The sequence below is a fragment of the Budorcas taxicolor genome, chromosome 1 (assembly GCF_023091745.1).
Source record: "Budorcas taxicolor isolate Tak-1 chromosome 1, Takin1.1, whole genome shotgun sequence".
Lineage (NCBI taxonomy): Eukaryota > Metazoa > Chordata > Mammalia > Artiodactyla > Bovidae > Budorcas > Budorcas taxicolor.
The window spans coordinates 135,003,932-135,075,710 of NC_068910.1; the positions used below are offsets into that span (position 1 = coordinate 135,003,932).

Consider the following 71,779-nt stretch of genomic DNA (forward strand, 5'->3'; position numbering starts at 1 on the left):
AAAGAGTCGGACACTACTGAAGCAACTTAGCACGCAACCCAAAGATCGCTATGGGACAGATTCTGCCCAAAGTGGCAGTGACACATTGGAAAATACTGTGCTGTTTCACTAATGTTTACATGGCCTCGGAGATTTCAAAAGAAATGTTTTCTGCATAAAATAACATCATAAAAGAAAAGCCTGCTACTTGAGAGTTTCCCTTTAATGGAAAGATTTTTTTCATGCCCATAAACATTTGATGCCTGCATTTGTTAGGGAGAAAAGGAGAGGATGACTTCCCTTTTGGATGCAGAGAGTCGAGATTCACGATCATGAAAGTGAAAGTCGCTCAGTTGTGTCTGACTCTTCATGGAATTCTCCAGGCCAGAATACTTTCCCTTCTCCAGGGGATCTTCCCAACCCAGGGATCAAGCCCAGGTCTCCCGAATTGCAGGTGGATTCTTTACCAGCTGAGCCACAAGAGAAGCCCAAGAATACTGGAGTGGGTAGCAGAGATCATATAACTTGTTTAAATGAAGATAGCAAAAATGCTATAGTTTCCCTGATTAAATTAGCACTCCACTGAAATTTAAAGCTTTATCTACTGTTTCAAGTACGTTTCTTTTTATGTGGCTTTGGGTGTGTGTTTATATTTTAATTCTAGGGAGTGACTTGTTAATATCATTTTGAAAACTCCAGTGGCTCCTAGATTAAAGGAAACAGATTTTTTCAAGGGGGGGCTGGAAACAAAACAACAAAACAATCATGCCTTGCACAGCATTGTTCAATCCATCAGTCAAGGGTCCTCACTGGGTTTAGGATGAGATGTAACTTTTGTACCTTAAGCTAAAGGAGAGCCTTCCTCCTCTCTCTGCATGTCCTTGCCCCCCACCCACCTCAAGTCACACTATAAAGTCCTCATCGCATAGCTTGGGACTGCAGCAGTCAGGGCATCGCAGTCTCACCAGTCCGTCACGCTTAAATCATCCTTCCCTCTTTGTTTCACATTCCCTTCTTTCTAACAGCTGGACCACACCCCACCCCCAACCAATTTCTCTTCTGTATGTGCTTAGTTCTTTTATTTGAATTTTTACTGTTTTTTAGTTAATAAATTTTATTTTTAGAGTAGTTTTATGTTCATAGTAAAAATGAGCCAAAAGTAGAGTTCCCATATAGCCCCTTCCCCCAACACCTTACAATCTCCCCCACCATTGACATCCCCCATCAGAGTGCATTTGTTATAATTGATGAACTTATGATGACATAATATTAGCACCCAAAGTCCATTGTTTATGTTAACATTCACTCTTGGTGTTGTATATTTTATGGGTTTTGACAAATGTATTATAACATGCATTTGCCATCGCAGTAATGTACAGAGTAATTTTCCTGCCCTAAATATCCTCTGTGCTCTGCTGATTCCTCCTTGCCTCCCTCTTAAGTCCCTGGACACCACTGGTTTTTTTTTTTTTTTTAACCAACGCCATAGTTTTGCCTTATCCAGAACATCATATCTTTGAAATCATAAGGTATGTAAACTTTCCTTCATGTCTTCTCATGGCTTAATAGCTTATATCTTTTTAATGCTGAATAGTATTTCATTGTCTCAAGTATCATAGTTCATTTATCTGTTCATATACCATTTCGTAGACTGCAGCCATGAAATTAAAAGACGCTTGCTCCTTGAAAGAAAAGCTATGACCAACCTAGACAACACATTAAAAAGCAGAGACATTACTTTACCAACAAAGGTCTGTCTAGTCAAAGCTATGGTTTTTTTCAGTAGTCATGTATGGATGTGAGAGTTGGAATATAAAGAGAGCTGAGTGCCAAAGAACTGATGCTTTTGAACTGTGGTGTTGGAGAAGACTTTTGAGAGTCCCTTGGACTCCAAGGAGATCCACCCAGTCCATCCTCAAAGAAATCAGTCCTGAATATTCGTTGGAAGGACTGACGCTGAAGCTGAAACTCCAATACTTTGGTCACCTGATGCGAAGAACTGACTCACTGGAAAAGACCCTGATGCTGGGAAAGATTGAAGGCAGGAGGAGAAGGCGATGACAAAGGATGAGATGGTTGGATGGCATCACTGACTCGATGGACATGAGTTTGAGCAAGCTCCGGGAGTTGGTGATGGACAGGGAAGCGTGGTGTGTTGCAGTCCATGGGGTCGCAAAGAGTCGGACACGACTCAGTGACTGAACTGAACTGAACTGATACCAAAAGACAATTTTGTGGCTTCCAAATTTTGTAATTATGAATAAATTTACCGTAAACGTACGTGTATAGGTTTTTGTAGTGGATGTAAGTTTTCAGTTCATTTGGGTAAATACCAAGGAGTGCAGCTGCTGGATCATATGGTGAGAGTATGTTTAGTTCTGTAAGAAACTGTCAAACTGTCTTCCAAGGTGGCTGCACAATTTTACAATTCCCCGAAGCGGTGAATGAGAATCCCTTTTGCTCCACATCCTTACGGCATTTGGTGTTGTCGGTGTTCTGGATCTTGGCCATTCTCATGGATGTGTGTTGTGTAGTCGCTCAGCCATGTCTGACTCTTGTGACCTCATGGACTATAGCCTGCCAGGCTCCTCTGTCCATGGGATTTCCTGGGCAAGAATACTGGAATGGGTTGCCATTTCCTTCTCCAGGGGATCTTTCCAACCCAGGGATCAAACCCACATCTCCTGCACTGGCAGCAGGATTCTTTACCACTGAGCCACCACGGAAGCCTCTTGTGTGGAGTGGAATCTTATTGTCTTAATTTACAGTTTTCTAATGATGTGTGATGTTGAACAGCTTCTCATAGCTTACTTGCCATCCATGTATTTTATTCAGTGAGGTCTATGCTCAGGTCTTTTGCCTATTTTTTAATCAGATTGTTTTCTTGTTCCTGAGTTTTAAGAGTTCTTTGTATATTTTGGGTGACAGTTATTTATCAGATGTTATCTTTTGAAATATTTTGCCCAGTCTGTGGCTTGCCTTCTCATTCTTTTGATATTGTCACAGAAGTTTTTAATTTTAATGAAGTCCAGCTTATTAATTCTTTCTTTCATGGATCATGCCTTTGGTGCTATACCTGAAAAATTATTACCATACTCAAAGTCATCTAGGTTTTCTCCTATGTTAACTTCCAGGAGTTTTATAGCTCTGTGTTTGACATTATGTCTGGATCCATTTTGAGTTAATTTTTGTCAAGGGTGTAAAGTCTGTGTCTAGATTCATAGTTTTGCATGTGAATATTCAGTTGTTCCAGTACCATTTGTTTAAAAAGCTGTCTTGTGTCATTGTGTTGCCTTTGCTCCTTAATCAAAGATCAGCTGACTATATTCATATGAGTCCATTTGTAGGGTTTTTTATTCTGTTCCATTGATTTGTTTGTCTGATCCTTTAATAATAGCACACTGTCTTGATTACTGTAGTTTATAAAGTACTTAGCTTAAAAGTCATGAAGTTGAGTAATATAGGTCCTCTGTTCTTGTCCTTCAATATTGAATGGGCTATTCTAGGTCTCTTGCCTCTCCACAGAAACTGTAGAATCAGTTTGTCATTATCTATAGAAAATCTTGCTGGGGGGGGGGGTTTTGATTGGGATTGCATTGAATCTGTAGATTGAGCTGGGAGGAGCTATTAAGAACTTCTTGACAATATTGAGTCTTCCAATTCATGGACATGGAGTATCACTCCATTTATTTAGTTCTATGATATCTTCCATCAGTTTTTATAGTTTTCCATATATAGATGTTGTATATATTTTATTGGGCTTCCCTAGTGGCTCAGTGATAAAGAATCTGCCTGTCAATGCAGGAGATGTGGGTTCCATCCTTGGATTGGGAGGATTCACTGGAGAAGGAAATGACAACCCACTCCAGTACTCTCACCTGGGACATCCCATGGACAGAGGAGCCTGGTGAGCTACAGACTACGGGGTCACAAAAGAGTCAGACACAACTCAATGACTAAAACAACAACAGCATATTTAGTTAGATTTATACCTAAGTATTTAACTCTATTGGTTGCTAATGTACATGGTAATGTGCTTTTAATTTCAAATTTTGTTTGTTCATTGTTGGTATATAGGAAAATAATTGACTTTTGTGCATCTTGTATCTTACAATCTTGTTATAGTTAATAGTTTTAGAAGATTGAAAAAGAATTCTTTCAAATTTTCTACATAGACAATCATGTCATTTGTGAACAACGATAGTTTCATTTCTTCCTTTCCAATCTGTATACCTTAAAATTTTTTTGTGTGTGCCTTACTGAATTAGGACTTGCAGTACAATGTTGAAAAGTAGTGGTAAGAGGGGGACAGTTCAGTTCAGTCACTCAGTTGTGTCCGACTCTTTGCGACCCCATGGACAGCAACACACCAGGCCTCCCTGTCCATCACCAACTCCGGGAGCTTGCTCAAACTCATGTCCATCTAGTTGGTGATGCCATCCAACCATCTTATCCTCTGTCATCCCCTTTTCCTCCTGCCTTCAATCTTTTCCAGCATCAGGGACTTTTCCAGTGAGTCGGTTCTTCGCATCAGGTGACCAAAGTATTGGAGTTTCAGTTTCAATATCAGTCCTTCCAACGAATATTCAGGACTGATTTCTTTGAGGATGGACTGGGTGGATCTCCTTGGAGTCCAAGGGACTCTCAAGAGTCTTCTCCAACACCACAGTTCAAACACATTGGTTCTTCAGTGCTCAGCTTTCTTTATATTCCAACTCTCACATCCACACATGACTACTGGAAAAACCATAGCTTTGACTAGATGGACCTTTGTTGGCCAAGTAGTGTCTCTGCTTTTTAATATGCTGTCCAGGTTGGTCATAGCTTTTCTTCCAAGGATCACGCATTTTTTAATTTCATGGCTGCAGTCACCATCTGCAGTGATTTGGGACATTCTTGCCTTAGAGGCAAGAGAAGCTAGAGGAGGCCATCCTTGTCTTATTTCAGATCTTAGCTGAAAAGTTTTGAGTTCTCAGCATTAAGCTTGATGTTAGCTGTAGGATTTTTTAGAGAGAAAGAGAAAGAAGGTTTTATCAAGCTAAGGAAGTTCCCCTCTATTCCTAGTCTGCTCAGAGTTTTGGTCATAAAATGGTGTTATGCTGTGTGCTGCGCTGTGCTGAGTCACTTCAGTTGTGTCCGACTCTGCGAGACCCCATGGTCTATAGCCCACTAGGTTCCTCTGTCCATGAGATTTTCCAGGCAAGAATACTGGAGTGAGTTGCCCTGCCCTCCTCCAGGGGATTTTCCCGACCCAGGGACGGATCCCACACCTCTTATGCCTGCCATGTTGGCAGGCAGGTTCTTTACCTCTTGAGCCACCTGGGAAGTCCATAAAAAGGTGGTGAATTTTGTTGAATGCTTTTTCTGCATCTATGGATATGATCATTTGATTTCTTTCTCAGTCTTTTGACATGATAAATTACATTATTTAAAAATGTTGAACCAACCTTGCAGACCTGGGATAAATGCCACTCAGTTGTGGTGTATAATACTTTTATTCATAGTTGGATCTGATTTGCTAATATTTTGTTGAGAATTTTACATCTATGTTTATGAGAGATTGATGTATAGTTTTATTTTCTTCTGATGTATTTTTATGGTTTTATTATTAGGAAAATGCTGATCTTACAGAATGAGTTAGGAAGACTTCCTCTGCTTCAATCTTCTGAAAGAGATTATAGAGTTGGTAGAATTTCTTCCTGAAAAGTTAGATAGATTTCACCAGTGAACCCATTTGAGCTATGTGCTTAATTCTTTTTTTCTTTTGTTGACTGCACCATGCAACATACAAGATCTTAGTTCCCAATCAAGGATTGAATCCATGCCCCTTCTAGTGGAGGAAGCAGAAGTGCAGAGTCCTAACCACTAGACTACTAGAAAATTCCAGTGTGCTTAATTCTTGACACATGAATGCTGTGACTAAATGAATGTGATTCTATATGGAGACTTGATTACACTATGGGGCAATTGAAGGTAAAACAACAGCCTTGTACATATTGGCAGGAGCTTCATCTGCTGGGAGAAGTCATTCTCTAATGAAAAGCAGTTTGGAGCCTCTGCTTAGATCAGAGATCAAGCTTCTCTGGGAACTTCCTTCAACATCACTCACACACATCTACAAGTCTGAGCTTGAACATCAAGTTAGTATCATGTGATCACCTTTTATACCCTATGGCTACACTTGATTGGATCAGGGATGGACAACTGACATAAGCTGGACCAATCAGATTCTCTCTCTCTTTACGGGTTTGGGATAAGACCAAAAGGCAACTATCTAGTTTCTGCATAGAGTTGGAACTGAGGTGCTCTAGAAACAGGAGGTGTGGACCAGTTGTTTCTGGAGTTGTTCTGTCAGATATGGATAAAATTTTGCCTGGTAAGAGAGAAGGAAGGGGGTGGAAATTGATCAGGTTCCTGGGAACAAGCAGAATGAAGCTAAGGAACTTTGGGATGGAGCAGCTCAAAAGCTCTGACTGGGGCCCAGCAAAGGGCAAAGAAAGTGTATCATGGGTTTGGGACCTTAGATCTAGGGATGGAGTGGCTCCTGGAAAGGGAGCTGTTATGATTCAATCCTTCCTCCAGGGAACACAGTCAGCAGCAGACCAGAAAGGCAGGGAGGGGTCCTCGGAGAGAGTTGGGGATACTCCCTTTTGGGGTATCTCCACCATCCTCCTCAGAGGGCCAGGCCTTGACTTGTGTTGTGGGGAGGGGAAGAAAGTGATATGGAAGCTGAAGAAAAGATCCAAATCTGGGCTGGAGCAACCCAGCTTCCCAACATGGAGTAACTGAGGGCTGAAGCAGGACTGAGTCCAGTTGACCTCTGCTCCCGCCACCCTCTGTGCCAAGACCTTCAGCCACCAAAGGAAAATCATGAATGAAACCCATGACTTTGGAAACACAAAAAGCCAGAAGGATTTTATTTAAATAGGCTTTAATTAGAAGTGAACTGGAGAGTTCTGTATGCAAATGTATTTTGGTTTTTAATTTAGAGCCATCACCTCATCAACTCTGATATGTGAATGCTGTGTTTCAGTAGGTTGGTGTCCTCTCTGTGGGTAGGTCTGCGTGAGAACCCATCTATTTATATAGTAGATCTTTATGACCTCTTCCTGTCAGCCTCTGTGTCTTCTGTACTGACAAGGTGTGCTCTTGACTTTATTATTCATTCCCATTAACCATTCTTGAAGAATAATGAATCATCATCAGTCATCTTCCTTTTTCCAGTATCCCAAAAGCACGATGCCTGAAAGTGTGTGCAGGTGAGGCTGGGGTGGGTCCGGAGGTATCCTAGGCCACAGCCGCCCGTGTTCGTGTTCGGGACCAGGCCTCAGCTCTCGGAGTCCAGCGGGTAGGAGAAACCGGCCCAGGAGCCCCGGAAATGCAGGATCACAAACACCGCGACCCCCAGCAGCAAGATGACGCCCAGGGTCCTGAAGAGGATCCCGAAGAAGGCTCCGAGTTTCATGCTCAGTTGCTCACAGCGCTTGCCCCAGGGCGTGTAGATGGAGGAGGGCACACAGCTGGGGATAGAGAAGGGGGACGCGGTTAGCAGGGGTGGAGGCCAGCGCTGATCCTCCCCATCCCTCCTCTCCTGCCAAGGAGGAGGTTTTCCAGGCAGGCTGGGCCCCCCTCTAGGGGACGGGTGGAGTCAGCCCTGCTGCCCAGCTGATGGAAGACCACTGGGCAACCCAGGCAGCCGTGGGGTGAATTCACAGAGGGTCCATTCCACCTGGACCGCCCGGAGGGGGCAGGGCTGGCCGCAGGTGAGCATGAGCAGACAAAAACCCAGCCCTGCCCCTACCCCTCCATGGACCGGATGCGGAGCAGGCTGGGTGTATCTGCAAGTGGGGACACAAGTGGGGACAAGCGAAGACGCTCTTGTGATAAGAGGGCCCTCTTATCATAAGAAGCGAGGGCGCTCTTGTGATAAGAGGGCCCGGGTGGTGCTGCCCTTCTCCTTAGTAGGCCTTTGGTTCAGCGCACTCCCCTCACTACTGGTGATGAAGTAACAGGACAAAGGGCTCCAGTTTGAGAGGACCACCTTGAGTGGTAATCTTAAGGAGGGCCAGGTCTAGACCCAAGACAGAGGGTTCCGTTTCTACCAGGAGATAGCAGGCTGTCCACCCAAGAAGTAAAATCATGTGTAAGGGTTTGGCTTTGGAGCCTGGATCCTGCTACTTAACTTACTGGGTTTCTTATCCTCTCTAAGCTGCAGTTTTCTCATCTTTAAAATGGACAGAATACCCCCCTGGCCCCCAGTAGCTGGTCTGAGTTGCAGAGGTAATATACTATCTTTACTCTCCACCCAGCATGGGCACTCACACATTTTTTTCCATCTCCCCTTTTCTCTGATCCCTGTTCTCTCAATGGCAAAGGGGATCGTCCTAATTTTCAGACACCATGAGGTACCTGCAGCGGGGCCCATCTGGCAGGTGCTGGCACTGGCCTCCGTGCTTACAGTAGCCCTGACTGCAGGGGGACACGCAGGTGAAGCCACCCTGAGGGCTGTAGACCAGGCGGTAGTCCTTGTAGCCATTGCATTGCAAGTAAGTTGCCAGCATGCTCACATTCACTGTTGGGTAAGACACAAGTGAACATGGAAAACAACTGATTAACTGCAAGCCTATACCTTTATGATGAAGAATTGCATGTTCAGGCACTTATCCTGAGACATAATTGGAAACCACAGAAAAACTACATATGTTCATGAAGGTTCAGAGCAGCATGGTTTATAAGAGCAGCAATGCTTCATGAGAGTGGTTTTGTTGCTGCTGCTGCTACTACTGCTGCGAAGTCGCTACAGTCGTGTCCGACTCTGTGCAACCCCGTAGACGGCAGCCCATGAGGCTCCCCCGACCCTGGGATTCTCCAGGCAAGAACACTGGAGTGGGTTGCCATTTCCTTCTTCAATGCATGAAAGTGAAAAGTGAAAGTGAAGTCGCTCAGTCGTGTCTGACTCTTAGCGACCCCATGGACTGCGGCCCACCAGGCTCTTCCGTCCATGGGATTTTCCAGGCAAGAGTGCTGAAGTGGGGTGCCATTGCCTTCTCCGTGGTTTTGTTAAACAAAGCATATTGTGCAACTGATAAGCTCCAGATATGCATCGGTTAAGAGCGTATGCTGTGAAGTCAGCCAGACTGAACTGATACTCAAACTCTACTGCTAACTAGTTGTGTGATTTAGGAGAAATTTCTTAACTCTTTCAACATCAGTTTCCTTATTTTTAAAAGGAAACTACCTTGCTTAGATGTTTAAATGTGATAATATATGCAGAGTACTCAGCAGGTACCTGACACAGTAACCCTCAATAAATGGTCACTGTTAGTATAACATTCTGTCTAAAATATAGCATGTATGTTATAAAATATCAAATGAAATGTGTATACAATAGACAAGGCATTCAGCTCAGTTCAGTTGCTCAGTCGTGTCCGACTCTTTGTGATCCCATGAACCGCAGCACACCAGGCCTCCCTGTCCATCACCAACTGCCAGAGTCTATCCAAACCCATGTCCATTGAGTCAGTGATGCCATCCAACCATCACGTTCACAATTATTTGAGTAACGGGGAAGTTATCAAACATTAGGCATGACTTGATCCTTTTATCGTAAAAAAAAAAATAAATTGATATGTGTGAAGGTTCCTATGCATACAAGAAAGTTCAAAAGAATATGCGCAAAATGGGTTTGTCTCTGGGGTTTGGAATTAGGGGTGATTTTTTTTTTCTTTTTGTTAATCTGTGTTTCCTGAAGTTTCTATAACACATTGTACTTATATTGTAAAAATTGTGGGGGTTTTGTTTGTTTTTGCTACTAAAAGTCAATCCCCCATCTGCAAACACACATACACACACATAGCAGTTTGGAGGATTTCAAATTTTTGCCGCTGGGAGGGAGGAGGCTTAGCCTGGATTCTAGAAGAAGCTCTTGTTTGATCCAAGTAACAGCAGCTTCTGTTGGGTTTGGCATAGTCCCTGCCAGTTTCTGCCTGACTTCAAAAATTAGGGTGAGCTATTTCTTTCCTTCTCTGGCAAGTTTGCCAACCTATCTTATTCCTGTTCCAGCATAATTAGGGGCTGTCAGAGTTGAAAGGGACCTCGGAAATCCCATCTCATTTTCCAGGTGGGGGTACTGAGACCTGGATTGGGGATGGCTTTTGCAGAGGGTCACGCTTTTTCAGGAAGGGAGTCTCTGCCCATGGGCCAGGTCTCCAGCTTTCAACTTACTGTCTCCAGTTGGGGGGCAGAGGCAGAAAGAATGTCTTTGTTTATGTTTATAAAGTGCAATGGCCTTTTAACCCAATCATTAACAGTTTTAGAGAGAGAAAAACCTTGGCAGCGATGGAAAGCAGCAGCTGGGGATTATACACACGGGGACTCACCAAGCAGTACTTTGTGCTCCTGTTCTTAAATCTAGAAGGCTAGTGGGTAAAATGTTCACAGTTTTTCTCAAAAATTACAAACAACAACAACAACAAAAACTAAATTAACTTGCTTCTTATCTGTGGCCCACTGCAGAATACATTTCAGCTATGGGTTTGTGTGGGCTGCAGACCTGTGACAGGCTCTCACTGCCTACCTCCCCCCTCACCTATCCCAGGAGCTATCCCCCAGATAGTACTCACGAGCCATCACACTTCTTCCTGGAGATGGAGTGGAAGGCCACGTTGTTCCTGGGCCCCCCACTTCTCTTCCCCCTCATCTGGGGAGCCGGGGGTAAGAACACCTTCACCACTGCAGCCAGCAGCCGGTTGTTCAGGAAGTCAATGACAGGGCCCTCAGGGCGGTACTGGAACTCAGAGATGATGTTCCAGTGGTGAAGGGAGCTTCCTGAAGCTGGTGCTGTTGAAGGTTTACTGTATGGGAGGGGCACAGTGAGGGGCCGAGAGGAGAGGAGTCTGGAGGAGGACCCGGGACCAGGCAGGGACAGCCCCGCTTACGTTTCATCCACTTGTCTGTTCCAGAGAAAGGCCCACAATTCCAGGTTCTTCAGGCTATCGGCCACCTAGGGCAGAGATGGGGGTTGGGTGGGGAGTGGAAGCAAGGGTGAGGCCCAGTCCACAGAGGAGACCCTTCCCACTTCAATGAACTTATTCATCCCTGTCTCTCTCTCTCTTTTTTTTGTGGAGCCTCTCGGCTTTCAGGAATTCAGTTCCCTGACCAGGGATTGAACCCAGGTTACGGTGTGAAAACTCGGAATCCTAACCAGTAGGCCACCAGGGAACTCCCTATCTCCTTCTTTGAATATGAGGACACTGGACCACCAGAATGTTTCTCATCATTTCTTCATCCCTGCACCCCAGCTTAGTCTGGTGACTGGCACACATCCCTGCTTAATAGAAGTTTGTTGGTGAGTGAAGGACTTTCAATGAATAGCCCCTAACTTGCCTCTAATTCTTGACTTACCCATTCATTCTCTCCCCACCTGTATAATGAACATCGATTATATTTAGCCAGACCTAGACCTAGGGGACAGTCAGGTGCTCGGGATATCAGTATGATTTAGGAACAATCCATTCTCAAAGGCCATAGTGTGGCTCAGCAGACAAATGTCAACAGATTTTACCAGAGTGTAGAGTGCTGTAGTAGTAATAGCAGCAGTAATAATTATTTGGATAATCTTTTTTAACACATTGTGTTCTAGGCACTGAACTGAGCACTTTACATAATCATTTAAACCTTCATACAAACCATTGACCTAAGTACTATCATCATTTCTATTTTTACAGATGGAAGATCAAATAATTTGTCTAATCATTATACCTGCTCTAGTGAGTGGTAGTACCAGGATTTGAGCCCAGAAACGGCACCCCACTCCAGTGTTCTTGCCTGGAGAATCCCAGGGACGGGGCAGCCTGGTGGGCTGCCATCTCTGGGGTCGCACAGAGTCGGACACGACTGAAGTGACTTAGCAGCAGCAGAAGGATTCTATATGGGCTTCCCTGGTGGCTTAGCGGTAAAGAATCCGTCTGTCAATGCAGGAGACCCAGGTTCGATCTCTGGGTTGGGAAGATCCTCTGGAGAAGGGCATGGCAACCCACTCCAGCATTCTTGCCTGGAGAATCCCATGGACAGAGGAGCCTGGTGGGCTGCAGTCCACGGGGTCGCACAGAGTTGGACACGATGGAAGTGACCGAGCAGCAGTGGCAGCAGAACTCGAGAGCCTCAGTAACAACTACTGTGCCTGAGCCTGTGACTGGGCAATGGGCTAGGGCATGGGAGCCAGGAAGAGAACGTCCCTCAGGGAAGTCAAGGAAGGTTTCCTGGATGTGAAATGCCCTCTCTGTTTCTTCCATATAATATCCAAGTGCAGGTCCCAAGGGATGCCCAGAAGGAGAGGCTGTGTTGACCCAGTCACCTTGGACTCTATTTGTTGAGAGTTGGCCATCCCACCCCACTTGGAAATCTTCATCCTGGGCCTTCCTGCCTTCCTCACCCTCAGCCTTCCGTGGAGCAAGGTGCTCCTGCCTCCTCTGGCAGTAGAATCCAGATGGATGTTGAGACTCAGAAGGCACAAGCCAGGGCTAAAACCTTGCCTGAACCTGCCAAGGCCCGCCCCCCACCCAGAGCTGCAGCACTGACCTAGGCATTGATATCTGCTTGGGAAGCATTTTCGTCTTCAGTGAGAGAGAGCTGGATGATCCTTAAAGGAAGCTCTGGAGATGGGAAAAGCAGATTCATAATTGCCTCACAGGTTTACCTAGCCCAGAGAGACCACCCTATCCTACACTGACAGAAGGTCCCAGAAGAGGCGGCCAAGTCTGCTGACCCTCACCCTAGTGCACCCTGGACGATGGTCAAGGTTCCCCTGACTTGTGCTGAGCTGTGAGGTCACCTTCGATCTTTCCCAGCAGACCGCTCAGGCTGGCGATTCCTGCTGTGACAGTCGCCACCCACGCGCTCCCATAGCCTACAATCTACCACCACCTGAGGGAAATCTGGAGCTCTGTCCTGTGGGTTTGAGGGATTTAGCCTGGCCCCTGGAGTCCCCCAACTTCACCCAAGGCAAGAGAAGTGGGGATGGCAGAGGATCTGGTCTTAACCTTGATGGACGGTTGGAGTGAAATTGTTCCCAGCCAGGAAGCAGCAGGCGTCGGTGAAGGCTGAGGGGCAGGTGCAGACGGGCTGGCAGCCCAGAGTGTGGGAGACGGAGCAGAGGCCGTTGTTGCAGCAGTATTCCTCAGGGCAGGACTTGTCTGACAGAGGAAGGGTTTCTCCAGAGCTGCAGGGGGAGCGAGAGGTCAGCAGCGCCACACCAGGCACCACCGGGCGGGCCCCAGCCCAGGGAAAGCTGTTCCCAGGACAGGCTAGGTTTCTTTCTCGCAAAGCCCGTTTAAACTATGTTCTGTTTGTGGGCCACTCTGAACTCCAAACTATCCTTCTTTTTCCAGACATTTCTTTGCCAGGCAACCCTTTTTTTCTCTGCTAGGTAGGGGTTCTCTCATGTCCGCTGAGGGAATGGAGTGTTTATCAGACTCTCCCCATCAGGAAAGGGCCCTCTTCCAGGAAAGCCCACCAGCCTGTTTTCTTCACTTCTGTCCCCTTTTCTGCATTTATGAGGCTGTGGTTTTACCCTCTCTGGTCTCTGCTCTGAATATGTAGTGGTCTCCAGATTTCACTGGGGTGCTTCAGGGGCTTAGTGGACGCCTCTCCGTGATGTCCCCAGTGACTCTGGTGGCTCAGAGGTCAAGGGACAGATGGCAGGAGGAGGACTCAAAGGGAAGATGAGGCACCCATGCTGCCAGATGCCCACAGCAGCCCCTGCCCCCAGGTGTCCTGAGACCCTGGGCCTGGCATATCTGAAAATCCCCAGGAGCCTGAGGGCCCGCCGCCACTGGCTTCTGGTTCCCTGGATGCTGCTGGAAGTCTCCTCCCCTCTCCAGGCTTCAGTCTCCTGCCCTGGGTTTCTCCCAACAGTGCCTCAGGGCTGCTCTGCTCTGACCCCTCCCCCAGGCTTATACAACCTCTTCTCCTTCAACTTCACACCTACAATACCCACCTCACCTCCTTACCATACCTACCTGCACTGAACATTCTAAAGCCTCACTGGAAAGTGGGAAGAAATGGTTTGCCCAGCTGTGTTAGGCCCTCCCTCGAGACATCACCTGTCCCCAGAACTTCCTGCCAAGGCCTTGTTCCCAGCTCACATGCACAGTGATGTCCATCCCCAGTCAGGTTCGGGGGGCAGGCCTTGCAGCCCCTCCCAGAAATGCACTTCACATTCGGGAAGCACTGCTCGTCACAGGGGTCTTTGGAGCAATTGCAGTAGCGGCCGAAGGTATTTCCATCGCACTTGCAGTCCGCCGCCTAGAATGGGTTGCTGATCACTGGGTGGCCAAGGAGCTGGACCATTAACGGTTTCTGGCGTGTTGCTGTAACCCACCCTGTTGGTCTGAAAACCTATGGATCCCAAGTCCTTGTCTTAATTATGTCGGTATCCAATGACCACCTTCTCGAACAGGCCCTGGGCCCACCCGACCCTGTCAAGGGCAGACTGTCCTCCAGGCCGTGCGGCCTCCCTGGGCCATCCTGAGCTCTGTGCCCAGGCCCTGCCCTGGGGTCCCAGCCTCTTCCCTCTCACAGCAAATCCCCTTGCCTGAAATCCTTTCTAGAGTAAGATGGTGGCTAAAAAAATATTCTCCCATCTCTTTAATACTGGATCCCACATAAGCCCTGGTTTGCTGCTCTCCCTTCCCTTGCTGACTCCCACCCAAGAAGGAGACTCCCTGCCGAGCATGGCGAGAGCAAGCGGTAACTAGATCAAGGGCACAGGGAGGGGAACCAGCCAGATTCTCAGCAAGTTCATGTCTCTCTTTTCTATCTCCCCTACTAGACGACGCTCGAAAACTCCCTGAAATGGAACCTTTCAACACTTTCTACTGTCAAGTCTAGATATCTTGGGATATCTAAAATGCTGTATGGATTTTAATTTCTCCCCCTTCCCACCCCCCCCCCACTCTGTATTTTTTTCATTTTCTGCCTTCTGGACTCCTCTACCTCGGTCCCTTCAAGTGGGGATTCTCTGCTCATGCCTCAGGAGGAGGGTGTGTATGTGTAAGATGTGAAAGAGGTGGTGGGTGGTGGAGTGCTGCCAGCCAAACACTTTCCTTTCTGGCTCCCCTCAAAAGTGACAAGAAAAAACAAAAGAGACGGGGCCAAATTCATGACTTAGGCCAGGTATCTTGGCTAAAAACTTGAATGGAGAAGGATTTTCTCCAAACTGCTAAAGAGATGCTTCTTTCGGTTGGAAAGTGAAGTCGCTCAGTCGTGTCCGGACTCTTTGCAACCCCATGGGCTGTAGCCTACCAGGCTCTTCCATCCATGGGATTTTCCAGGCAAGAATACTGGAGTGGGTTGCCATTTCCTTCTCCAGGATATCTTCCTGACCCAGGGATTGAACCCGAGTCTCCCGCATTGTTGGAGGAAGAGAGTAAAAGGGGAAAAAAGTTTTGGGCGGGGGGACTAAGATCAGAGGGGATCTGTACTTCTCTTCCCAATACCGTGAAAATGACTCCCCCCGGCAAAAAAAAGTAGCTATGCAGTGTTTCTCTGCAGATGGGACCCTAAGCCAACTCACAGGAGGTTTCTTTTGTCTGAGCAAAGCACAGAAGCCATGGAGCCTGAAGGGAGGGCCCATGGAGCTGGGAGCTGTGTAGACTCAGGCCCAGGGACTGCACAGGCACCTTCCTACCCCACGCTTCACTGTCTTATTCCAGAACCAAGGAGCGGAAACAACTGGGAAACTCCAAGAAAGCCTGAGGTGGAAGTTTCCTACCAACCTGGCTGAATGGGAGCTGGGAGATAAAAATTCAGTTGAGCTACAAGCATTAAAGAAAGTTCTTTCGTATACTTTCTTAAGTTTGTGACCCGAGGTTGGTATCTGCTCCACTGACTACCGCCCCTCCCAACACACATCTGACACAAAGGGGCTGAAGGACAACACCCTTTCAATTCCTACTTCCTTTCCCCTCCACAGGGAAACTCCCCCTACTCCCGTTCTCTAACACTCACCTCCAAGGAGGAGTTGCTCACCCAGCTGGTCTGGTTGTACAAACACTGGCTCTCTGCCTTGCACTCACAGACCACTGTCCTTGGCTTCAGTACAGACGACAAGCTTCCCTGGTCACTGCTTGCTAGAATCTCCAGAGTAAATGGTTCCAGCAGCTTTGGTGTCCATAGCAATGTCCCATTCTCTGTCCCAAGGAAGACAAGATCGTTGAGAGTTGGGAGCCCCATCTGCTCTTCTGTCTGATACCTCAGGTGTGGATGATGGATTTCCCCCACCCCTCTCGACCACCCCTCTGATCTTCTGTGGCGTTTCCTTGAGCAAGGTTAGTTTCCTGGGGTGGCCCTGATTACACTCCAAACTGGAGGTGGCACCAGCCCATCTCAGTGGTTGTGGGGCAGCCCTCCACAAGCAGAACGCAGTTGCCCCGCCCCTTGCAGAGACCCCTGGGCTTGCACCAGAATGGCTCATCAGGAGGGGGATGGAGGATGAAGGCCAGGATCCTCCCAACACTTGCTCCCCACCTCCCAACACTTCCCCAGACTAAACTGCAGGCCAAACTGATTTCAGCTTCACAGCAGCCCCAACCCCGCCCTGATTTCACTTAAAGACTCTTCTGACCCAACCTGTCTTGTGTATTTAAGAACGTCTCCTGAAAACAGTCGATTGAGAAGAGCTGATAGTAGGGAACAGATGAGTGTAACTTCCAGGCTGTCGGTCTTCAGGATAGGAGCCAAGTGGGCGGGAAAATTTCCTGGTGCCATTAATTTGACACCTGGGAGGATGCAATGTAAAGCAACAGGGTGCAGCCAAAGCAGTCCCTTCTTATGCACAGAGAAAGAAAATGAGTCAGAGACGTGTTCAGAGTTCAGAATAAGGTCCCTAAGGGCTTTGGTTTAGCAAAGAACAGTCACCAGCTTAATTAGTGCTGGCAGCAGAAGGCAAGCTGCATGCCGTGGGCTTTGACTCTTTTTTTTTTCCCTTTGGCCACGCTGCACAGCTTGTGGGATCTTAGTTCCCCAACCAGGTTTGAACCCAGCCCCATGGCAGTGAAAGTGTAAGTGCTGAGTCTTAAACACTGGACTGCCAGGGAGTTCTCTGGGCTTTGACTCTTGAGCCAGATCATGGTTACGGGCCTGAACTGGGGTCTTTACACCATTCCTATGAGAGAAAGATGAAGCTTTCCTTGGCCCAAGCACAGAAAAGCAGACGAGAGACAAAGTGAGGTAAACACGGTTGACAAACATAAAAATAGTGAGAAATGGACCAGATAAAGGTTTTGTATTTCCTTAAATCTTGTTCCATGTGATATCCTTCTTTTAATAGATAGGCAATGTTTTAAATTTAGTACCTGTTAATTGACATATTTATTCTAATAATTTGTTGATTACATGAAGATGATAACATATTTCAAGACTGAGATGAAATGAATCTTTGAATAAGTTGTATATGCCAAGAGGCAATCTAGCTAGCTGGCCAAATCTCCATAAACCCATCACTGCTATTCACTGGGGATGGGGGCGGGGCACCTATTTGAATTAAAGCGATCATTCCTAAGAAATGCTGGTCCTGGATATTCCAGTGAAGAAGTGACATGAAGTTGCACAGGATATAATAATGCAAAATTACCCAAAGTTTGACACTGACTTTATCCGCTAACCCCCAGCCAAGTGTTCTTACCAAAGAGCTTGAATTCCGTGCAGTTTTCTCTGAGGGTGAATGTGATGTCCTTAGCGTTGCTGGTGTAATTAACCTCTGTGGTCTGTCCCATGTAGGCTTTTATCACATCAGGACCCTTGATAGAGGGTGGGTACCGATCTGAGACACAAAGAAGGGATGTGGGGTTTAAGGCAGGATACTCCCTCACCTTCTGGGCCATCTCTTTTCAGTCTTCTGGCTTGCGGGAGACATTCCTCAGGCTGGGACCCATCTCCAGAAATAGGAGTTAGTCTGTGCACCAGCTCACAAACCCATGAAGATCAGGCTGAGGTTGTACTGCCCAACCTTCTCCCCAGACAGGACTTATTTCAAGTTCTTTCCTGATCAGAATGCTACGCCAGGTGTAATATGAAGTGAATCAGAGGACAGCGTTGTTCAGACTATTAAGGAGTTTTACACTTGGAAGAGGACTGAAAACCATGAGGGTAACATCATGGGCATTGTGTTTGTCAGGAATAGAGACGGAATGTAACCTTTTCACTGGTCTCTGTGTTTTGGAGCCCTGCTATTTCCATTTCATTGTTCATTCATTCATTCAGCCAGTCACTTAACAAATATTTATTGAGCACCTACTGTATGGTTGGCACTGTTCTACGTAGTAAGGATGCTGCAACAAACAAATAATAAAAAAGATACCTATAAAAATTAGAAAATATGTTACTAACTAATAGCTAGTTATAGATGCTAAGGAGGAAAAACAAAACAGGGAAGGCAAATGGGAAGTGTGGGTGAATGTGAAATTTTAGGCAGGTTAGCCAAGAAAGGCACTGCTGAGAAGGTGACAGTTGAATAGAAACTGGAAGGAGGTGAGGGGTGCCAGGCACCTGGGGTAGCCTGCCAGGCACCCTGGGGCAAAGCATAGCAGGCAAAGAGAACTGCATGTGCAGTCTGAGTTGCTAGGGAGCCAGGCATGTCTGAGGAATACAAAGAAGCCAGTGGGGCTGGTGTGGAGGGAGTGGGGCTGGAAGTCCTAGGAGAAGAGTTTGGAAGGGCAATGGGGTCAGACTGGATAGGGCTTTGAAGGTCATCGTTAAGAACAGTGAGCTGGGAAGTCACTGAGTAGGAAGGTTTGAGTAGAGCAATAGCTTGAGCAAAAGAATCTGTTAAATTTTACAAACGTGTAGCTCAAAGGAGTGTCATGGAAGGGCGTCCCCTTATCTGTGCCCTAACTCTGCACATGCCTCCCCAGGCCTCACACCACTTACTCAGAGTAGTGTTCATCTGCTGGTAGATTCTAAATACCGCCCTAGTGTCCTTTCCAAGCTTTTCGCTTCCTGTGGCCAGGACATCGAAGATGCATTGATCATCTCCATGACAAGAAGAGGTCAAATTTTTATTCAAGGTCATGTTTTGCAGCAGTTGTGAAAGGAAGATGGGGGTGAAGCTGGAAGGCAAATGGTCGTCCCTCTTGCCAAAAAGGCTTGTTCCGTTGATTTTCCCTAAAACACATTATGTGATGCAATGATGGTGGCACCAGGGTGGGACTCCAGCTATATTCTATTGTGTCTACCCCTTGTGTGTGCTGTGTGCTAAGTCACTTCAGTCACATCTGACTCTTTGTGACCCTATGGACTATAGCTCATCAGGTTCCATGGGGTTCTCCAGGCAAGAATACTGAAATGGGTTGCTATGGCCTTCTCCAGGGGATCCTCCAAACCCAGGGATGGAACCCCGGTATCTTAAGTCTTCTGAATTGGCAGGCAGATTCTTTATCACTAATGCCACCTGTGTCCACCCCTTACCCTAGCTTTATATAAGTTTGGGATTGCAGAAGACAGAGTGACTTCCAGATTCTACTTCTGGAAATCCCTGCTCTAGGGAGTGAGGGCCACCCACCTCCCTCATCTTCTCTTCCAGGAAGGACTGTGGGTGGGATGGGAATGGAGGGGACAAATCTGGGGTGGAGGGGACAAAGCTGAGGTGGCACCAGCATCCCCAGGTCTCTTCTTTTCTACTCCTCTCTCATGAAGGACAGAGGTCTCGCTCCCATAGGTCTGAGGGTTCAGTACAGCAGCTTCCTTCACCTGGGACCTGCCCCATCTGCTCAAAAACCCTGAGGCCCAGACTCACAGGTCATTCCATAGTGAAAAAGCATCTCCTCGGAGCTCCTTTTCGGTATGGTGGCGCCATTGGGCATCCTGAAGTTGTCATCTGGGTTGCCATTCCAGAAGCCTGAGGCACCGAGCAGGACTCAGCCACCCTGGGAGGCGGCCCTCCCTTCCCCAGGGAGCATCCAGGGCACAGGGAGATGTGGGGAGGAGTAGGGGCCTGGGAAGCCTCTTTCGGTGGCGTCTGCTCTCTGCTCAGGAGGAGGGGAGAGGACTATAACCTCAGAGCCTACCCTCTGCTCCAGGGAAAGGAGGAAGTGGAGAAAGCAGGGAGGGAATGTGGGGGATGGAAGGAGGGTGTGACGCCCGAGGGAGGGAGGGAGGTGGGGGAAGGGCGGCTGCCGGCCCCACGCTCTCCAGAGCCCATCCTCAGTGGCCCCTCTGCTGCCCTGGGCCGGCAGCTTAAGGAGGATGGGAAGTGAGCCTCAAAGGCCGCTGAAGAGGTCCCACCTCCTCCTCCGCTGAGAAAAGAAAACTCTACTCGGGATGTCCGCAGGGGCACTGGAGGGGAAGCTGCCTGTGGGCTGGGGATCTGAGCTCTGCTGCAGAGGCAGAGTGCTGCCCGCTCCTTACCCGTGAGGCCCTCAGTGTGGCTCTGATACTCCTTCGAAAGGCTGCAGGAGGTGTGGAGGATGTGGGAGATAGAGAGCACGGAGACGGCAACGGCACCATCGAAACTGGCTGATACCGTGGAGCCGTAGTGGGTCATTATGACCCCAGAGCTGCTGAAGATCTCCTGGTCTAGATTGTTGGGAGACAAATGAGGAAAAAGCCAGCGGTGGAGCCCTGGAAGCCCAGGACTTGTCAGCAGTAAAGTTTAAAGATGCAGAGAGGAGCCTCAGAGCAGCTAGGGGATGCCCGGCACGGTCCCTCTCCAGTGGCCACAAAGCACACTCACAGGACATGCTCGCGGCCCATCCCACCCTCTTCTCCCTGAGGACTGAGGAGGAGGCCCCAGAGGAGGCAGAGAAGTGAAGAGGGAAGTTTAAGGCCTGGCTCCAGTGAAGAAGTTGCTTCGGCACGGCTGCCGGAGGGACCGTGGGGTGACGACCACGCTGCTCCGCCCCAAGACCACGCCTCTCCACCCCAGCACCCTGCTCCCCATTGCTGGGTACCCCGCCAACCCTGACCCAGGGAGGCAGGAGAGGCCCAGTCTACCTTTTGTATCTTCACCATTAGTCTCAAATGCTATGGACTGGTTATTGAGCTGAACATGGATGGTGTTACTGGGCTTAAGGAGCCATTGAACCTGGAAGGGAGTTGGCAGAGACCTCAGCCCAACCTGCACAGGGCCGGAAACAGAGGAAGGAGCCTGGGGCTTGGACGATGGTGAAAGTGATGGGGAGTTTGACCATGAGGTGATGCTAGCTAGCTACCATGCATGAGGGTGCTTGGCCTGGGCCAGGCTCTGAGCAAGGTACATTTCGGAGATTAGCTTTTAAATCTCACAACAGCCCTGTGAGGTAGGTAATATTATTATTCCTATTTCACTCTAAGGAATACAAGGTGCTGGATGTTGTTTCTTCAGTCTCACCAGAACTTAAGCCAGTGTCTCCAGGGTTGACTCTTTATTTATATTGAAATACAGTTGATTTACAAAATTGTGTTAGTTTCAGGTGTACAGCACAGAAATTCAAACATACATTCATATATAGAATATATATATATGTAATTCTTCAGATTCTCTTCTCTTATAGGTTATTACAAAATATTGAGTAGAGTTCCCTGTACTATACAGTGGGTGCTTGTTGGTTATCTATGTCACTTCAGTTGTGTCTGACTGTTTGTGACTGCATGGACTGTAGCCCCGCCAGACTCCTCTGTCCATGAAATTATCCAGGCAAGAATACTGGAGTGGGTTGCCATGCCTCCTGCAGGGGATCTTCCCAATCCTGGGGTCGAACCCACATTTCCTGTGGCTCTTGCACTGCAGGCAGATTCTCTACCGCTGAGCCACCTGGGGAAGGCCTATGTTATTTATAGTAGTGTGTATTTGTTAATCCCAAACTCCTGATTTGAACTACTGCTCTGGCAGGATGCATCCTCACTGCCTCTAGCCCCTTCCCTTCTTCCTTCTCTTTTTCTACCTGGGCTTCAGTCTCCAACTGAAGGTCCCTGAGCTAAAGGCTCTGTGTGAGGGGAGTGCCCCCACCTCCAACTCACCGTGATAGGGTGCAGGCTGCTGGAGTGGTATTCAGCAGCAAAGCCAATGAAGTTGGTGGCATTTGCTGAGTGGGTCTGGGCAGTGCGGCCCTGCAGCAGGAAGGAGGAGTTTCTGTCCTGGGTCCAGACCAGCAGGAAGTCTCCCAGCCCATTGAAGGTGTAATTGACACCATCCAAGGTGGTGATGTGAAGGTCCCCGACCATCCAGGCTGGAAAAAAGGACGTACCACATTGGCAGGGCGATAATCTGCCTGCCACTTAGGAGACCTGGGTTCGATCCCTGGGTCAGGAAGATCCCCCTGGAGAACGGATTGGCTACCCACTCCAGTATTCTTGCCTGGAGAATCCCATGGACAGAGGAGCCTAGCAGGCTACAGTCCATGAGGTCACAAAGAGTCAGACACGACTGAGCAACTAACACATTGGCAGGGCAGACCAGGGAAAGAAGGGCCTGGGAGACTTCAGCCTGGGGAGGTGCTCAGGGAGCATTTAACCCTCCCCGAAAGTCCTCTTGCACTTGTGTGCCCCCCACTCCATCCACTTCCTCTCATTAGCCCCCGATCCACCACACCTCCCCCTCCCCCAAGGTCAAGTCCCTCCTCTGCCACACTCCGCACACACCTCCATCTTCCCTTGTGACTACAGTCCTGCCCCAGGAAGCTTGTGCTGTCCCCGTTCAAACCCCAAGAGTGTATCGCTCCCTTGGTCTTCCACTTGGGCTCTGGAAGTGGAAGGGCTGGGCCCCAGCAGCCTCACCGAAACCTGAGGGCTGGTACCCAGTGCAGCTGACGGTGGGGGGTGGGGGGGGGGTGGGGCTGCCTTAGCTGGTACAGGGCACAGAAGGAGGGCTTGCTGTTGAAATGGCAACACCAGTTTTGCAGCTCCAGTTCTTGGTCTGTGCAGAAGAGCAGCATGTTAGTGGAGATGGAAGACCTGCAGGACCCAGCTGGGAGGTTTGGGCAGGATGATAAGGGCAACAAGGATGTGGTTTGGAAGTCAGGCCCACATGAGTTCAGATCCCACTCTGCTCAATGACCTTAGGCCATGAACCAGTTTCTATCTCCCCTGTGGGCTTGGTGGAGACATGGGCACCAAAGCCCCTGGTGGGCAGGCACAGGGTTCTTCCTTTCTTAAAGGTTGAGGGTTGAGACCCACCACTCTCAAAGTGCTAGGAGCAAGAGGCTGTGGCTGGTGGTCTGGGAACTAGGAGGCTGCTGCCTTTACAGGGAGGAGGAAGGGAGCACACATGTTCCCCTGGGCCCCATCCCCATCCCCTCTAGCTCCTTTGGAGGGTCTCTTCAGGATGACTCCATGTCTTCCCCCAGACAGCCTGCTAATCTGGGTCCCGGCTGACGAGGTCAGACCAGGCCTCTGCCACTTCCCTAGAAAGATGCCCCTATCAGCTGGGGCTATGGGCCAAGTGGAGACGGGGCAAGAGGAGCTCAATCAGAAATCCCTAGGATGCCAGCTGGAAGGGATGCTGGAAACTTCTGGTGTTACAAGATCAGGAAATGGAGGGGAGGTAGCTGGGAGAAAACAGGGACGAGAGCCTGCATTCTGCTGGTCCCACTGCTGGCGTGGAGCCCAAGCTGGTCCCTGACACGGAAGGACAGAGAGCTCCAGAAAAGGCAGGCTTGAGTTGTCGGCGGACACACTTACCAAGTTGCCAAGGACTCTGCACTCTCCAGCCTTGGAGCAGCTCTCCCCAGGGTCCCTAGCAGCAGCACACGCCCCCACGCCAGGAGGACAAGCTGCACAGCTGCCTGCTGCCTGCAACAAGCCCAGACGTTCTCAGGCCTGGGATGCCTGTGGTGGGGGCAGCCATGGCGAGGGGGTGTTTCTGGGGAGGAACGGAGGGAGTCCCAAAAGGGAAAGGTCAGGCATGGCCAGAGGGAGAGTGAGTGGGCTTATAGGGACAGTGGGAGTGCTGCCAGAGACCAGAAGGATCTGTTACCTCTGCTGAACTGGAATCTTAAATCCAATACTCCCTGGATCCAGGAGCAAGGGCAGGAGATCTGGTTCCAGCCCCAGCTGGGCCACTGAGGCTGTCTCTTCAACCACTGCAGACACTGGAGACGGTAATTGGGCTTTTTTTCTCTGTGCAGCTTGTAGATCTGTAGCCCCCAGAGGCCTGGGGAAGAAACGGAAGAAGGGGATATCCCAGGGCGTGGGGCCACAGGCTCTTATTTAGCTTTAGGGACAAGCAAAACTCATCAGCGCATCCTCTGTGTGCCACTTCCTGCACTCTGGACAGCCTTCCAGGGATGGGCCCAATGCAGAGTGGCTGTGATTCCTCCCCAAAGGTCCCTCCGATGTGAGCTTCAGAGCCCTAAACTTGGATCCTAGGGTGAGATCCTGCGACAAGTGCAGGGCAGGGAGACCTCATCTGTACCCAACTCAGAGCCAAACCCTGGCCCAGGCTTCAGTGTACTCCATTCTCCACCCTCCTGCCTGCTACTCTAATCTCCAGTTCTTTCAGTCCCCCAGACCAGCTCTTCCTTATGCACCTTGTATCTCAGTGAGTGATGCCACCAGCCACACGCTCAGACACTTGCACAGACATACCAGTGGCCAAAGCAACCAGGACAGAGGCCGATGTTCAGAGGCCAGCTGGGGAGCCACAGGGAAGCTGGCATGTGAAGCAGACACTTGCTCCAACAATATGAAACTGGGGGAGCTTCCCCTGTGTCCAGATGCCATCCTTGGAAAGTGGAGGTAACAGGAAGAAGAATCCCTGAAGAGCATTTGAAATTGAAATAGACCTTTAATTGTGCGCATGAGTGCTAAGTCACTTTAGTTGTGCCCCACTCTTTGCGACCCTATGGGCTGTAGCCTGACAGGCTCCTTTGTCCATGGGGCTCTCCAAGCAAGAATACTGGAGTGGGTTGCCATGTCCTCCTCCAGGGGATCTTTCCAATCCAGGGATCGAACTCGAGTCTCTTACGTCTCCTGCATAGAAGGCGGGTTCTTTACCACTAGCACCACATGGGAAGCCCAGACATTTAATTAACTGTAAGTTATTTACTGCCCCCCTAGCTGCCATGAGTGAGAAACAGGGCTCCAGAATACAGCAGAATTCAATAGGACATAATGTATTAGATTTTGATCCTATTCCCACACAAAAGAAGAAATCATCAAGATGACTATAGTTTGATAAGGTTTTGAAAAGGATAGTCATTTTATGATATCTGTTTGTGTATTTTCTCCACAATCAGGAGACGCACACCAGATACTCTCCCTCAACACACACACACACACACACACACACACACACACACACAATCACATTGCACCCCTTATGTCACAAGCAGAGGCATCTGGATGGAAGGGCCTTAATTGGATAGGATGGAGCTTCCCTCATAGCTCAGTCAGTAAAAAATTCTCCTGCAATGCAGGAAACCCAGGTTCAATCCCTGGGTCAGGAAGATCCCCTGGAGAAGGACATGGCAACCCACTCCAGTATTCTTGCCTAGAGAATCCCATGGACGGAGGAACCTGGCGGCTACAGTCCATGTGGTCACAAAGCAGACACAACTGAACGACTAAATCACCCGTCTGATAGAAGCGCTTTCTCCACCAGATGGCACCAATGATCTGACTTGGCTTATGTTTACAGACTTTCTTGCCACAGAAGAAACAGAGCTGGATTTATGCTTCATGGTCCACATGGCTAATTTCTAATGCTAAAATACCTTTTGTTCTATCATGCTTTGGAAACTGTCATTTCTTTCCCTTTGGCGCCCCCAGGCAGTACAAGTCTTGGAGGAGGCCCGTGGAGCCTGAAGTACTGGCCTTCTTACCAAGGTGAGAGCTCTTTGAGAGCAAACCGAGTTGGTCTTTCTAAAAACGTTTTCATACTTCTGGCTCTTAGCACAGTCTCCAGCACACAGCAGGTACTCAATAAACGGTGACGGAATGGATGTCAGACCCCCTGGAACTCCTCTCGGTAGATCCATTAAGAGATCTCATGTGGGTTCTCACCCAGCTCCGGGACAGGACACTTGGAGACTTGTCCTAACTGCCCATTCATGTCCCCGCCTCCTGCCATACCCATGTCCTCACTTCCAGGACCTGGGGCCCCTCTCATAGTCCTGCTGGCTTCGGGCTGATTCCAGGGAGGACACTCTGCACTGCAAGAGGGTGCAGAAGGCATGTTGCTCCCCGGGAGGTGCCCAGGCCAGATCCCACCAGTGGGAGGTCAGATGGTATGGAAACACCCTTTTGCGGACATGCACGGGAGCTACCCTTGGAGGACTGTCACAGCACACGGAGTGGGAGACAGAAGAGGACTTGAGTCCCTCCAGTCTGATAAGGTGGTGCTTTTACCTGAGTTGGAATCCAGGAATTGGTCTGGACGATACTTCTCCCATATTGGATGGAATGTCAACTGGCTGTTTTTGAAATACCCATCTCCACTGTGGGCAAAGAAAAGAATATCTGGCCTTCATCACACACAGAGTCCTTCCCCTTAGTCCGCAAGTTGCTCATTCATCCAGCGAGTCAACCAGCCAGTCACCCACTCTGTCCAGCCAGTCATTAGTTATCAGTTGGCCCATCAGCTATCGAGCCAGTTGGTCAGGCAGCCAGCCAGAATCACTGACCTCCTGTGCTAAGCAGGAGAGGGGAGGAGGCAGATGGAGGAGGGGTGGGAGGACCTAATTTATCTCACATCTGAGCACAAACTGCAGTGAACTGGTCCTGAGACAGGGGTTGAAAGCAACATCTTAGGCCTCCTTCCTGTTAGTTTCCCTTCAACTAGGTGTCGGAGAGGTGATGCTATAGGGGACGGTTGATGGTGCAAGTTAAGAGCTAGTCTTCGAGTTAGGAGGATCCGGACAATGTGTGTGCCACCCCACCCCACCCCTCTGCCCGGGGGATGGTATTTAAACCCTGCACCAGGAAGGAGAAACCCCAGAGTAGGGCCTGCAGACTCTTTGGGTCATGTCTCAGAGTAGCCACTTGGATCCTTTCTCCTCTTTGACACGGGACAGAGGACATACATAGGTGTGACACCTTCCATGGGTACCCTCAGAATGGTGTGAAATTCCTAGCTAATTAGATAATTCCAGTCCTTTCTCCTTCAGGGCATGTTCAAAAGCAAGTGAAAGTAATGTAATTATAGGGACAATCCCGAACACATTCTAGGAGAAAAGCATTTACAGGAATTACCAGTAACAGATTACATGGGACCTTCACAACCAACTGCACATACATCATGGTTGATAACTATTGTGTTAGAGAATGAGCCATTCCCACACTTGGGAACCCACGTCCGCAACCACAGCCCATCCATCTCTCTGCTCTCCCTCTTTGCCACTGACCCCACACAAGCTGTTGGTGCCTTTAGGTGAGAGGTTAATTCTCAGCCCATCAGAAACTAGAGATTGTCATACTGAGTGAAATAATTCAGAGAAAGAAAAATATTGTGTGATATCACTTGTACATGTAATCTAAAAAGAAATGATGCAAATGAACTTATTTACAAAACAGAAACAGACTCACAGACTTAGAGAACAAACTTATGGTTACTAGGGAGGAAGGATGGGGAGAAGGGATCGTTAGGGAGTTTGGGATCGACATGTATGCATTGGTATATTTAAGATGGATAACCAACGAGGACCTTCTGTATAGCACAGGGAACTCTAGATGGGAGTTCCTGGATGGGAAGGGAGTTTAGGGGAGAATGGATACATGTATATGTATGGCTGAGTCCCTTTGCTGTCTACCTGAAACTACCACAATATTGTTAATTGGCTATATTCCAATATAAAATAAAAAGTTTTAATAAAGTCAGGAAGGCAGATTTCAGCCTTATATTTTGTATTCAACTTTCTGCTTTGCCACTTACTTTCCAGCTCTTTGGGCAATAACTCATCCATTTGTACCTCAGTTTCCTTACCTGCAGAATGGATAATAAATAGTATCTCCTTCATGGGGTGGTTGTGATTGTCAAATGAAATAATGCCTGTTAGGTACTTGGTGTAATAAATGTTGACTGATACTTGACAAGTCAAGAGTGGTTAGCTAAAGTCAGTGGAAATCCTAGAAGTCAAAGCTCTGGGATTTGTTATCACCATGCATGGAACTGGGATAGGAAAGGGAATGGCAGGGTGAAGCAGGATCTTTTCATTTGAAACAGAAACAAGTGGAAACCAGAATCAGCCTGAGTCAGAAGCATTGGCGAGGAAGAGTCCTGCCCAGTTCTGGGGGTCAGAGTGTGTGCGTAGTGCAAGCCCTGCTCTGCACCACCTCCCATTATCTGCTCACGGCTGCCAGCCCATCCCTGTCCTACCTGGAAAAGCCCATCAGGACGGGGTTGCCTGGTCGCCCGCTCACATTCCACTGCATACCACCACTTTGGTAGAGAAACAGGGCGTAGGACCTGCTCCCGTCCATGGAAAGGATGGCCTGGTAGGTGTTGGTCTGGGGATTGGTTGGAGAAAAACAGGGATGCCTGTGAGAGATCTGGGGTGTCCCATCACCCATCCCACACCCCTACTCTGACACCCAAATCACCTTTTCCTGACCTCTGAGAGCAAAGGCAAGTTTGGAATTTTGCAGAGACTCCACCCTGACTGTCAAAGCACCTGCTGTGGTGGATTTGCCTTCTTTGTGACTTCTTTTCAGCGAGGAAAGGTAGAGGATTCTGGGTTGGAATCCTGTTAGAAGAGGGTCTGTCTGAGAAAGTTTCAGCAGAGAGATTAGCCAAGACCTCAGAGGCTGAGAGAGGCCTGAGGAGCTCCCTTTGGGATATTTAAGGATATTGTCCAAATGTCCCCTCACCCTGAATAGCATAGAGGAACCATGCAGGTGAGACTGGAGGTTCTCTGAAGGCAGATTTCGAGCACTGTGCTTCCACACAGTGAGTAAGCAATGAACTTGCTGAGCCAATAAAGAAATGGGTGACTTTAGGTCAGACACAAGGAAGAACTCTGTTACTGCCAGAGTGGTGAGGCCCCAGAGGGAAGGCTAGGGGGAGCATGAGGCATGGCCCCTCTCCACTGGATGCTTTTCTGTCAAGAGCCAGAGCCTGGAGTCAGAAAAACCTTGGTTCCTGGCCTGGCTTTTTCATCTGCTAGCTGGGTGACCTTGAGCAGTTGCTTAACCTCTCTAACCGTCATCTTTCTCATCTCTAATATGTGGATAATAACATTAGATTGAGCCGTATAATATTGCCAATAGCCAGCCATTTTGGGGGCTTCCCAGGTGGCGCTAGTGGTAAAGAACCTGCCTGCTAATACTGAAGCCATAAGACACGTGGGTTCCATCCCTGTATCAGGAAGATTCCCTGGAGGAGAGCATGGTAACTCACTCCAGTATTCTTGCCTGGAGACTCCCATGGACAGAGGAACCTGGCAGGCTGCAGTCCATAGGGTCGCAAAGAGTCAGACACAACTGAAGTGACTTAGCACTTTTTACTTTTTTTTTTTTTTTTTTTACTTTTTACTTATTGCATCCTCCTCGTTTCAGTCTTCTAATACCCAGTGCTCTGGCTGCTGTGAGGCATGTGAGCAAAGCCCTGAGGCACCCCTGCCATGTGGTAAGTGCTCAGGAGACAGAGCAGGGGGAGTTGGAGCTGGTGGGGATGAGGGACAGGGAGGCAAAGAGGTGGGCTGGGAGGGAAGTGCTCTAATCAGCCATCTGTCCTTGACCCAGAGAGGAGTTTAGAAAAGTGGTCCCTGCTTAGGATTCTAGGATGCCTGACTTCCAGATGGTTCACAGGACACTGCCCACTGGTCCACTCACCCCGATGGTCACCTGGGCAGGATAGGTGGGGACATGAACCCATGTGATCTTTAGTGTCCACCTGGCTTTGTAGTTTCTGGTCTTTGTTAACATATTAATTGAAGACTCCACCTTCTGCACTAGTGTGTTGTAGTCATCATAGAGAGTCTCATATTCCTAGGAAAAGAAGGCAGATATGGAAAAGGAAATAAGGATCCCATCTCAATACTCCTGAGGGACCCCCCCCCCATTTTCTGCTCACTTTAGTCCCCCCTTGTCTCCCATCCTTCCCCCTCCCAGGCTTATGTTTCCAGTTAGTGACCTGAAGATCAATCTTCAGGGAAACCTGGGGTGTTATGAAGTGGATAGTCAAGACCCAGAAACCCAAGTCTTCTAACTTGAACTTGTGCATCTCTTAGCATAAACTGGCTCTGATGGTGCAATCACCTGCATCCATTTGTACCTCTCTGGGTCCAACAAGAGGCTCTTTAAGACAGGTGTGTGCTTCTCCACATTTGGACCTTCTACAGTGTCTTGTCCATGGCCAGGGCACGCTCAGTATTTGCCTGCAGTAGCTTTCACTACACTGAGAGCTCTCTCTGAGTGGAATCATTAACCGAACCCAGGAGCACTCGCAGGGGCCCTGCTTGACTCGGCCTTATTAGGATGAACCCCCTGCAACCTCATTCTAAAACCAAACAGTGGATGGCCAACCCATAGCCACCACCTATAGTCTTCCCATGGTTGTGTCCTAATCTATTTCCTCCCCACCCTCATATAAGCTTCAGTTCTCACCCACTGACAGGAGGGTTCCGACAGCAGGAACACTTGCAAGACCCTCCACACAGGCCTTTGTCTCTCCTTGCTGGCTGCTGGAGAACCCTGTGTGCTGAGCTTTGAAAGGCCCACCTGGTAAAATATGGTTCCCCGGCTGCTGGAGAAATCAGCATCATCCCAGAATGGAGCCACCATGGCCACAGAGTCCCAGGATGAAAAGCCTCTAAGGGGAGGGTTGAGGTAGGAGAAAATCTGGTAGTCTGACTTCGGGAAAATGATTTGGCCATTATCTGTGAACTGAGCACAAAGGTTCCTCCGGTTAGCATTCAGGGAGGGAGCATCCCAGACTTGGGCCAGCTCCTGGGGTTCATGAGAGTAGAACTTGGAGATGTCAACAACCCCTGGAAATGAATGGTCTCATCCATCTCCCTGCCTGCTGGGAGAGCCCCAGTACATAGTTTTCCCACAAAAACTCTTCATTCTTAGGCCAGTCCTCACATCTTAAGAGCTTCCTAAGGTAGTAGGTTTTGTCCTGCTTCAGTGGCAGACCCATCCATAGACCAGCCCACCAAAGAGCAGAGGCCTCTGGGTAAATCCCCTTGGCCCCCACCCCTGAAACTTGTGCCATGTCAGTTAGAGCTGAAAGAATTTACACTCTCACTCCATCACTGTTTGGCTCTCTCACAGCGTGTCCTGGCTTAGCCCCCTTGTTGAGGGCCAAAACCGCCATTCAGCCCTCTTCTATGAGACATGAAGTACTTGGACCAGGGAACCAGGAAAATAATTACAGAAAATTTGAACAGCCTCAGTCGAGTTTCCCTAAGTAGGGCTTCCTACTCAAAAAAAAAGGGGGGGTGGGGGGCCATGAAAACAGTGGAGAGATTACGGGGCCTCAGGGCCTCTCTACTGAGGCGACACCACTCTGTCCACCTGTGTGTGTGGCAGGGGCAGGGGGCAGGGTGTAGCCTCACTGCTTGTCTTCCTCAGCTGGTGCCTTGTCATTAAAGACAGTGTGTGTAAACAGAGCCAGCGGCAGAGACATAGGAGGGTCCTGACAAGCGTCATAGTCATAGCTGGTCATGGGCACAGGGCCATCTTTGAGCCCTGGAGGGGAAGCAGGGCCCGTGGAATGAAAGTCATGAGTCCTGTCCTTTGGGTTGCAGTTGGGGACTCACATAGAGGGAATTCCAGAGCAAGGAGCCAAGCGGGAAGCCGATCTGGGGCTTGAAGAGTGGTGAGGTGAAGTCCACGCTCCTCCTGACAAACTCCTGGTCTCCAGCACTTGGCCCGTAGGGGAAGAAGAGAACACCTGGGTCGGTACAAAGAGGAGCAGGAAGTTTTCAAGGGCCCCAAAGTCATTAAGGCTGGTAGGGCATTTCACCTCCAAGAAGCCTTCCCTGATGACCCCATGGACTGTAGCCTGCCAGGCTCTTCTGTCCATGGGATTTTCCGGACAAGAACATTAGAGTGGGTTGCCATTTCCTACTCTAGGAGATGTCCCCGACCCATGGATTGAACCAATCTCTTGCATCTCCTGCACTGGCAGGCAGATTCTTTGCCACTGAGCCACCTGGGAAGCCCGACACTGCTCTCCCGGGCTCCCGCAAATTTCTTCCTGACCCCAGCTGTGATGGCATCTACACGATCTGTTATCTACAAGATTCCCTCACACATCAGCCTTGCTTCTTGGCACTTTTCACCTTATTTCTGGTAACCCCAAATTCTTCACCAGTACTGCTTTTCCTGTCCATGCCTTTATTCCAGCTGTTTAGGCCCTCCCGCCTGCATGGGACACTTCCTCTCCCCAGTTCCTATTTACTCTTTCCAGGAGGCCTCCTCTTCACCTTGAACCCACCCCTGACACTCCCTCAGGGCCTTCCAATAAGTGCACCTAATATCCTGGGCTTGTTCCTCTAATGGCATCTACTGAGGCAGAAGATATGTCTCTCTCTAAACAGCCCCTTGGTCATTTCTGTATCTCTAGCTCCTAGCCCAGCACCATGTGCAAAGCCAGCCCTCAGCACCCAACTCTGATGCTCTTGCATTGTCCCCTGTAGGGCTCTTCTGATTTGAAACAACGTAGTCTGTGAACAAGCAGGATGAGACTAAGCACTCAGTTACTCATCCCTATCAAGGGGATAGGAGCGCAGCTGGGCTTCCCGTGACTCAGATGGAGCGGTGGAGAGATCCACAGAACCCCCAACAACTCGCAACGGCCGTTATTGGTAGATACAGTCCAGCTGCCACAACTACAACCACCACGTCTAGCTCCATCCTCTCCCTCCCAGGGCGGAGAGGCTCTAGCTCTATGGAATCACTTGCCTTTGCCAGGGTTAACAGGGACTGATGCCGCTGTGGAGTGGGTACCTGTAGATGTCCCAGTAGTAGAGGTGGTAAGGGTCTGGGAGGTTGTTGAGGGTAGTGATGCCGTGCTTCCCCTGCAGTCTGCCCTCTGTGAGGTCGTGATTTTTCCTGGGCAGGCAGGGAAAGAAGACTGGAGTGGGTCTGATAGTCAGAGAGTAGTAGAATTTAAGAGAGTCACAGACTTTAGGAGCTGGGACAGACAGCTAGAAACCTGTGTTCTGGTCATCCCCAAACCACCCTCTGCAGAAAAGCAGTTATCTCCTGGGGTAGAGGGGATGGTGGGCCCGTCACCCACCATGCCTGCCGCTGACTTCACCTTCTCATGGACCTGACTTCCAGCCTGGGAGTGCTAGTTCAGGTCCTCTCTCATTCCTCTGGGCCGAATGAGCCAACTGGGCCACTGTAAGAGACCAAGACCCCAGAGGCCCCCCTACCTGATGTCTCCGCCTTCACGGTGGAGCCTATGAATGCTGGAGAAGTGCTGGTAACAGGCAGAGGAGGGGGGTGACTTGTGAATCGGGTGCTGGGGCTCCAGGTGACTGCAGGGCCAGGAGCTGATTGAGAGAATAAAGAATTCGTGGTGCCTGTTATGGAAAGTGAGGGGCCAACTGAGGTTCCCAGGGTGGTGTCGTGGTGGGTTGGTGCTGTCCACAGTCCCGTGACAGTGGTAGTGGACTGAGTTGTGTGACTGTCCCTGGAGGGTGCTGGGGTGCAGGCTGTCACTTCATCTGTGGTGGGTGTACCCTGAGGAACCCTTCTGGAGGTTGAGTGTCCACTTGGTTTGAATGAAGTTGCAGATGAGGCTGTTTCGATTGTGCTCATCACGGGGGAAAATAAATTCATGGTTTGGGATTCTTGTATGGTCTGTGTACCTTGTGTGGACACTATTTGAGAAACAGCTGATGATTCTTGAGCAGAGATGCTGGTAGACAGTGGGGTTGACTGCCTTGTTGGGACTAGTACAGTTTGGATGAAGGAGATACAGACACGACTGTTTTGAAGGTTTGAGTCATACTGGAGCTTGTGCTGCTGATAAGAATACCCCCAGTGGTCTCTGTCCCTCGTGTCCCGTGAGTCTGGGAAAATGCTGAGATGTGCTCAGATAGCGGTATGTGGTTAGTTCTTCCTGTTTGTCTATTGTTGAGACTTTAGATGTAACTCAAGAAATACTAGCAGGGGAGGTGGATGCTCTTTCTGTGATCAATGTACTGCCAGCTACTGGTGTTGACAATGGTTGTTTTTCTGAGTGAGTTGTGTGGCTGTCACTGAAGGATGAAGAAGTGAGTGTTATTGTTTTATCTGGAGTAAATATCTCACGAGAAACATCTGTAGAGATTGAACTTTTAGTATAGGGCCATCCTGTGGTCTTTGTGTCTTTGCTTTAGTGAGAATGGAAAACCATCCTCCACTGTTTGTGGAGTTGAAGAACTGGTAGAATGAAGTAGATTGTACTGATGACTGCCATGGTGTAGAAGCTTTGGAAGCGAATGGAGAAGAACTTCCAGTTACAAAAGGGGATTTGTCTATTGTGTTTCTTACAGTGCTGTCTGTTGACCTTTTTGTTCCTAATATTTTTGATGTTACTGCAGGTGTGTACCTCACATAGGGTGGGAATGAAGTGGTTGTTGTACCTGAAGAAGATGTCCTCTGGGAAGTGTCTTCTGTAGATTTGTGTGCACGTGTTGATGATGAGAGAGTTGATGTTCTCACAGCTGTGACAGTGGTGGTTTGGGTTCCACTGGTGGTTTTCATACTCAGAGTCTGGTGGTTCTGAGAAGACATTGATGCTTTCCTGGTAGAAATGGTGGAAGGGGGTAAGGTTGATTGTTTCTCTGGTCTGTTTGTCATTGACACTGTGGAGACTGGATGGATATGTCTCCGTAGAGTTGGTGATGTGTTTCTCGGGTTTCCTACAGTGGTGTCTGCTGAGGACTTTGTCCTCCATATTTTTGATGTTACTGTAGGTGTATGCCTCACATAGGGTGGGAATGAAGTGGTTGTTGCCCTTGAAGGAGATGTCCTCTGGGACGTGCCTTCTGTAGATTTGTGTGCACGTGTCGATGATGAGAGAGTTGATGTTCTCACAGCTGTGACAGTGGTGGTTTGTGTTCCTCTCGTGATCTTCATGCTCAGAGTCTGGTGGTTCTGAGAAGATGCTGATGTCATTGGAGATGTATTGCTTACATTTGATGGGGAGAACGTTCTGTCTGTTGAGGTTGGTGCTGTCAACATTTTTGATTTTGTTACAAGCATGTGACTCACATCGGATGAGACTGAAGAGATTGCTTTGCCTGAAAGGAATGTTTCAGGGGTAGTTTTCAATTGTGTTGCATGTACACTTGAAGAGGATGAAGGTAATGACTGCCTCACTGCTGTGATGTTGGTGGTTTGGGATTCTTCCTTGGTCTTTCTGAGCGGAGCCTGGTAGTTTTGAGAAGATGCTGATGTGTCCCGAGTAGTGGAACTGGAAGAAAATGCCTTTGATTGTCTCTTTCCTCCTGCTGCTATTGAGACTGCTGAGGTGACTGGATCAAAATTGCTAGTAACAGAGGGTGATATTTCCTTTGCTTGACCTACAGTGATGTTGGCTGAGGTTGTTCCTGTCATCAGTTCTGATGATGTGGGAGGTGTGTGGCTGATGCTGGAAGGGGACAGGTCCTCAGTAACACTGCTTGTCAGACAGTGTCTGCTTGTCAAAGATGCCCACTGGGTTTGGGCAGTGCCTGTAAATATAAGCTACAAAGACTCATGAGACAAGAGTTTCCTTCTGTGATGTTGGAGTTTATAACACAATTATTTTTCACATGTAGCACTCTATATCACAGTGCTTCATAATGAGTGGCTGCAGAATTATTAAACCATGTCTAAGACTTCTTTTCTTGTGCTCCAAAATCACAGATTTTATTTTCTTGGGCTCCAAAATTATTGGCAGCAGTGACTGCAGCCATAAAATTAAAAGACTCTTGCTTCTTAGAAGGAAAGCTATGACAAACCTAGACAACATATTAAAAAGCAGAGACATCACTTTGCGGACAAAGGTCCATATAGTCAAAGCTATGGTTCTTCCACTAGTCATGTATGGATGTGAGAATTGGTCCATAAAGAATGCTGAGTGACAAAGAACGGATGCTCTCGAATTGCGGTGCTGGAGAAGACTCTTAAGACTCCCTTGGACTGCAAGGAGATCAAACCAGTCAGTCCTAAAGGAAATCAATCCTGAATACTCTTTAGAAGTACTGTTGCTGAAGCTGAGGCTCCAATATTTTGGTCACCTGATGAAAAGAGGTGACTCATTAGAAAAGACTTGGATATGGGGAAGTTTGAGGGCAGGGGGAGAAGGGGGCAACAGAGGATGAGATGGTTGGATGGTATCACTGACTCAATGGATATGAGTTTGAGCAAACTTTGGGAGATAATGAAGGACAGGGAGGCCTGGTGGACTGCAGTCCACAAGGTCATAAAGAGTTCGACATGATTTAGCAACTAAACAACAAACAACAAGATTTCTACCAATACTGTGCCACCTAGTCATTAATAATACTGCAATGAATGTCTTTGTGCTAACATTTTCTCCATTACCATAAATTTTCTGGGTTTGGTCATTGAAACTGGCTCAATACACTCCTACTTTCCCCATATAAGGCTTATATGGAAGCCAAGCTACATGAGCTTCCATCTTAGAACAGTGTTTTAATTAAAATATACACACCATTTATTCAATCACAAAATTTCAAATTTTTGCATATCTTATACAAATATTGTTCAAACACGATAAAGGAGATGAATAGCCTTCTGTATTTTTCATAGCCTCTTTTTCTTTTCCTTAACCTAGTGTTCATCTCTCAGTTTTCCTTCCCATCTGTCTCCTAATCCCATCTCTAAAACGTTTTCACTCCCGGCCTCCACCCCCACCCCCAGCAACAATCTTATGTTCTTTTCTTTCTCTCTCGTTGTTGTTGTTTAGTTGCTAAGTCATGTCCAGCTCTTTGGGATTCCTTCAACTGTAGCCTGCCAGGCTCCTCCATCCATGGGATTTCCCAGGCAAGAATACAGGAGTGGGTTGTCATTTCCTTCTCCTGGTTATCTTCCCAACTAAGGAATCGAACCCATGTCTCCCGCATTGGCAGGAGGATTGTTTGCCATTGAGCCAACAGGGAAGCCCTTCTCTCTCTTGTATCTCATCTCAAACACCTAAGCATTTTGCTGACCCATCAGGAGCTTCTTCAAAAAGCAAGAAAAGGGAAATATTGTGAACTTGTGTATTCGATACCTCCCATGACTAGATATATGTACTGCTGACAGTACACGTCAATTACTTGTCCTGTCTCACATGACTTTGTTTATCAGTATAAAGCGTTTGAGAAGCCACCAGGGAAGCCCAAGAATACTGGAGTGGGTAGCCTATCCCTTCTCCAGCAGATCATCCTGACCTAGGAATTGAATCAGGGTCTCCTGCATTGCAGGAGAATTCTTTACCAACTGAGCTACCAGGGAAGCCCAAACCATTTGGGACCGCACCTAATAATACAAGAGAATTTATGAGGACTCAGTGTATAAGTAACTCCCTCTTCTCTGGAATAAATTTTTTTTCGGGGGGAGGACTCTCTTATATTCAGATATACATTTTTTATTTCATTTTACTGTCATCTTTTTGGGTGGTCCCTCTACTTACAATCCAGAACTTTCCCTACTTTGCTTTTTAACTGGGAGTAATATGAGTTCTGGTTATTTGTAAAATCACGTGAGAGGTCCTGAAAACAGACCAACCTCAGCAAGCTGTTTTAACAAACCTCAGCAAGCTGTTTCTCAAGGCACCATTGCCTTACAATTGCCAGCAGGCCAGCAAGTAGGTGAGGCACAGAGCCGGGGCCTAAGCTCTTTTGGATACATTCCTGTTACTTTCTTTTTCAATCAGAAGGGGTGAAATCAATGTAATAGTAATGAATATGTGATAATGAATCCACCTTTGATTGCATTAGTCCAACACAGTCATAAAATATAGCTTTTACTTTTATTTTTAATCAGAGGAAGAAGCCCAGGAAGACAATAGTGCCTAGGGCCCATAAAAGTCATTGGATGGCCTTTTTTATAGATGCTCTCAACAAAAGTCTACACCCAGTGTTAAAGAGAGAGGTGGTAATAGTAGCAGTTTGTTGATGACAAGCTAATTTTATTTTATATTTTACATTAGTTCAGGTACATTATCTGATTTTTTCCCCAAACTACCTTTAATTAAAAAATTTTTTTTCTTTAAAAAAAACACAGAGCTAACATTTTTTTGATTCAACCCTTAGGTTGACAATAAATTTTTTTCAATACAATTTGTTGTATACAACAGTGAATTCAGTTTTAGTAAATTTGCAGTATTTAGTTATTTACAGAAATACCTTTCCCATTTATCAGGAGATGTTCTCTTAAGTAACATGAACATTAAGGCTAAGACACTACTTTTTCTTTGAAAAGAGCTCTTTTCTCCAAGGGGAAAATAGCCAGTTTTTCTTTTTAATTAATTAATTATTTTATCGAAGGATAATTGCGTTACAGAATTTTGTTGTTCTCTGTTAAACATCAACATGAATCAGCCATAGATATCTATATATATCCTCTCCCTTTTGAATAGCCTGTTTTTTAAAATACTTTCGAGAAGGGGGTGGATTTTTCATGATTAGCCAGATTCAAAACACTTCTCTAGGTGCCGAGTGCTCTGACATTCATTCAAGGCCTCGAAAGTAATTTTGTCAGCTGTGAACGTGTGTTTGTGCTCAGTCACTCAGTTGCAACACCATGGTGGTAGCCTGCAAGACTCCTCTGTCCACGGGATTCTCCAGGCAAGAATACTGGAATGGGTTGCCACTCCCTTCTCCAGGAGATCTTCCCCATCCAGGGATCAAACCCGCATCTGCAGGGTCTCCTGCATTGGGAGGTGGATTCTTTACCACTGATCTACCTGGGAATTTGTCAACTACCTACACTAATTTTAAAAAATACCATAAAAGGAATGTGCTTTTGAAATGAAAAAGCATCATCGGTTTTTCCCAAAGAATTTGAATAAAATCAGATTTTAATATTTTTTATTTGAAACGGCCAGTCTTCTTGCTAAAATTACCAAATACTCCTTCCCTTAAGAGTGCACGGAGAGACAAAAAGATGAAGACAAATTCCTTCACTGTGGAGAGTAAATAGTCTCCTTGCAGGAGGAAAGCACTCGGTCTCAAGGTGTGGTGTGCATTCCTAGGTTGCCAGGCATCACCGAGGCTAAATGATCCCAAGTTAGGTCTGGTCAATAAAACTTGTACCAGGTCAGAGGTTTAGACATGCCTGGAGGGAGGCTTAGAAAAATGCTACAATAAAGACTAAGGGATGGAGGAGCAGGATTCCGGCAGAGTAAGGTGGCCTGATCAGGGATGCTTCAAACAGTTAAGAAAAAAAAAATCTCAAGAATATAACAACTTATAGCCATCTTCCTTATGAGGAAGTAGGCAGGATTAGACTAGAGAAGTGACCAGACTATTTTAAACTCCATGGTGTAAAGGAGTGTTAACTTTTTCAACCTGAATTATAGCATTTTTTAAAAAAGCAAATTAAATTTCTACCTTTTTTAATGTTTATTTTTACATTTCTCCCAATTTAGCAGAAACCGCATGAGTAAGTACACATACTCTAGCCCTGGCCACATCATAACATGATGTTAATCTAATTGATCATGGCTAGTTGTTTTTTTTTTTTCTTTTTTTCCAGTTTATTTACCAGGCAGAATGTTTAAATCTCAACCTGTTTTATTTTTAATATTTGGCTGCACTTGCACTAGCTACAGATAAAGCCTCAGCCAGCCAGGAGAGTGTACCATCCTCCTGAGTTTTATCTTTAAGGTCCACAAGTCTTCAAAACCAAAAAGAAACCAAGAAACCTTGAGTCCTTTTTTCCTCCCTCAGGAACACACTTTTTTTAGTTTCTATTAGACCCCTTGCTGTTCTCAAAAGAAAAAAAAAAATTAACTTCTGTGCTCACAACTAGTTGGAGGGATGTAGTTCACAGCGAGACAAACTTCTAAAGAAGAATATAGGTTTGAGTTCCGTTCCTGGAGTTGACCACAACTTCACCACTTTCTCTTCTTAAGAAAGCAATTTGATGGATAAACAAGTTCCTGCTGTACAGTAAATGGAAGTATGTTCAATATCCTGTGATAACCATAATGGCAAAGGATATATATGTGTATAGCTGAGGCACTTTGCTATACAGCAAAAGTTAATACGACATCGTTAAGTCCACTATACTTCAGTACAACTTTGACTTTCAAGTGAGTGAGAGTGACTATGAATCAGCTCTAATTAATTAAAAGTGACTCACCCTGTAGCTATAATTTGTTGAAAGTGACTCACCTACTATTTATTAATAGTAACTAATTACAGGTGACATGCTTCTAAGCTGGTATGGGTAAATGCATGGATTGAGCTGCAGACCTGTGTTAGAAAGTCCTTGGGTTTCTACTTCACCCAAAATGACTCTGCTTCAATTTTATTTTATTTTTTCAGTACCACAAGTATTTATTAAGCACTTATCTGAGCAATCTGCTTCAACTTTAAAAGGGGACTTCCTTTATTCAGAATAATGAGTAGACTTGTTTATAGGATTCCATATTCTATACTTGCTCTCTCCTCAGTAAATTTGCAAAACTTGGTTTCTCTAGTTTGGATTGGAAGACATACCTCTGCAATTATCATCAGATATTATATTTCCCTAAGAACATAAATAAAAGCAATACTCTGTCATCTGGATTTGAGTCACCAGACAGACGCTATTTACATACCAAACTTACTAAACTTATTATAGATTCTCAGCAATTAAACCTTTTCAGAACCTGCATCACCTCTGTTAAAATCAATGTCAGTAGCAAAAGTTTTATGATTGCACAACCCAAATTCTTAAGTAAAGGTTTTTGTTTGTTCACTGATGAAAGTAGTGCAGCTCCATTTCCAGCAAAATGGCAGAAGAGATAAGCCTTTACAAAACCTGCAAATGCCAGATAATGTATAAGAAATGTTTTCTATAAATTGAGTATCTTCTGCATAACCTGGAATTCTCAGTGAAAAGATGGCCTAGGAAAACCAGAAAGAAAAAAAAAGAAAAAGAAAGCTGAATGAACAATATAATTAAGAACAGAGTTCAGTAATAGAAAAAGAGTTGAAAACAGAATTAATAAGGCCAAAACTTGGTTTTTTGGAAGACAAAATAAGCACACTGCCAGCAGAAGGAAAGATATAATAAAGATCAGAGCAAACATAAATGAGATAGAGAATAGAAAAACAATAGAGAGAAGTAATTAAACTAAAAGTTGGTTCTTTGGAAAGACCCAATATTGATAAATTTTTACCTAGAATGACTAAAGGAAAAAAAAGAAAGAAGACTCAAATTACTAAAACTAGAAATAAGAATCGGGGCATTATTACCAATTCTACAGAAATTTGAAGGATTATAAGAGATTACTATGAACAATTATATACCAACAAACTGGATAACCTAGATACAATGATCAATGTGTCTCCTAGAAACACAAAATCTATCAAGACTAAGTTATGGACAAATAGAAAATCTAAATAGACATATAACTTGTAAGGAGATTGAACCAACAAAGAAAAGCACTGGGCCTGATGGCTTCACTAGTGAATTCTACCAAACACTTGAAGAAGAACGAACACCAATCCTTCTCAAACTTTCCCAATAAGTTGAAGAGGAAGGAGTACTTTCTAACTCATTCTTTTAAGCCAGCATTACCTTGATACTAAACCCAGGCAAAGACACCATAGGAAAAAAAAATGACATCCCTTATGACAATATTCCTTATGAACATTGATGCAAAAATCCTCAACAAAAACAACAGCAACCTGAGTTCAGCAGTATATTTAAAGGATTATGCACCATGACCAAATGAGATTTATTTCTGAAATGCAATATTGATTCAACATAAGAAACTTGATCAATGTGATATATCATATTAACAAAATGAAGGGGGGAAATGACATGATCACCTAAACTGATGCAGAAAAAGCATTTGATAAAATTTGACACTCTTTCATGATAAAAAGCCTCAACAAACTAGAAGTAGAGGGAAACTACATCAATATAATGAAAGTCATATATGAAAATGCCACGGCAAATATCGTACTCAATGGTGAAACACCGCAGTGTTTCTCTTTAAGATCAGGAACAAGGCAAGGGTGCCTATTTTCGCCACTTCTATTCAACACAGTACTGGATATTAGTATTAGTCACTCAGTCGTGTCTGACTCTTTCCAACCCCATGGACTATACCCCTCCAGACTCCTCTGTTCATGGAATCGTTCAGGCAAGAATACTGGAGTGGGTTGCCATTCCCTTCTCCAGGGGATCTTCCTGACCCAGAGATCGAATCTGGGTGTCCTGTAGTGCAGGTGGATTCTTTACCATTTGAACCACCAAGGAAGCTCTATAATACAAAAAAATTATAGCCCAAAGGTCAAGCAATACAAAATTTAATAAATATCGAGAAGAATCCAACAGTTAATAGAATAAAATTCTAGCCAGTATCTACTTCTGTGTAAGTAAAAGATTATCATATAGAAAACTGGTTCTATTAAAAGTATCTCCTAGAAAGGGAAGAAATTATAAAGAAACAGGCTATGTTAGAGACCTAGTTAAGTGCCCTCCTTTTACAAATTAGAGACTGAGACTCAATCTTAATAAGTAACTTGTCCAAGATCAGTGCTGGGAGTTCTAGCCAAATCAATTACACAAGAAAAAATAAAATAAAATAAGAGGCATCCAAATTGGAACGAGAAATAAGTAAAATTACCCATTTGCAGACGAAGATGTGGGACTATTGGAACCCTTGTTCTCTGTTGGTGGAAACATAAAATGGTATAGTCAGGATGGCAGGAACAGTATGGCAGTTCCTTAAAAAAAATAAAAATAGAATTACCATATGATCCAGTAAGTCAGTCCTATACATCAGCAAAAAAAAAAAAAAAAGTTTTTTTGGTGGTAGTGTTTTTGTTAGGGACAAATATAAAGTACCTAAGAATAAACCTAACAAATGATATGGCTAATCTTTATGGACAAAGTTAAATGATATTGAAATATATTAAAGAAGACATACTCATTATATAAAAACTGTAAAATATAAATCTTTGAAAGACCAAACCGCATAATCTTACCCAGACAATCACATTGGTATGTGTCCTTCTATATGCTTTAAAAAATACATAGTTACCTAGTATACATAATTTTGCATTCTTTTAAAAAATTTTATCTGATATAATAAGCATTTCTTCATGCTTTTATTCTTTGTGCAGATACCCTGAAGAAAGACAGACCTTTTCTATCTTGGATGGCAGTTCTTTGTCTTCCTCCGTTTGTAGGCCTGGAAGAGCTGGCTCAGGGGGATTGGGCCAGCTAAGGTCAACAGCAAGATCTTGGATGTCTAGGTAAACACCACTGACTAGGCTCTGGAGGCTTCCCTTCACGAACAAAGCCACTCCCTCAACCTGAATACTTGCATTGTTACCATTCCCATCTCCCTACGAACAGCAGTAGCACTGGGGCAGGTCTCTCTCCTAGAGCACTTCCTCCATTGTGTCCTGCTATAACCACCTCTCTGTGAAATAATGAGAGCTCAAGGATCATATACCCTTTGCTTGTACACTTTTCCTTAATAAACCTTACTTTATGTTCTTTCCATGTGTTGCTAGTGTGTTGGGAGTGGAGGGGAAGGGAAGAGAGAGAGAGAGTCTGTGTCCCTTGTGGAACACTGGACATCATTTTTACATCAAATAATATTCCCATATTAACTTATTGTTGGACACTTAGCCTGTTTCCAGTGTATTGCTATGATAAACAAAGTTTTGATGACTATCTTTCTGAATGATATTTTGTTTTGTTTTCTTTGTTCAGCTCATTTCCTCAACATAAATTTCTGTAAGTAGAATGACTGGTTAATGCTTATAAAAGTCTTCATGTCATGAATGAAAGCTGAAAGCGTTAATCACTCAGTCGTGTCAACCCCATGGACTGTAGCCTGCCAGGCTCCTCTGTCCATGGAATTCTCCAGGCATAAATACTGGAGTGGGTAATCATTTCCTTCTCCAGGGGATCTTCCAGACCCAGGAATTGAACCCGGGGTCTCCTGCGTTGCAGTCAGATTCTTTACCATCTGAGCCACTGTGGAAGCCCCATGTCATTAATACATACTGCCAAATTTCTCTGCAGAAAAGTCATACCAAAGTATAGTCCCATTGGCAGTGGATGAGCGAGAACAGCCCAATATCTTTTTCCTTTGAGAAAAATCTTGTCAAACAGGGCTGTGTCCTTTTGAGCCTTTAGAGAACTTGCTAACTATGAGGTGAGTGGATTAGAGCCTCCTGCTCAGTGTGTCACCCACAAAGTTTCAGCTTTCTGCGCTTGTTTCCTGATTTGTGGGGCTCTTCGCCAGCTGTGCCTAGGGCAGTGGAGTGCCAAGGAAATCACCCAACGGCAAGATTCAGCTTGAAGAGAAAATTGACTCACCGATGGGCAGCAGTGCCCTGAAAGGTGTGTAGAAGCTGGAGGAGAGAGACAGAACCATTTGCCTTGCTGTCCTGTGAGGGAGCCCAGGCCATTTGTGCGTGTGTCTGCCTCAGAATGGGCACAGCTCCCGAGCTCATGCGGACGCAGCCGCAGTCCCTCTCACAGAGGAGGAGCGAGGATGTATGACTTGTTGCTCACAGAGAGCTGGGGCTGCACTTCCCAGGTCAAGGATGAGGATGTCGTCCTCTCAGACATTCTTGGTGACTAAAGGCTGAAATTTCTGAGAGCTTTCTTTGTTGGGGGTGATTTCAGGCTTCTGCCCCTCTGTGGTCGGGATTTGATAGCTGAAGCCTTTCCAGAGCCGTCCTCAGAGGTGGCGGGCTGGTGTTAGATGAAGGATGTGAAGGCCACTGGAGTCCTGCTCTAGGAACTGTGGCACTGGAACGGTGGCTGCGCTTCGTGTTCTCGCTGTTATCTTAGAGGAAACAGAAACTGCGGCCACTGTTATGTCTGCTGGGTGTTTTCCTCCATTGTTCCTAGAATTGAAGATGAGGAAAGATGCTAATTCCAAATGCCCTTATGACGACTGAGCCCATTGGAATGATGGCTGGCGTACAGGAATTACTTCACAGACATCTGTTGAATGGATGAACTCAAGGTATCCTCATGTCCTGGTTGGTTCCTTCAGCTGAGGTTGGAGAGAGGGTTAAACGGCACCTACTTCTCTTGTGACTGTCACAGTGGTCCAGGGGCCAGGAGGAGACCAATACAATGGCCGCAGTCTGGGAAGAGTGAACATGGCTGTGGCCAAAGGTAGTCAGACTCCTGAGGCTTCCCTAGGCTAGGAAGGTGTGCCTGCCTTAGTGGGGGTCAGGGAGAGATGAGCTCCAAGACCAAGATGGTGGAAGCTGGAGATGGGGGCATTGAAAAGGAAAGTTGGAGTGGTGCCGGTAAGCTGATGATCAAAGTGGATTGTGACACTTTTTGACTTGGTTCCAGAGCTTCTGGGATTATCATCAGGGTAACCTTGGTATTGCCACACCAGATGCTGGGAGACATTAGATTACATAACTTGTGGTGATATCCAAGGTGAAGAAATGGTGGTCAGTAGGCATTGTTTGGGATATGACTTCGGTGAGCATAGTTGGAAACAGGAGACAAAGTTCTTGCTTTGAAGCCAGCTAAAAAGATGAATTCTAAATGATTTTATTTGATGTTACTGACATAATTTTTTTCCATCAGCTCTAAGAAGGTGGCTCCATTTACTGATGAGGAAAAGGAAGAAAGGCTTAAGAAAACTGTAACAACATCAGTGATTTTTCCATTGTCTTGGTTCCCTCAGAACACAGGTCAGCTGGTCTTTGACTTGAAGGAGTAGAGAATAAAGTGGGGAAATGATATGGTAGTAGCTATTATGATTTAATGTTTGATTGGTTGTTTTAGCTGTGATTCCAGACACACATGGTACCTCTGATGCCCCCTAACAAGGTCCTTTCTGAGGCTGACAGGGACACGTCAATGGAGACAAGGCCACAGAGTACTTAAGAGTGTGAGTTCCACAGATTCACAGATATAGAAAACAAACTTATGGTCTCCAAAGGGGAAGAGGGGAGGGATAAATTAGGAATCCAGGATTAACAGGTATACACTGGTGGTGGTTTAGTGGCTAAGTTGTGTCTGACTCTTGTGACCCCATGGACTGTAGCCTGTCAGGCTCTTCTGTCCATGAGATTTTTCATGCAAAAATACTGGAGTGGGTTGCCATGTCCTTCTCCAGGGGATCTTCTGGAGCTGGGAATCAAACCTGGTTCTCCTGCATTGCAGGCAAATTACTGCATTGTAGGCAAATTCTTTACCGACTGAGCAAACACTGAGAGAAGCCTAACAGATACACCCTCAGTTCAGTTCAGTTGCTCAGTCATGTCCAGCTCTTTGAGACCTCATGGACTCCATCATGCCAGGCCTCCCTCCATCACCAGCTCCCGGGGTTTACTCAAACTCATGTCCATTGAGTCGGTGATGCCATCTAACCATCTCATCCTCTGTTGTCCCCTTCTCCTCCTGCCTTCAATCTTTTCCAGCATCAGGGTCTTTTCCAGTGAGTCAGTTCTTTGCATCAGGTGGCCAAAGTATTGGAGTTTCAGCTTCAGCATCAGTCCTTCCAATGAATATTCAGGACTGATTTCCTTTAGGATGGACTGGTTGGATCTCCTTGCAGTCCAAGGGACTCTCAAGAGTCTTCTCCAACACCACAGTTCAAAGGCATCAACTCTTCGGCGCTCAGCTTTCTTTACAGTCCAACTGTCACATCCATACATGACCACTGGAAAAACCATAGCTTTGACTAGATGAACAGATACACACTGCTACATACAAAATAGATAAACAACTAGATCCTACTGAATAGCACAGGAAATTATGGTCAATGATCTTTCAATTAACCATAATGGAAAGGAGCATGAATATAAATATACACATATATGTATATATATTCTTTATATAACTGAATCACTTTGCTGTATACCAGAAACTAACACAACATTGTAGATCACCTATACTTCAATTTTTTTTTAAGTGTCAGTTTCAATGTCAAACTGACCAACATTCACATGTAACTTGGGCAAGTTACTTGATCTCTCTGAGTCTTGAGGTCCTTATCTATAAAAGTGGGATGAGGGTTGCTGCTGCTGCTAAGTCGCTTCAGTCGTGTCCGACTCTGCGCAACCCCATAGACGGCAGCCCACCAGGCTCCCCTGTCCCGGGGATTTTCCAGGCAAGAACACTGGAATGGGTTGCCATTTCTTTCTCCAATGCATGAAAGTTAAAAGTGAAAGTGAAGTTGCTCAGTCATGTCCGACTCTTCGCGACCCCATGGACTGCAGCCTACCAGGCTCCTCCATCCATGGGATTTTCCAGACAAGAGTACTGGAGTGGGGTGCCATTGGGATGAGGGTAGATGCTAGTAATACCAAGGGGTACAGTATGTAAAATAGTTAGCCCAGTATCTAAACTCAATACAAGGCACTCTGCACTGCCTGCTGTCTTGGTCTCTACAAAGTTCTGCGTGCATGCTCAGTCACTTCAGATACGTCTGACTCTTTTAAACCCCGTGGACTGTAGCCTACCGAGCTCCTCTGTCCATGGGATTTTCCAGGCAAGAATACTAGAATAGGTTGCCATGCCCTCCTCCAGGGGCTCTTTCTGACCCAGTGATCAAACCCAATCTCTTGCGTCTTCTGCATTGGCAAGAGGGTTCTTTACCACTGGTGCCACCTGGGAAGCCCTGAGAGCCTGGCAAAGGCAGCAGTCCTTGGGACTGTGTCCTTATTAGGGCAGAAGGTCAGCTTGCTGATGACTTTACCACTCCCTTCCCAGATCTTTGCTGCTACCACCAGGCCATGCCATAGCACTTTCTGCTGGGACTCCTACAGCCAGTTCTTTCTGCTGGGACTCCTACAGCCAGTTCTTAACTGGTTTCCAACTCACCCTTGCCCCTTTCCAATCCATTTCCCTCCAGGAATCCAGAGCAGCCATTCCAAAGTTCAAACCTGATCATATCACTGCTTTACCTATAACCCTGTACTGTCTGCCCATCTTGTGCTAAGTGCTAAGTCACCTCAGTCATGTCCAACTCTTTGCAACCCTATGGACTGTAGCCTGCCAGGCTCCACTGTCCGTGGGATTCTCCAGGCAAGAATACTGGAGTGGGTTGCCATGCCCTCCCCCAGGGTATCTTCCCAACACAGGGATCGAACCCGAATCTCTTACGTCTCCTGCATTGGCAGGCAGGATCTTTACCACTAGCACCACCTGGGAATCCCACGTCTGCCCATTTTGGTTCCTTAAAATCCACACTCCATTTCACCATTTACAAGGTCTTACCACATCTGGATCTGCCTACCTCTTTCAAGTACTCCTAAGGGCCAAGGTCTCTCCTTACCCTGCACGTCTTGCCCTGCCTGGCTCACGTTCCCTCTCCCTCCTCCACCCCTCTCCCCCCACAATTTCCACCTCATTTTATTACTTAGACTTGGGTCTCAGCTCATATGCACAGCACTTCCTCAGAAAGGCCTTCATGAATTTATTAATCTAAATGAAGTTTCCCTACTTTGCTCTCATCATAATACTTGTTCAACATAACACCACATTTGAGGAATTTTTCTGTAATTATTTCGTAACTCTCTGCACACTAGATGTTAGCTGCAGGAGGCTGGGCCTTGGCTGATTCATTCTTCTTTGTGTTCACACAGCGCTGCCCTGGAACAATGTCAGGCACAACTCCTTAAATAGCTGTTTAACTAGCAAATGTGTGAATGAATGAACAGATGACCATCTCAGCATGAGGTGTGGGTGCTTCTGTTCATCCTCCATTGATGAGCCAGGCTGGTTTACAGAGCTTGTGTGTCACAATGCTAATGCGGTGACCCACCTTCTAGGCCCAGCTCCCTGATTTATGGGCTGCATGACCTCACACAAGCTTTGGAGGCAGAAACCATGACTTCATTATCCTTGTGTCTAGAACATTTGGCATGAGTCAAAATTCAGCAAGTGAATGAGTAACTCCTCACTCTTTTCTGTTCTGAATTCCCTCAAACTCATTATCAAATTCAAGCTGCAATTTTAGTTGGGGGCTTCTATACAGATCAGAGATGTCTATGCAGACCTTAAAAGTGCACACGTGGAGAATCCGGCTTCCTGTTGCACAAGCCAGTGCCCTCCACAGGACTGGCCATGACTCTGGAGGCTGCAAAACACAGACACCTAGTTTCCGGGCCCACTTCGGAATCTCAAGGAAAATGTTGAGTATTTAAAGCTCTATGGAAATGCCAAACATGGAGTTCATTTCAACTCAACTCTTTAGTGCTGTGCTGGGAATGAGGATACAACGGTGAGTAGGGGTCTGCTTGCCATGAATCAGCCTAGTAGAATGTGAAAGGTAGGAACTAGAAGGAGAGCTGGCTTGGAAAGTCTTCAGTCCTGTCCTTGGGAGAAGATGGCTTGGCGGGCTCCATCAGTGCACCTCTGAAGCATTCAGAGGGGCCACAAAACCAGAGAACAGACATGGGTAGCAAACCATTTGTTTGAGCACATAAAAGGCCAACCGTTTCTTGGCCTCTCCTGGCAAGGGAGACATAAATTACTGGTGTGTCAAACTCTGTAAGGACAGCCTCTGCATCTGGAACAGAGCCCAGTAACCAAGGGCGTGGAGGAGCTTGCTGTGCACGGAACTGTGCAGCCACCATGTCTGAGCACGGGGCATCTGCCCACGGTAGAGCTGCATTCAGCATCAGTTCATGCAAGAAGACACATTCTTCCTTTTTTTTTTTTAGTGTACTGTGTCATTTGGTTTTTGTTTGTTTGTTTTTTTAACTTTTTATTTCGTATTGGGGTATATAGCCAATGAGAACTGACTCACTGGAAAAGACCCTGATGCTGGGAAAGATTGAAGGCAGGAGGAGAAGGGGATGACAGAGGATGAGATGGTAGATGGCATCACCGACTCAATGGACATGAGTTTGAGCAAGCTCCGTGAGTTGGTGATGGACAGGGACGCCTGGTGTGCTTCAGTCCATGGGGTTGTAAATAATCAGACATAACTGAGCGACTGAATTGATATCACCAATTAACAGTGTTTGATAGTTTCAGGAGAATCGTAAAGGGACTCAGCCATACATACGCATGTATTCATTTTTCCCCAAATTCCGCTCCCGTCCAAGTTGGCACATAACATTGAGCAGAGTTCCATGTGCTATACAATAGGTCCTTGTTGGTTAACCATTTAAAATAAAGCAGTGTTTTTAAGCAGTGTTCCCTAACTATCCCTTTCCCTCTGGCAATTCTAAGCTTGTTTTCTGTGAGTCTCTTTCTGTTTTGTAAGTTCATTTGTATCATTTCTTTTTAGATTCTATATCTGAGGGATGTCATATGTTATCTCTCATTCTCTGTCTGACTTACTTCACTCAATATGACACTTTCTAGGTCCATCCATGTCACTGCAAATGGCATTATTTCATCCTTTTAATGGCCAAGTAATATTCCATTGTATATAAGTATCACATCTTCTTTATCCATTCCTCTGTTGATGGACATTTAGGTTGCTTCCGTGTCTTGGCTGTTGTAAACAGTGCTGCAATGAACACTGGGGTGCATGTGTCTTTTCGGACCATGGGTTTTTCTGGATATATTCCCAGGAGTAGGATTGTAGGGTCATATGTTAGCTCTATTTTTAGCTTTTAAAGGCACTTCTGCACTGTTCTCCATAGTGGCTGTACCAATTTACATTCTCATCAATAGGGTAGGAGGATTCTCTTCTCTCTACACCCTCTCCAGCATTCATTGTTTGTGGATTTTTTGATGATAGCCAATCTGGCTGGTGTGAGGTGATATCTCATTGTAGTTTTGATTCTCATTTCTCTGATAATTAGTGATGTTGAACATCTTTTCATGTGTCTATTGGCCATCTGTATGTCTTCTTTGGAGAAATATCTATTTAGGTCTTCTGGCCATTTTTTGAGTGGGTTGTTTCTTCTTCTTATGTTAAGTGTCATGAACTGTTTGTAAATTTTGGAGACTAATCCTTTATCAGTCACATCATTTGCAAATATTTTCTCCCAATCCGTGGGTTGTCTTTTGGCTTTGTTTATTGTTCCCTTTGCTGTGCAAAAGCTTTTGAGTTTAAATAGACCCCATTTGTTTATTTTTTATTTTTATTTCTGTTATTTTAGGAGGTGGATCGAAAAAGATGTTGCTGTGATCTATGTCAGAGAGTGTTTCACCTATGGTTTTTTTTTTTCCCCCTCTAGGAGTTTTATAATGCCCAGTCTCACATTTAGGTCTTTAATCTATTTTGAGCTTATTTTTCTGTATGAAGTTAAAAAATGGTCTATTTTCATTTTTTTACATGTAAGAAGCCACATTCTGAATAAACCAAGTGGACACTTGCAAACCTACAGGAAAATGGGAGGTGTTTTTAAAAGAGATCATAGATCTTTTCAACGAATGGGAATGTCTCCAAGCCAACAGAAATGTCCTTTCCATTCTACCTCTATCACCCTCCTGCCCTAGTCTCCCAGCTCTAAAATGCAGTGGTCCCGAAATAATGCTATTTGTAGCAACATGAATGGACCTAGAGATTATCATACTAAATGAAATAAATCAGACAGAGACAAATATCACATGATATCACCTACACGTGGAATCTAAATAATAATACAAATGAACCTGTATACAAGACAGAAATAGCTGCACAGACATAGAAAACAAACTTACGGTTACCAAAAGGGAAAAGAGGGGCAGTGATAAATTAGGAGTATGGGATTAATAAATATGCACCACTATATACAAAATAGATAAACAAGGACCTACTGTAAAGCACATAGAACTATATTCAATATCTTATAATAACCTATAATGGAAAAGAATCTGAAGCTGTCCAGTTGAAACTAACACAGTATTGTAAATCAACTATAGTTTAATACATTTTAAAATAAAATAAAAATGCAGTGGTCCCTGTCTCTCTTCTGCTTTGTACTGTGTCAGTGTGTACTGTCACTTCAGTCATGCCTAGCTCTTTACAACTCTATGGACTGTAGCCCGCCAGGATCCTCTGTCCATGGAATTCTGCAGGTAAGAATACTGGAGTGGGTTGCCATGTCCTCCTCCAGGGAATCTTCCTGACCTAGGGATCGAATCTGTGTCTTATGTCTCCTGCACTGGGAGGTGGGTTCTTTACCACTAGCACCACCTGGGAAGCCCCTGCTTTGTACTAGATACAACCTTATTTTATCTTCACCACTACCCTGAGTAATAGCACCTTTTCATTTCACTAATTTTGCCAATGAAGTCTGTGAGCTAAATGTTCTATTCTCCTATCCCTTGGGCTGGTAAGTGGAAAACTTGACATGGGGTCTTTCGGTTTTAACTTTCTGCTTTTTGCCCTACATTTTGCTGAGCTATTGACCTAAATTTGATGGATTTTCCTATCAGGACCTCTTGTTCAGGGACTTTCTCCTTTTGAATGTGCCCAAGCACACGGAGGGTTTCCCAAGGTGGGGCAGACACCAGTGGAGGGTTCAGATTCCCCTGGTGGCAAGTTGGTGCGCCTCTCCTAGATAGATTAGTGGTTCTTAGAGAGAAGGGGACAGGAGAGGCTTCCCCTGGGGCCCTTGGTGACTGTGGATCTCCCTTGTGCTGCGCTTGCTACAGTCTCACCTCCCAGGGGCTGTGGAGGGTGGTGGCCCTTCAGTTACTAGGCCACTGAGAGTATGGGAGACTGAGGCTTATTTTGACTTAGTTTTCTTGCCAGAGGGTGTGGAATTAGGGTTTCCAGGCTTCCTTCTGAGCCATTTGTACCAGAAGCCACCAGTAGACACCAAGTCCCTGCTGGCTCCCTGTCCAGCCCACCTCTGCCCACCTTTCTCTTCTCCTTTTCCCTTCAAGAGCCAGGGCTTTTTCCTACAGCAGCCTTTACCCTGTAACACTTTCAGTGGAAACCCCAGTGTTTCTCCTTCCAACCTGGGGTGGAGGCTCAGACACCTGCTCCAGAGAGGACTCTGGCCTGGACGAGGGTGCTGGCACCATATGGAAGCAGACCCTGGGCTCAGACATAGGCAAGTCACCTGTAGGCACCCCCTCAGGGAGCCAAGAGAATGGGACTGATCAGTTCCCACTTCTCCAGAAGCCCCCACCCGGCAGATGTGGGGGGCTCACTGCCCGACCCATGGAGACTACTTTTCCCTCCAAGGTCCTCTGGATACTCCACACGTGCCTGGGAGGCCAACTCCCAGCCCACTCCCCCTCTTTTCCTGGCCCTGTTCCATCCTGTGCCCTTTCCCACTGCACGGGACTCAGATCCAGGGCACCGGTGTGCGGTTTCAGGACAACCTTCCACCTTCAAGGTCCACCCCTCACTCACACCATCACTCCCCACCCATCTTCTCTCGCCTACTCCCACCCCACTTCCTCTCCACACACTTCCTGGCTCCTCTCGAGCTTGATGACCTTAATCCAAGGCCAAGCGCAGAGCTGGTACTAAACTTCTTTGTGTGTTGATTTTAAATCACAGAATGCTAAAACTTAAGGACTTAGCAATCCAGAGGTCATGCCATCCACCACCCTGCTTTTAGCATGGGGAAGTGAGGCCTGGAAAGATATACAATGGGAACTGGTCACAGGACCAGATCACTCATTGGCAAAGCCAAGACCACACCCAGGGTCCCTAAATCCTATCCATCTTCTCCCCATTGCCCACGGCCATGACTTCTACAGACGCCCCTCAGTCTGCCCCTAGGAACACGCCCTGAATGGCTGGTAGCTGCAGGCTCTGCAGGCTCCTACTGGCCTCCGTTTCCTCACTGTGATGAGTAGCGAGGATGAGGGGGTGGGTGTGAGGATGGTGGAGATTGTGGGGGTTCCATTTGCTCTTAGCCAAGCCCTTAAATGTGGCAAGGAAGATGGAATCTTCCACATCCCTGGCATTGCGCCTTTCATTATCTCTAAGACAGTGTGTTCCTCTGACCCACCTTATGAGGAATGAGTCCTCAGGTGAGGTGAAGTCTTTTTCAGGCCTCCTGAGGAGGCAAGGGAGCTGTGATTACATCTTTGCTGTGGGCTATTGACCACTTCCCCTGTGGCTCAACTGGTAAAGAGTCTGCCTGCAATGCGGGAGACCTGGGTTCGATCCCTGGATTGGGAAGATTCCCTGGAGAATTCTGGAAATGGCAACCCACTCCAGTATCCTTGCCTGGAAAATCTCGTGGATAGAGGAGCCCGGTGGGCTGCAGTCCATGGGGTCACAAGGAGTCGGTCACAACTGAGCGACTAACACTTACTTACTTGTCTCCTCCTCCCTCTGTCTGCACCTTGTTTTGATTCATCTGTTTCTCCCTTGTCTTTCCCTCTGACCTTACATCTTTCTCTAAGTTTTTCTTCCAGCTTGGTCACGGAGCTTTCCTGTTTTTCTGTGTCATTCCCTCTCCTCAACTTTCTCTCTCTTTCCACAGTTCTGCTTACCTGGTTCTCCCTGTGGGTTTTCCCCAAGCCAGGCTGTTCCTCCCAACGTCTCCCTGCTTCTGACTCTCTTTCCTCCTTCCTCTGTCTGTCTAGCCTTCTCTTTCTCTCTCCCTCATCTTGTGCCATCTCTGCCCACTCACCTCTCTCTGCCTCTCTCTTTGTCCCCCCACGAAAGACCGCAGCTCCTCGGAGGCTCAGTGAAGTCAGCCACCCCCAGCCCCAAATGCTGCCCCAAGTGCCTCACTTACCCAGGACTACTGGCCCACAGAGGCAGGAACTCAAGCAGCTCAGGAACACGCAGGGGAGCCTCCTCCAGTGGGTACCCCTCATGGCTCCAGAAAGGGTCCCTCACGCTCCCCCAGGAAGGTCCTCGGCACAGCAGCAGAGGTGAATCTGTCCCCACTGGCTGCTGGCCTTAAATAGGTGTGTTTCACCGAGGGGCCAGAGTACCAGAGGAGGACAAAAGAAGGTGTGGCCCCCACGCCAATCATCCTTGCCTCCTCTTTCCTTTCCTCAGCCTCCACCCCCTTCCCCCACCAAGGAAGAATAAAAACACCAATACACCCATTTCTGCATTCCTAGGCAGCCTGAGCCAGGTAGGGGGAGGGGCATGGAGGGGAATCGAAACCTGGACACCCTGAAAATGAGGGGCCCACAGATGAGCCCACCCTCCTGCCTGGTGTTTTGCCTGGGCCGCCCATGTCTTGCTAGCACTTTGGACTGTCACAGCGGGAGCAGCTAAGTCGTTTCAGTAGACAGAGCAGGTCAGAACAGGGAAGAGAGGGGCCAAGAGGCAGTGAGTTTGGGGCTGTACGCCTAGGCAAAGGAATGAAATTTGAGAAGATCCTAGGTAACATAGAAAGTGGGAGGAAAGATGTGAGGTGAGAGGCAGGAATCAGAGATACCCCATATGCAATTTGTGGGGTGGAGCGTTGGGCTCAGAATATCTGCTCAGTCAGGCGATCCCTGGCAATCCTGCGGTTGAGACTTCACGTTCCAATGCAGAAGATGCGGGAGCTAAGTATTCCCACGTGCCTCGTGGCCAAAAAACCAAAACGTAAAACAGAGGCAATATTGCAGCAAATTCAATAAAGACTTTAAAGTGGCCCACATTAAAAAAAAAAAAATCTTAAAATAATATCTGCTCCATGTCAGGAAAAGGGTCCACCCTCACCGCATGGTGGATTTCCTCTTTCCACTAGAGGGCGTAACAGAGTCAGAGTCTTTAAAGTCTGAGGCAGCCTGGGGAAGCAAGCTTGAGGAATCTGAGGTGGATAGTGGGGTTGAGAGTAGAACCTAGGGAGAAGGAATTTTGACCCCACGAGGAAGTAGGGGCTGCTCCTGGAGACTTTGGCACTCCTGTCACCTATTTTGACTTCTTGGGACTCGCAGGCATAACTAAGAAGGAAGAGAAAGCCTCAGCTGGGTGTGCCAGGCAGAATCTGAAAGTGAGAGAAGGTAGCTAGTTAATTCTGCAAAGGACAGCAATGGTGATCTTGCCCTGCTCTTTGCCACATCTAGAACCTTTGCTTCTGGTTCCTCCAGACTTGATTCCCTGAGCGTGGAATCTGTGGAGTGATTGGTCCCTGAGCAAGAAGCTCAGGCTTCCACTGCACAGCCCAGGATGAGGAATCGGCATGTCCACATTCCCAGGCAGAACTTGCAGTCATCCAGAGAGGACTGGAAGGCTACACTGTGGTGCCATCTCAGAGGACCAGGAAGGCTCCACCACCTTGCTGGCTACTTGCTTTCTGAATCTGAAATTCCAGTTACAGCCAAAATCAAAAGCCTGGACCATCCAGGTATAATGCAAACACTACAGAGAAGTAGCATGGTCCCCTCAATAGTCCCCTCACTTCCATATAGACCAGTTGATCCCTTTCTTTCCCAGGAGAAGGAAATTCACAAAGGTAAAGAGGAATTTTAAGCACAGAACAGTGGGACAGGATATGAGGAAGATATCACTGAAACAAATGTACACAGACACCAAAGTTAACTTGGCCTTCTTAATCATTTTGCTATGTCAGTTCTTGCTCATGAGTTCTTTCTATTTACTCATAACATGTTTTGTTTGGTGACATTTTTCTGGACTACAGTTTCCAATTTACAGAGGAGAAAAAACATTCAGGTTAGAGCAAAGTAAGAGCTGGATAGGTTGTCAGCCTAACACAGCAAACCTCCCACTTCTCAATGCAAGGAGCACTGGAGGTGCAGAGAGTTCTCCAGAACCACTGTGATGGTCAAGACTTCTACTGGGCTCAGGACACCTGAACCTGAATCCCAGCTCTGCCACCCAAGGCAAATCACGTTCTCTTTAAGGCTTATTTTCCTCATCTGTGAAATAAGGATATTATGTAAAAAAAAAAAAAGTAGAACTGAACAATAGTTAAAGCATAAAAAAATAGATTTTATTCCGAACTCTTGCAATATGAGAAAAGGGACCTCGGTATAGACCTGGGCTTAACTCCAAATGATCATGGACAAGTGGAAAGCTATAACCAAGAAGCAGGGAGGCGGGTCAGTGGATAGAAAATTACTAAGAAAAAACAGGGGGTGAGTGGATTCTGGCTAAACCAATTTAACAGAATTTTTGGTGAAAGACAGACTAGGGTGATTAAATATCAAACCTAGGTCTGTCTGGCCCCAAAGCTAAAAAAACATGAGCTGAGAGTTTATCCTCTGCCTGGTGGGCACCTGTATACTAAACTGTTATTCCTCAAAGGCACAGAGATGCGCCTTTAAGAATGGATTCACTGTTGGCTGCAAGGAGAGCGTTTAGTTGGTAACACCAGCTGTTAGCTCTTTAGGATGCACCTCAGCATTCATGCCAAGACCACATACTTCTCGTGGCGACCCCCAGGTCAATGACTAGGCAGTGCTGCAAGGCAGTGGTCCAAGGAATTGGATAGTTCCAGTCCCACAAGATCATTTTATTTTATAGTTATGAGGCTTAATAAAAAGTCTTACACATGCTTCCAATTTATCATTAAATATTGAGAACATAGTTCCCATTGAAAAAACTCTTCTTTAAAATTAATTTTTATTGGAGTTGCTTTAGTGTTGTGTTAGCCTCTACTGGACAGCAGAAATGAATCTGCCATGCATGTACATAGATCGCCTCCCCTTTGGACTTGCTTCCCATTCAGGTCATCACAGGGCATTAAGCAGAGTTCCCTGTACTACGTAGTAGGCTTCCCTGGTAGCTCAGCTGGTGAAGAATCCGGCTGCAAAGCAGGAGACCTGGATTTGAACCCTGGGTTGGGAAGACCCTTGGAGAAGGGATAGGCCACCCACTCCAGTATTCTGGCCTACATAGTATGGTCTCATTAGTCATCTATTTTATCCCTAGTATCGATAGTATATATGTGCCAATCCCAGTCTCCCAGTTCCTCCCATTCCCTTTCTCCCTTGGTATCTATACATCTGTTCTGTTTGTCTGTGTCTTTATTTCTGCTTTGCAAATAGGATCATCTATACCATTTTTTCTAGATTCCACACACATATGAGTTAATATATGATATTTGTTTTTCTCTTTCTGACTTACTTTAGTCTTTATGACAGTCTCGAGGTCCATCCACATCTCTACAAATGACCCAATTTCATCCCTTTTCACGGCTGAATAATATTCCATTGTATACATGAACTATACCTTTATGCATTCCTCTGCTGACGGACATTTAGGTTGCTCCCTTTAATAGGCAGTTTGCACACCGGAGCATCCCACGTGACCCATAGGGACTGTGTGGCTTTGTCAGCTGTGCTCACTCCCTCGCCCAGTCCTGCCTTCTCCCTTTCCCTTTCACAGGTGTTATTCCCCAGTGTACTTTTTCATTTCACTCCATCTCAGTGTTTGCTTCCAGAAGGACCCAACCTGAGACACTCACTTGAAAGAGGATGGCTACTTTACAGGTATAGACACTGACCATCTCAGCTGGGTTTCAAACCCAGACCTGCACAACTCAAAGTTAGTCCATGGCTCTGTACTCAGCAGTTCAGTGAGAGGGTTGTGGGCTTAGTGGGTCTGGCTCCTGCTCCGCAGAAGAGGGCAAAACCTGATTGTAAGGAAAAGATTCTTACACTGCAAAAGATACAGACCAAGGGGACTGATGCCGCTGTGGGGCGGGGGTGGCGGGGGTTGGGGGGTAGTTCTCTTCTGCACCTGGACCTGCAAAGGGAGTGTGCTACGTGTCGGCGTCAGTCCACTGCAGAGGACTTACCCAAAGTAATGAAAGGGGAGCTCTGCTCATGAGGTCCTGGCTCCCAGGCCGTGATGAAAGCAGGGGCCCTGGTGTTTGGGCCACACAAAGGCCCCTCTCATTCTCCCAGGATTGGGTTTCAAGCCCCCTTTTTTAAAGGTGTCCTGCATTTTCACGCTAATTAGCTCCTTTCTCATTTTCCCTCTGAGACAGAGGGGGACTAATGCCTCCCCAACCAGACCCTGGGATTCCCAAGAAGAAGGGGCCATGCTGAGTGCACAGGCAGGGGAGAAGTGGCAGGAGTGATGTGAGGCTCAAGAATATAAATTTATCCATTCACTCACCTTTAAGGAGAAGAAAACTCAGCCTGGAAACTAGCAACAGTGCTCAAAAAGCCAGCATCCAAGAGTCCCGATTTACTATCTGAGACCTATGTGTAGGCTCCCCTTTTCAACTTTGGAAAGAAAAAGAGAATCTCAGCCTAATTTTAGAACTGGAAGAACCTTGGCAAACATGGGGTCCACACTCCTTCTATCATGGAAGAGATGCCAGCCCAGGGAGAAGGGAGGGCCCCAGGTCAAGCAATTGGTCAGTGGTGGGTGCGGGCCTTGTCCCCATGGCTCCATTGCTCCTTCTGCTCTGCGCTTTGCCCTCCATGGTTATTAGATTGTCCTGGGCTGGAAGAAGCACAAGCTGGAATCAAGATTGCTGGGAGAAATATCAATAACCTCAGATATGCAGATGACACCACCCTTATGGCAGAAAGTGAAGAGGAGCTAAAGAGCCTCTTGATGAAAGCGAAAGAGGAGAGTGAAAAAGTTGGCTTAAAGCTCAACATTCAGAAAACTAAGATCATGGCATCTGGTCCCATCACTTCATGGCAAATAGATGTGGAAACAGTGTCAGACTTTGTTTTGGGGGGCTCCAAAATCACTGCAGATGGTGACTGCAGCCATGAAATTAAAAGACGCTTACTCCTTGGAAGAAAAGTTATGACCAACCTAAATAGCATATGAAAAGCAGAGATATTACTTTGCCAACAAAGCTCTGTCTAGTCAAGGCTATGGTTTTTCCAGTGGTCATTTATGGGTGTGAGAGTTGGACTGTGAAGAAGGCTGAGCACCGAAGAATTGATGCTTCTGAACTGTGGTGTTGGAGAAGACTCTTGAGAGTCCCTTGGACTGCAAGGAGATCCAACCAGTCCATTCTGAAGGAGATCAGCCCTGGGATTTCTTTGGAAGGAATGATGCTAAAGCTGAAACTCCAGTACTTTGGCCACCTCATGCGAAGAGTTGACTCATTGGAAAAGACTCTGATGTTGGAAGGAATTGGAGGCAGGAGGAGAAGGGGACGACAGAGGATGAGATGGCTGGATGGCATCACGGACTCGGTGGACGTGAGTCTGAGTGAACTCCGGGAGTTGGTGATGGACAGGGAGGCCTGGCGTGCTGTGATTCATGGGGTTGCAAAGAGTTGGACACGACTGAGCGACTGAACTGAACTGAACTGAATCCTAGCACCCCAGTCAGAACCACTGCCTCTCGCCTAAACCTCTGTCCACAGGCAACACTAAGTGCTGTCATTACGGGGATTGGATGATGGAGGCCTGCCCTCTCAGACAGGGTGGTCCACACAGACCTCCAACACATGGTTCTTGCAGACAGTCCAGGCCTTAAAGACTTCTAAAATAAAGTTTACCATTGCTGGGTTTTTTTCCCCCCATTATGAAAGTAATATATGCTCATGATACCAGATAAGGAGAATATTTTTTAAATAGAGAGAAGAAAAACATCATCAGTATGTTTGAAAAACTACTCTTAATCACTGATAGATTTCTGGATGCTTCTCCGGGAATAGCTCATATACATAGTTTTAATCTATCACATAGTAGATGATTGTGGATTCTTTTTGATCACGCAACTTTAAACCTAAACATTTTCTTTTGTTGTTATGAAACACTTTGCACACGTGTTTTTGTCTGCATAATACTTCATTGGTTGGACCGCCATATAATTTATTTAATTATGTTGGACACTTGGGCCATTTACTTGTCCTTATTACAAGAAACGCAGATGATCTCATTGTTGTCAGTCAGTCACCAAGTCGTGTCCAACTCTTTGCGACTGCATAGACTGCAGCCCACCAGGCTTCCCTGTCCCCCTTCTTCTCCTGTCCTCTCTCTTTCTAAGCATCAGGGTCTTTTCCAGTGAGTCAGCTCTTCGCATCAGGTGGCCAAAGTGTTGGGGCTTCAGCTTCAACATCAGTCCTTCCAGTGAGTATTCAGGATTGATCTCCTGTGAGATTGACTGGTTTGATTTCATACTTAAGCTCATTTCCCTAAACTAGAATCAGGACTGGTATATTTGTCAGCTCTACTCTGACCTTCCTTTTCCTACAGCAGGAAGTCAATTAGTGTGAATTAGTTATGTCTACACAGTGTGAGTGTATTCTTGGACACCTGCTGCTGCCGCCAAGTCACTTCAGTCGTGTCCGACTCTGTGTGACCCCATAGACGGCAGCCCACCAGGCTCCCCCGTCCCTGGGATTCTCCAGGCAAGAACACTGGAGTGGGTTGCCATTTCCCTCTCCAGTGCATGAAAGTGAAAAGTGAAAGTGAAGTCGCTCAGTCATGTCTGACTCTTCAGGGCCCATTAAATCTCTAATGCTGAGGGTCTGATGGTAGAGGCAAAACCAACCATAAAATAAGATCATTACTCAGGTGAGCTAAAACCATGGGTGGATTAAAGACTCTGCAGCTGGACTGGGAAAAAGGTCAAGTCCCTCAGGCTTCCCTAGTCGCTCAGTGGTAAAGAATTCGCCTGCAATACAGGAGTTGCAGGAGAGGCAGGTTCAATCCCTGAGTTGGGAAGATCCCCTAGAGGAGGGCATGACAACCCACTCCAGTATTCTTGCCTGAAGAATTCCAGGGACAGAGGAGCCTGGTGGGCTACAGTCCATGGGGTCGCAAGGAATCAGACACAACTGAAGTAACTTAGCACTCACACACACAAAGTCCCTCAAGGATATCTTCCTGGGGTGAGCTCCCAGCCCTGATCCAGGGCCAGCTGCCAGGCCTCTCATGAATACCTGAGCCTTGATACAGAGGTGATATTCTAGAGAAAGTAATCCAGAAGAAATTTGAAAGAGCAGGGTATGGGGTGGGGGAAATTAACCCAAGGGTCAGAGCAGAAGAAAATGGAAGTAGTCCTGCAGCAAAAGCTAGCTGGGAAGTGTGGTCCTCTCCTCCCTGGCTCCCTGGGGAAAGGAGCTAACTGAAGCTCAAGGGATAGGTCAAAGGGAGGGAAGGGGAGCAGAGCCTGGGAACCCCGGCAAGCCCTGCTCCCCAGGGTACAGTGGAGACAACAAAACTCAGGGTCAGCCTGGCACTCCAACAGCCCTGTTACCCTGTGAACCTGTGTGGCGGACACTGCACCTGCCACAGGGGATGCTGAGATGAACAAGATACAGCCTTGTCTCACAGGGTCACAATCGAGAGGATTTAGACACGGGGGAGGGGCATTTACTGACAGGCCTTCTGGGTTTGCGGCCCTGAGATCTGGGAGTCTGTTGGGCGATGGAGCAAGCTCCCTGAGGGCAAACCAAGAGGATCTCTTTCTTGCAGTAGTTTCCCAGGGCTGCCGTGACAAAGGACCAAATACTTGGTGGATAGAAACAACAGAAATGTATTCTCTCCTGCCTCTGGAGTCCAGAAAGCCTGAATCAAGCTTTTGGCCAGAGCACACACCCTCCAAAGTCTCTGGGGAAGAATTCTTCCTTGCCAGCTGGTGGTTGAGGGCGTCCTTGGCATTTCTCGGTTTGCAGCCGCATCCCCCCAGTCTCTGCCTCCGCAGTTACATGGCCGTCTCCATCTGTGTGTCTCTGTCTTCTCTTCTCATAAGAACAAAAGTCACTGGAGTGCTGTCCATGCTAATCCAGGATGACCACAGTGTAATTTAGCTGATTACATCTGCAAAGACTGTTCCCCATCCAAGTACTAACCAGGCCCGACCCTGCTTAGCTTCTGAGATCCGGTGAGATCCGGTGCTCTAAGGGTGATATGGTCATAGACGAGACTGTTTCCAAGTACAGTCACATTGTGAGGTGACCTGAGTTTGGGAGGGAACACTTATCCAGTCCAGTAACAACCTATTTGAAGAAATTTTGTCCAGGGTAAGCGTGAAAGTGAAAGTGTTAGTCGCTCAGTCATGTCTGACTCTGCAATCCCATGGATTCAAAGAATCCGGATCCATAGCCTGCCAGGCTCCTCTGTCCACAGAATTTCCAGGCAAGAATACTGGAGTGGGTAGCCATTCCCTTCTCCAGGGGATCTTTCCAACCCAGGGATCAAACCCGGGTCTCCTGCATTGCAGGCAGACGCTTTACCGTCTGAGCCACCAGGGAAGTCCTTAGGGTAGGTGTGGGACATTTTAACAGATCACGGCCTCTGCAGGGAAGCCCGGCAGGTGAGTCCACTTCCTCTAGGCTGGCCCAGGAAATCTTCAAATGCCTGTTCTTGTCGCCAAGGAGCCATGGCTGAGTGACCCAGGGAAATGGGCAGGGCAGGACTAATGGCCAGATCAAATTTCCCAGGGGAGGGGGCGGGCAGGCAGTAGCCCCAGGAGCTCCCAGTCTGGCAGCCTCCTGCTGTGCCCAGACCACCCTCCACTGCCCAGGAAAGTGGTGAGACCAGGAGAGACGGGCCCCCTGGAGCTGACCACACCCTCCTCCATACCTCAATTTCAGCCTTGTGCTCACTCTCAAAAGTGGGCTTGCTACAGCTGGGTGAAGCTGTCACACTTCCTGAACGTGAAGAAGAAAATAAGGGTGGGCAAGGAACAGGACAACATATATTAAAAAAAAACAATCCTGCCCTGTCCTTGGGCATTCCACAACTGGACTGATCAGCCAACTCCCTACCCCCTAGGGTAACCCCCACACTCACCTCAATACAGACACATTGCTCACTAAGGGTGGGGAAGAGCTAGACTCACACTTTCTCTTTCATCTACCCAAACCCAGACCCTCCCTTGATGGGGAACAATAACTTCCCACTTTGCCCGGCTCCCTTGAAATTACTTCTTTAGGTGTGAATAGAATGTTCTCTCTCCCTAGCCCTCAGTTCCCACACATACTCCCTGAAGCCCTGAAACCCTGGGACAAGGGAGGAAGAGAGAGGCAACAGGATTTCAACTGATACGTCTGCTCCCCTCGTGGCTGCAAGGTCTGCAAGAGACCCAGGGTCCAAGAGACAAGCCTGAAGGAAGAGTTACTCACCGGCTTGCTCTCCTTTCTGGAAGGAGGGTGTGAGTCCCCCAAGGCAGAGTGAGTGCTCCTGGGGAAAGGGCAAGGACTTTGGAGTTGCCAAGCTGCTTCCTAGCTGAACCTCAGTCTCCCCATCTGCACAGGGGGAATAATAATAATCATTCATATGAGCTCAGCACATAGAGGATTCTCAGCAAACGTTACTGTCTCCCACAGGGCAGGTGGACGTAGAAACAGAGTCAAAAAGTTGTTTCTAATGAGAGTCTGGGGCTGTTCTGGGTGGAGAGGCCAGCTCATGGAAGTGAAAGGGCTATAGTATTATTCTTTCTGTATGAATTGCTCTGGAAGAGAGATGGGGCATGGAGGTAGGCAAGCCCAGCCACAGGGCTTATAAGCCTGTGATTACTATCCCCACCAGGGTCCTGGTAAACTGAAAGATGGTCAGCTGGGCTAGATCAAGTGAGTTGTTGTTAATCATATGCAGATAAGGTCATTTTATGCAGTGATTATGCTCAAGTCAGTAAGTTCTTCAAGGACTATGGTTTAGAGAGAGGGGCCTGTTTGAGAGAATGAGGTTCTGAGAATCAGAAGCAATCATATTGAATCCAGCTACTAAGAAGCATAATATGCAAGGGCACGGAAGAGGCGAGTCCTGGAAGAATATTTTTGAGGGTTACTTTCTTATTCTGACACTAGGCTATCTCACAGAGGAGTGAAACGTTGCAGGTCCTGGATGCAACGTGTATGTCAGGACTTCAAATGTAGGCTCCAATGTCTTCTGATAAATAATATATACTGTTAATCATTAAATTATTATGATATGTGATGTAATGGTGTATACTATTTATACTTATTTTATTAACCTAATTTAAGTGTGAGATCGGCTTTCTAAAAATGCTTTAAAAGGTTTCATGACTGTTATTGCCTGGTGAGCCCCTGACTGTCTGACTGCTTTTAACATGTCTGGGCAGCCAAACCCTAACCACTGGTCCCTTTGGACAGTTAGGCCACGGCTGTTGGTTACTTTGCCCCTCTGCCAAGAGCAGGCACACAAGGACTTGGCTCTCAGAGGACCCACCCCATCCCTCACCCTGTGTCATCAAAGTACAGATCACTATAGTTTGCCTAAAGGATTAAATACATGAAACTCATGATTCACTGGGCTCATCACCCTAACCCCCTGTCTGCTCCCTTTGGCGCTCCTCATCTAAGGGCAATGAGAGGCCATTGCAGGGATTTAAGCAGGGATGACATGATCAGACTTCTGACACAAACAGTATGGAAACCAAGTTTTGAAGCAGCGAGACTAGATGAGAGAGGAGGCTTCATGGTAGAGCCCAGGCAAGAGATGATGGTGTTTGGAGAAAGACAGTGGTAGGGAGGTGGGAAGTGCTTCGTTGGAGAAAGGTTTCAGAGATAGAACCTGCAAGACCCGCTGGGACAGGGTCGTTCTTGTCCTCCACTTTGAGCCACAGGAAGGAGGGTGGTGTCAGTAACCGAGAACTGGAACATCAGTGGAGTGGTAAGTTGGAGGCATGGAGGAAGGTTGTAAGAGGGAGAACATGAGTTCCTTTTCTGTAGGGTGACCGTATTATAATGGTTCAGACCAGCACACATTTGAAAGTACAAGGAGGCACCACTGGAGCAACTGGATTGTTGCTCAGTCGCTCAGTCGTGCCCAGCTCTTTGAAACTCCTTGGACTACAGCATGCTAGTCTCCTCTGTCCTCCACTGTCTCCCAGAATTTGGTCAAATTCCGGTCCATTGAGTTGGTGATGCTATCTAACCATCTTCTTCTCTGCTGCCCCCTTCCCTTACCGTCAATCTTTCCAGTACCAGGATCTTTTCCAATGAGTCAGTTCTTTGCAGCATGTGGCCAAAGTACTGGAGCTTCAATTTCAGGATCAGTCCTTCCAATGAGTATTCAGAGTTGATTTCCTTTAAGATTGATTGATTTAATCTCCTTGCAGTCCAAGGGACTCTCAAGAGTCTTCTCCAGCAGTTGGGACAACAACATAAATTGAGCCTGTACCTGGTAAATCAGCCCTCCAGTCATTCTAGTTTGGGCCTGTATTGAGGTGGGAGGTACTCAAGTGAGGAGATCACGCAGACAACAAACATATGTGTCTGAGTTTAGGTGAGATTTTGATCAATGCATTTTCTACCAGTAAAACAAGTGAGTTGTTTCTTTCCAATTGCCTTATAGCATTTAATTAAAACACAAAATTTTTATAACTGTTGTCACTATCGATGCCAAAATAAACAGGAAGCAAAGGAGGAAAATAAAAGGGAACATGAAACCCAAATCCTTATTCTCTGTTTAGAGCTTCTCCTTCCTGCGCCAACAGCCCTGGGCAGGAATGAGAGGCAAAATTAAAATTCACTTGTGTTTTATCCATATTTGTGAGTGTGTGTTTCCGTATAAATGACCAAACTCAGGACCTAAAGGACAGCCTTTCATCAGACGAGTACAGCAGTGGGGAAAGTAAGGAGACAATGGAGAGGGCAAAGCAGTACTTCTTCACGGCTTCCCTGCTGGCTCGGTTGGTAAAGAATCCGCCTGCAATGCAGGAGACCCCCGTTCTGTTGCAGGAAGGGGGACCCCTTCCAGGGCCCGAAACTGGGCTCTTGTCTGTCACTCGGAAATGAATTGTCTGAGGAGACACATGTGCTGACAAAGCAAGAGATTTTATTGGGAAAGGGCACCCGGGTGGAGAGCAGTAGGGTAAGGGAACCCAGGAGAACAGCTCTGCCACGTGGCTCGGGCTTTATGGTGATGGGATTAGTTTCCGGGTTGTCTTTAGCCAATCATTCTGACTCAGAGTCCTTCCTGGTGGTGCACGCCTTGTTCAGCCAAGATGGATGCCAGAGAGAAGGATTCTGGGAGGTGGTCAGACAGGTGGTGTCTCCTTTTGACCTTTCCTTAACTCTTCTGTTTGGTGGTGGCTTATTAGTTCCGTGTTCTTTACCAGGACCTCCTGTCATAAAACCACTCATGCAAATAGTTACTATGGTGCCTGGCCAGGGTGGGCAGTTTCAGTCGGTGTGTTTCCCCTAATAGTTCGATTCCTGGGTCGGCAAGATCCGCTGGAGAAGGGATAGCATACCCACTCCAGTATTCTTGGGCTTCCCTTGTGGCTCAGCTGGTAAAGAATCTGCCTGCAGTGCAGGACGCCTGGGTTCAATCCCCGGGTTGGGAAGATCCCCTGGAGAAGGGAAAGGCTACCTACTCCAGAAGGCCTGGAGAATTCCAGGGACTGTATAGTCCATGGGGTCACAAAGAGTCAGACATGACTGAGTGACTTTCACTTCACTCAGAGCAGGAGAGCTGAGCAAACGGACAGGTTGGATGCATCAGGCGTTGAGGCCAGACCTTGAAGTACTGAACCACGGGGAAGAGCCACTGTGGGGAGAGACCTCAGCACACAGGAAGATGGTCCTCTGACAGAGGCAGATCAGGAGTCCAGCCCCTGCGGATGCAGCCCAGGTGTGCAGGTGAAAAGAGTGGTAATAAGAATAAATGAGGCGATGAAACCAGAGCTCCTACAAGGTGTTGGCAGTTTGGTGCTGCCAGCCTGCATGGTCCTATGAGAAACGTGAGAAGTACTCAAGCTGACTCACCCACATTTCCTAGAACGTAGGTGAAATCCTTTGGGTACCTGACTGGAACCCGGAATAACTGCCCTGAACTGGGGGAGATTCAGAAAGAAGGGGGATTGCTGAGAAGCCCTGAGGAGCCTCCCAGCAGCCGCCTTTGCGAGGAGCACCATCTCCCATGTTGGGAGGTGAGGTGGGGAGGAGGTTTTGGGCAGAAGGTGCTTGTGTTTGGGGGTTTCCTTGTTTTCTTCCTAGGACGGAGGACTTGCAGTTCGTGAAGGGGAGGGAGAGAGAGAAGGTGGGTGGGGACCAGGCTGTGAAAGTCATCATCTCTCGGAGGAGGTGATTTCTGTGGGAACAGACTTGGCCCCGACTCCCTCCCAACTTCCCTCCGATGCCCAAAGATTCTTTGAGACCTCAGACCCTTCCTCACTGGCTTTGCTGCCATCTCCAACCCCTAATCAGGAAGCTCTGACTGCACCTCCAGGCGGCCCGCGCCTGCCTGCTGAGGAGGAAGCCCTCCTCAAGTTGCCCCCAGGGATTCCTGCCCACTCCCCTCTTCCTGCAGCCACTTCTCCGGTTTCCCTCTCCCCCTGGCTGGTCCTCACAGTGCCTCAGGGTTCAGCTGAAGCTTATTCATCAGATCTTTGCTGAGGTTGTTTTCCAGACAAACCTTAGCTTCCTTACATGCCCTCCTGCTCAGGTGTTTCCCAGGAGTCCTTGTCCCAGCCTGGTCTCTCCTCTTGGTCCCTCCTGGATTGGTCTGCTCTGCACAGTCTCATGGATTTAGGCAGAAGACAGGAGACTCCTGGGTCAGAGACAAAGGACTCTATGACTCAAGGTGCAGGAGGAAGCCTGAACTTCCTGTTCGCATTTGCTTCCCTTGTGCTCGCAGTCCCACAGGGCAATGCAGAGGCAGGCCTGAGTATTTGCTGAGGACTTTGATCTTAGGAAATCCCAGTCTCTTTAAGGGGCTTCAAGAAAACCTGCTCAACCTTTCCCCCAAGGCAGACCTTCTCATGATTATACTGGACTGCAAACAAAGTAGCCTTCTGTCCCAGAAGAGGGAGACATTACCTCTGCCTTCTAACACTGTTCACACTTTGTAAACATCCTTGAAAAGATGGTGTAGAACAGGGGTCCCCAGCCTCCAAGATCTAATGCCTGGTGATCAGAGGTAAAGCTGATATAATTACAAAAACAAAGTGCACAATAAATGTAATGCTCTTGAAACCACCCACCCCCCCATCTGGTCTGAGGAAGAATTATCTTCCATGAAACCCGTCCCTGGTGCCAAAAAGGTTGGGGTCCACTGGTGTAGGACACAAGGCTGTCAACGCTTCTGCTCCTCCTGAGACCTGCAGAAACAGGAGAGACCGATGGAGAATTTTCTACCAACATGCAACACCAGGGGAAGCCCTAGTCCATCTGGCCCAGCCTGTTGGCTCTATCCCCCTCGTTGGGTTTAGGTGACACATTCAAGTTCCCCCAGGTCTCCATGCCCAGCACAGTGCCTGACTCCTACTGATTCTCAATAAATGTTTGTCAAATGGATGAATAATGACTGGGTTTTAATAGCATTTCTACTTCAGAGTGTGAAAATAGCTTACACATTAAAGAAACCACGATAGGAATGACAATTTATTGAGTACTTACCACTTGTTAGTGGAGGTGATGGAATTCCAGCTGAGCTATTTACAGTCTTAAAAGATGATGCTATTAAAGTGCTGTACTCAATATGTCAACAAATTTAGAAAACTCAGCAGTGATCACAGGACTGAAAAATGTCAGTTTTCATTCCAATCCCAAAGAAGGGCAGTGCCAAAGAATGTTCGAATTACTGCACGATTGCACTCATTTCTAATTTTAGTAAGGTTATGCTCAAAATCCTTCAAGCTAGGCTTCAGCAGTACATGAACTGAAAACTTGCAAATGTACAAGCTTGATTTCTAAGAGGCAGAGGAACTAGAGAGCAAATTGCCAACATTCGTTGGATCACAAAGAAATCAAGGGAATTCCAGAAGATCATCCACTTCTGCTTCACTGACTATGTGAAAGCCTTTGACTGTATAGAGCACAACAAACTGCCGGGAGCCAGCGCGAGGAATCCCACCCGTGGCAAGGTCATGTGGCAGAGGCCTGATGGGCAAGGCGAGTCAGGCCTCAGGTTTTCCCCCTGGTATTTCCTGAGCATGTACCCCAAAAAGAAGAATCTGCCTGCCTTATTGTATTGTACTTTTCCACTCTTCTGACACTCTCTGGAAAAAGTTAATTCAGGGCTTCAGTCTCCTGCAAAAGAATGTCTCGGCTTTAAACCGCCCCCCATAGCTCTCTAACTTGCCTAACAGGTTCCCTGGACCTCTTACAGCTTGTGAATTGCTTACAGCCCCCCAGCCACGAGAGGCACAAAGCTTAAAATCATCTTAAAGATACAGAGCCTTTTCTAAAGAGCTAAAAATCCTATTGGTGACAGGCTTTCACTGTTGACTCAATGGTTGCTGCCAGACCTCCATATTCTTTATCTTTTAGGCACCTGGGAGGATGTTAATCAATGTAATCGGGATATGGAAAAAGGTATATAGTAATTTTGATGTTAGCAACACTAGACTTTTGAGTTAATTACTTTTCTTTTGTTATAAATCACTGTACTCCTTTTGCTTGTTATAAATTGCTATATCTTTGCTATGTAAGAATGTAACTTTATTTAGTGCTTTCTGAGAGTGGCACCAGACTTTGAGAAGATCAACACAAATAAGTCTTCTGGTTGACAAACCCTTATCAGAAAAAAGGCTGTAAAATGTTAATTGGCCCTTTTGGCCGGAAGATGATGTAAATCACCTAAGACTTGTGTATACAACTAGGTATGCAGAGAGAAAAGCCTGGTTTTGATTAGAGTCTGGGCTGCTAATGCTGCATAATTTTGTATTACCCATTGATCTCTATGTACAATCAAAAAGGTATAAAAGGCCTTTCTAGACAATAGAGGCCAGGCCAGTCATTGGAAGGACTGGTTTCCCCGTGTCTCCTCTTTACTCTAATTTCAGGCTGAATTCCCATCTGGGGTGTGGAGGCTCGCCATGTATACTTACTTGCCCAGGCTTCTAAGATCCACGCGAGAGGGAGCCCAAGGTGGGGCACCCCCGCTATTCAAGAGGACGCCGGTGGCCTAACGTAGGCGGTGCAAGCTCCTTGTCTGGAACTTTATTGGCTTTCCATGCAAACCAAGTTATTCAGCCTCTTTTCTCCACTTAATTTTCCTACTACACTATTTCTTCCTAATCTAATCTTATATTAATAAATAAATAAGTTTTTCCTCACCAACACCGTCCCCGCTTTGAATTCCCTGGATCCACCGGGGCTGGACCCCGGCAACAAACTGTAGAAAATTCTTAAATAGATGAAAATACCAGACCACCTTACCTGCCTCCTGAGAAATCTGTATGCAGGTTAAGAAGCAACTGTTAGAACTCAACACGGAACAATGGACTGGTTCCAAATTGGGAAAGGAGTACATCAAGGCTATATATTGTCACCCTGCTTTTTTACCTTATATGCAGAATACATTGTGAGAAATTCTGGGCTGGATGAAGCACAAGCTGGAATTAAGATTGCCAGGAGAAATATCAACAACCTCAGATGTGCAGATGATACTACTCTAGCGGCAGAAAGTAAAGAAGGACTAAAGAGCCTCTTGATAAGCGTGAAAGAAAAGAGTGAAAAAGTTGGCTTAAAACTCGACATTCAAAAAACTAAGATCATGGCATCCAGTCTCATCATTTCATGGGGAATAGAAAGGGGAAAATTGGAAGCAGTGACAGATTTTCATTTCTTGGGTTCCAAAATCACTGCAGTCAGTGACTGCAGCCATGAAATTAAAAGACGCTTGCTCCTTAGAAGGAAAGCTATGTCAAACCTAGACAGCATATTAAAAAGCAGAGACATCACTTTGCCAGCAAAGATCCATATAGTCAAAGCTATGGTTTCTCCAGTAGTCATGTATGGATGTGAGAGCTGGACCATAAAGAAGGCTAAGTGCAAAGAATTGATGCTTTCGAACAATGGTCCTGAAGACTCTTGAGAGTCCCTTGGATTGCAAGGAGATCAAACCAGTCAGTCCTAAAAGAAGTCAATCCTGAACACTCTTTGGAAGGACTGATGCTGAAGCTGAAGCTCCAATACTTTGGCCACCTGATGCAAAGAGCTAACTCATTGGAAAAGACCCTGATGCTGGGAAAGATTGAAGGCAAAAAGAGAAGAGGGTGGCAGAGGATGAGACGGTTAGATAGTATCACTGACTCAATGGGCACGAATTTGAGCAAAGTCTGGGAGACAGTGGA

General features: G+C 46.8%; 1 protein-coding gene across 1 annotated transcript; it reads right to left on the reverse strand.

Moving 5' to 3' along the window:
- Nucleotides 1-7,306: 7,306 nt before the first annotated feature.
- On the reverse strand, nucleotides 7,307-55,566 carry MUC4 (mucin 4, cell surface associated). Its single transcript, XM_052645190.1, is given in 28 exon segments — nucleotides 7,307-7,499; nucleotides 8,389-8,553; nucleotides 9,099-9,116; nucleotides 10,614-10,832; nucleotides 10,917-10,981; nucleotides 12,559-12,632; nucleotides 13,020-13,172; nucleotides 13,175-13,198; nucleotides 14,124-14,283; nucleotides 15,988-16,169; nucleotides 17,663-17,800; nucleotides 18,907-19,140; nucleotides 19,772-19,873; nucleotides 20,383-20,550; nucleotides 20,968-21,058; nucleotides 21,973-22,181; nucleotides 22,409-22,423; nucleotides 22,763-22,867; nucleotides 23,632-23,742; nucleotides 23,927-24,103; nucleotides 26,299-26,387; nucleotides 28,265-28,395; nucleotides 29,719-29,874; nucleotides 30,607-30,771; nucleotides 31,650-31,783; nucleotides 32,797-32,946; nucleotides 34,291-35,129; nucleotides 55,562-55,566. Coding segments are annotated over 28 exon segments (4,272 nt in total).
- Nucleotides 55,567-71,779: the final 16,213 nt, after the last annotated feature.